The 72089-nt window shown below is 42.1% G+C and overlaps 1 protein-coding gene and 1 long non-coding RNA gene across 2 annotated transcripts; both read right to left on the reverse strand.

The window, feature by feature from the left end:
• Positions 1–12510: 12510 nt before the first annotated feature.
• LOC115055980 (uncharacterized) lies at positions 12511–14013 on the reverse strand. The gene is made up of 3 exons (XR_003841746.1): positions 13875–14013; positions 12987–13789; positions 12511–12752 (listed from the first exon to the last, which is right to left on the reverse strand). It is a non-coding gene; the product is annotated as an uncharacterized LOC115055980 (long non-coding RNA).
• Positions 14014–50534: 36521 nt separating this feature from the next.
• On the reverse strand, positions 50535–57944 carry ndfip2 (Nedd4 family interacting protein 2). Its single transcript, XM_029521021.1, has 8 exons — positions 57760–57944; positions 55034–55259; positions 54700–54830; positions 54256–54343; positions 53826–53950; positions 53664–53730; positions 53455–53560; positions 50535–53378 (listed from the first exon to the last, which is right to left on the reverse strand). The coding sequence occupies exons 1-7, from the start codon at positions 57784–57786 to the stop codon at positions 53457–53459; spliced, it is 768 nt and encodes a 255-aa protein (XP_029376881.1). The 5' UTR covers positions 57787–57944; the 3' UTR covers positions 50535–53378; positions 53455–53456.
• Between the last annotated feature and the right edge of the window lie 14145 nt (positions 57945–72089).

A 72089-nucleotide genomic window follows, 5' to 3' on the forward strand; every position in this document is an offset into this window, starting at 1 on the left:
TCTGAAGATTATAAAAGTCAGACTGAATGATTGCTAATGCTCTCTGAGGTTCAGGTTTGTTTTAGTTAATTTTAAAGGGTGTTGAAACAACAGGATCAATGAGGTAAAGTGACGTCCTTACACAATCTCTCCACAGGAGGGCTCTATTTCCCTCTGCTCAGTAAAACTGAGTCTCAAATGTCAGTCAGAGCTTCAGTCTCTCCAGTTTGGCTGCTGGACATCCAGCCAACTGAAGATTTCTGAGCCGCTGACACAGTAGAGCTTCGAGAGAAAATGTGGACGAGCCCAAAGTAGCAGCTTCTCCCAGAACCTGAGCCGGTCCTCTGGACCCTCTTTCTGAGAATCCTTCAGGGTGTCCTGAATCCAGCTCCTCACTTCCAGTCTTTAACAGCCGGAACTCTTTGCTGTCTTTGTCCATCTGTCTTCAAGCGGCCTCCCGCTCTCCTCCTCCTCTGCTGCTGTGTGTACTCCATGTTTAGTTCCTCTTCTTTTTCCTTTATTCAAAGTGCTCCTTCTGATAAATCCACTCTGTCTTCAGACAAATCGGACTGAATTCGGTTGAAATTTGAGACCAGGAGCCGCGCTGACTGCTGTCCGGTTCAAACTGTTGTTGTTTTCAGCCATCTTGAATCACGCAGGTACAGCGGTCTCGTGATACTTCACACTGACAGGACAATTTGCTATCTTAAAGTAATTTCAAGAATATCTGCAGAAACTCAAACTTGTCTCAGCTGTCTTGGTCAATAAATGGATGAAATTAAGGCTTCAGGCCTTTGACAGTGTTGCACAGTTACAGTTTTAATTGTACTTTACTGAGGTAGATCAGTATGCGTGTTTAGCATTTATTAGTGGACTTCTGACTCACAGGCAGACTCCAGGGTAACAGACACTGGAACGGATCAGACTCCGAGTTGGATATGTGACACAGTGAAGGATAGGGTGAAGAATAGTTTGGAAAAAACTGTCTATTCCCAGAGCATGACGTAGGACAAGAGGTGTGCTTATTCCAAAGGAGAAGGAGTGTTCAGACCTGAGTCAGTTCCATATGATCTCTCTCCTGAATGTAGAGGGGAAGATTTTCTTTAGTTGTACAGAGACTAGCTAGTTCTTTAGAAAGGAATAGCTTAAGAGATACTTCAGTACAGAAGGCAGGAATACCAGGTTTTGCAGGGTGTTTAGAGCACACTAGCATGATTTTGGTATCAGATTCAGGCAGCCAAGAGTGAGAAAAGAGACTTGCTTGTGATATTCCTGGACAATGCCACATAGCCTTATTTGGGAGGCATTTGACTATTTTAGAGTATCTGGAGTACTTGTCAATTTAGTAAGAACATATTCCCAGGATATCAGACTGTGTGTAAGTACAGCAGGCTTTACAACAGGTCAGCAGAGGCTAGAAATAGGCATTCTGGCAGGGTGTACGATTTCTCCATTAGCATTCGCAATGGCAATGGAAGTAATGATTAGAGCTTCTAGGTGGGTTGTAGGTGGAGAGAGGCGGCAGGATGGGATGCGCCTTACACCATTTAGGGCATACATGGATGATATGACAATAACTACAACGGTGCCACGAATGAAAACAGTACTTGAGAGACTTACTAGGCTTAATTTTCATACTGGCCCACTTGAAGTTTATTAAGTGTAGAGGTATCTCAATAAGTCCAGGAAGATTAAGTGATCAAAAGTTTGTCATGGATGAAGAGGAAATTCCAATAATTAGGGAAAAAGCAGTCAAGAGCCTAGGTAGGTGGTACAAGGCAGATTTGCATGATGGAGAACAGGTAGTGCAGTTTCGGAGGGATGTTGCTGAAGGACTGGCTCGAATAGATAAATCAGGACTTCCAGGAAAGTCGAAGCTGTGGTGTTTGCTGTTTGGATTATTTCCCAGGCTGATGTGGCCACTGTCGGTATATGAGATTCCGATATCTGCTGCAGAGAAAATGGAAAGACTAGTAAGCTCTTACATGAGGAAGTGGCTCGGTGTTCTGAGACGTTGACGCACTGTGGCACTGTATGGAAAAGGCATACTTCAGCTCCCAGTATCTAGTCTAGTGGAGGAGTTTAAATGTACTCAACTCAGGTGAGGACAGAGCTCCTGTTTTCTGGGAATAAAGATGTGGTAGTTAGTAAGGGGGTTCCAAACCCAACCAAGCGGAGAAAATGGAATCCAAGAATGGCAGCACAGGAGGCTACAGCAACTCTTAGGCATACAAAGATTGGAAAGAGGAAGCAAGTTGTGGAACAGGTTCATACACAGGAGGAAATATTAAGGAGTGCAAGGGCAGTGGCTCAGGCTAAGCAGGGACAATAGTTGAACTGGGAAGGTGTCGGGAAGAAAAAGCTTAGTTGGAAAGAGCTGTGGAGTATGGAGGAAAGTAGTATTCGATTTTTGATATGTGCACCATATGATGTATTGCCAACGCCCCAGAACCTCAAACTCTGGGTAAATGGAGACCCGTTATGTCTGTTGAGTTCACGTACTGCAACTCTAAAGCACATCTTGTCAGGTTGTAAGGTTAGTCTGTCACAAGGACGGTATACGTGGCGACATAGCCAGGTTTTACAAAGCTTAGCTGCAGGCATTGAAGATATACGGAGGCTGGCAAATTTAGGAGGGTCTAAAACAAAGAGAGTTGCAATTCAGTTTGTTCAAGAAGGAGGGAACGTTAATAAGATAAGGAGGCAAGATAGCTTCGAGCAGGGGTTCCCAAACATTTCCATACCATGACCCCCAAACATCAACTTTCAGAATGATTTCCTTAATTTTATTCAATATTCAATCGTTATTTCATTTGCTTCGCATAATAATATAACATATTTACAATACTGTATTACATTTCCACTGAATAATCAACTTTTCAACAAAATGCCGATAATCAAGAACCTCTAATTTCCTGAGGCCCCCCCCCCGAGCGCCGCGGCCCCCACTTTGAAAACCACTGGCTTAGAGGATGCTGGTGACTGGGAGATGCAGGTGGATTTAGGAGGAAAGCTTGTTGTTCCCCAGGAAATAGTCTGTACGAAGCTCAGGCCTGATATAATTTTGTAGTCTAGGAGTAGAATGAGAGTATATTTCATAGAGCCGACGTAGCCGTGGGAGGATTCAGTTGAAGAAGCGTATGAAAGGAAAAAGCTCAAGTATGCACAGCTAGGTCAGGATCCTGAGCAGCGAGGATGGAAGGTTAGGATTTGTCCAGTGGAAGTAGGATGTAGAGGGTTTGTGGCCAGATCTGTTGTTGCTTTGTTGAGGGAGTTGGGAGGAAGGGGACAGAGCGTGAGGAAAATAGTCAAGGAAATGTCGGACGAGGCAGTAAGATCCAATCAGTGGATTTGGATTAGAAGGACGAATCGTAGCTGGGGGCCCCAGCAGGGGGAGCTCTTAAGATAGACAGACTCAAGGGAGGAGCGGAGGAAGAAATCCAGGAAGAGGAAGTGTATTTAAGTGGAGTGGTGTGGCCTATTTCAGCCTCTTTCAGAGCATGCAGTTAGTCAAGGTGAGTTGGCCTGTGTTGGTTTGATTTGATTTGATGATAGGACTGTTCAGGTGAGTTTGGTTACTGAATCTACTAGTGTAGCTTGCCCAAAGACATGTTAGCTATCACTGTTCACTGGCCCAGTTACATATTAGCTGTAGGGCACATCGGGCAGGGCGAAAGTTTGTTGTTAGGGAGCAGTGATAGTTTGAAGTTTGTTGTTAGTTTTAGGGAGTTAATCACTGAGTTTGGTCCATTTTTTGTCGCACAAGTTTCTTGTGTTTACCTTAAAAAGTTGTTCTCACCAGCGTCACTGTGGCAGGAAGAGGCTGTTAGTATTCAGGCTGATCACTGTGATCACACAAAACACCATGAAGGGACTGGGGCTGGTTCATCAGTTATCAAATCATAGACCAACAGGGATTTGGATGAGTGTGATCATCTCATTGATCTGTTGTGTCACTGCTGTCGAAGGATGAGTATAATCTTATCAACGAATCCACGGCTCGTACTAATATTCATTTTCACATTCACAGGTCGAGAAGGAGGATTGCTGTGGCAATTCACTGCAGATTATCAACCGATTCTAGATCAAGTCTTTGGCGCTCAAAGACCGAAAACTGAGACTTTCAAACTGCTGGACAATTGAAATAGCTGTTGTGGTCGGACTCGCTCTTCCACTTGGTCCTTACTGAGAGTTTCTATCTGAATTCTCTGAGTTTTTTTCAGAGTTTGTCAACATCTTCATGAATACTCAAATCCCCCGCTATGATGATTGCATCTGTTCTGAGGACGGTCTCAGACTGGGAAAAGCCAATTGTGTCCAACTGTGAATTAACACACAGTTGTAATCACACCCTTGCTCTTGTTTATTTATATATATATATATATATATATATATATATATATATGTTTTGAATTTTTCTGGCCTTTAAATCTAGATGAGTTGGTTTCTAGAGGGTCATTATCTCAACCATCCACTGGTCTGCTCGACCTGATACCTTCTCTGCCTGGACCTGTTGAGGTCCGGGGTTTGATTCTTGACACTGCCAGTCAATTTGGAAGCTCTTGAACAAAATAATTATTGGAAGGCTTAAAATTCAGCAACCATCAGTCTGATCCAGTAGCTCACCCTGTCAGGACCTCAGATGAAGTCCTGGAGGTCCGGCGTTTGAGTCTGAACACCGTTGTTCCATTTTTACTTCCAAAACAAAAAGAAAAGTTGAATATACTCTGAGCTCCTTGGCTTGCCACAACCATTAGCTTGGTCGGTTAGTCGATAGAAGTTAGTCGTGAACGTCTGTGGGTTCTTGGTTAGAGTCTGACTCTGGTAACTGATGACGCTTATCCCTTGTTTTCATTCCCGTCCAACACAAAAAGAAAAGTTAAATACGCCCGGAGCTCCTAGGATTGTCACAACGATTAGCTCAGTCAGATGGCCAACCGTTTGGGCTTCTGTGGGTTGGTGGTTCGAGTCTGGCTCTGGTAACTAATGACACTAAGCCCTTGTTTTCTTTCACATGCAACACAAAAAGAAAAGTCAAATACGCCCGGAGCACCTTGCACTGTCATGACGATTAGCTCGGTCAGTTGGTTGGCAGTTTGGGCTTCTGTGGCTTGTTGGTTCGAGTCCTGTTCTGGGCATTGTCTTTACAAGCCCAGTACCAGAAATGCAACCTTAAAAGGACTCCGAAAACATTTCTTTGTGCAGAAGGAGCAAGTGGCGCACAGGGTTCCTTCGTGTCCTAAAGTGTGTGTGCGCAAGTTGGTAATGGTGTGACTCCTGGTTCGAATCCTGTCTGTTTCAAGTTCAAAACCACTGTTGGTTGATAGTGGAGTAGTTGCCATGTGTGCAAGTTGAATTGGGAGTCACACCATTAGCGACTTGGTTGGTTACAAACTGGGAGTCACACCATTAGCAACTTGGTTTGTTAACAGTCACACCATTACCAACTTGGTCCAGCCAAGTTGGGAATGGTGGTTGGACCAAGTTGGGAATGGTGTGACTCCTGGTTCAAATGGAGTCACGCCATTAGCAACTTGGTCCAACCACCATTCCCAACTTGGCTGGGAACCAACCAAGTTTACCAACCAAGTTGGTAATGGTGTGAATCCTGTCTGTTCAAAACCACTGTTGGGTGGATAGTGTAGTTGTCTCCGGTCCGTTCTCCAATACAGCTCAGGTATGCCTCCGGTACCTGAGTGGGCGGTCTCAGGTGTGAGGGCACCTGAGTGTGGCGAGGAGGTGGTAAGGGGGGGAGTCTGCCCCCCCGAGAGTGGGAGAAATGGAAGGAAGGGGTTATATTAAAATTTTGGTCCAGTCCTGAAACTAATAAATATTTCTGATTAGGTATCTATATTATAATGAAGAGAAATGGTAATGTCTAAAAATGCATTTAAGATTCTACTATAACCCCTTCCTTCCATTCCTCCCACTCTCGGGGGGGCAGACTCCCCCCCCTTACCACCTCCTCGCCACACTCAGGTGCCCTCACACCTGAGACCGCCCACTCAGGTACCAGAGGCATACCTGAGCTGTATTGGAGAACGGACCGGAGACAACTACACTATCCACCCAACAGTGGTTTTGAACAGACAGGATTCACACCATTACCAACTTGGTTGGACCAAGTTGCTAATGGCGTGACTCCATTTGAACCAGGAGTCACACCATTACCAACTTGGTCCAACCACCATTCCCAACTTGGCTGGACCAAGTTGGTAATGGTGTGACTGTTCACCAACCAAGTTGCTAATGGTGTGACTCCCAGTTTGTAACCAACCTAAGTTGCTAATGGTGTGATTCCCGGTTCGGCTTGCGCACATCGCAACTACTCCACTATCACCCAACAGTGGTTTTGAACTTGGAACAGAGAGGATTCGAACCAGGAGTCACACCATTACCAACTTGCGCACACACACTTAAGGACACGAAGGAACCCTGTGCGCCACTTGCTCCTTCTGCACTAACAAATGTTTTCGGAGTCCTTTTAAGGTTGCATTTCTGGTACTGGGCTTGTAAAGACAATGACTCCATTTGAACCAGGAGTCACACCATACCAACCACCATTCCCAACTTGGCTGGACCAAGTTGGTAATGGTGTGACTCCTGGTTGGCAACCAACCAAGTTGCTAATGGTGTGACTCCCAGTTTATAACCAACCTAAGTTGCTAATGGTGTGATTCCCAGTTCAGCTTGCGCACATGGCAAGTACTCCACTATCACCCAACAGTGGTTTTGAACTTGGAACAGACAGGATTCGAACCAGGAGTCACACCATTACCAACTTGCGCACACACACACTTAAGGACACGAAGGAACCCTGTGCGCCACTTGCTCCTTCTGCGCAAACAAATGTTTTCGGAGTCCTTTTAAGGTTGCATTTCTGGTACTGGGCTTGTAAAGACAATGCCCAGAACAGGAATTGAACCCACAAGCCACAGAAGCCCAAACTGCCAACCAACTGACCGAGCTAATCGTCGTGACAATCCAAGGAGCTCTGGGCGTATTTGACTTTTCTTTTTGTGTTGCATGTGAAAGAAAACAAGGGCTAAGTGTCATTAGTTACCAGAAGAAAGAAAGTGACGTCCTTACACAATCTCTCCACAGGAGGGCTCCATTTCCCTCTGCTCAGTAAAACTGAGTCTATGACACTCAAATGTCAGTCAGAGCTTCAGAGTCTCCAGTTTGGCTGCTGGACTTCAAAATCCATGGAGATCAAACTGAAGTCAACAGAAAGAAAAAACAGACATGAACACTCTGATAGGTTTTCATGTTACTTTTAATTCTCTTAACAGGAAGAGAATCACAGTAAAGAGAGAGGAAACATTAAAGCGACCTTCAGATGATGTTTGTTATTTTAAAGTTTACCTTCGCCGTTCTCCTGATTTATGAAAACTTAACTAACGTGAAATGTTCTTTTAATTTAGCTTGCTTCTCATGATGAATTTGAACCAGCTGTTTCCAGACTGGAGGACTCACATCTCACATACAGAGCCCCTTCACGCTGCCCTGTCTGTCTGAGTCTTCAGTTCAAGTGGACAGACAGAGGGACATGTGATGTTGCTCTTATGGAGAAACTTTGAGGAATCTCGTCATTTGTATGTTACATAAGGGTTCTTGTTAGCTGTCGTCAAGGTTTTGCAAATAAAACTTTAGCATAACACCGTGCTTTTATTTCTCCAAATCTCGGGGGGGCAGACGCCCCCCCTTACCACCTCCTCGCCACACCCGAGACCACCCACTCAGGTACCGGAGGCGTACCTGAGCTGTATCGGAGAACGGACCAGAGACGACTCCACTATCACCCAACAGTGGTTTCGAACCGGGAGGCACACCATTGCCAACTTGCGCGCACACACTTAAGGCCACGAAGGAACCCTGTGCGCCACTTGCTCCTTCTGCACTAACAAATGTTTTCGGAGTCCTTTTAAGGTTGCATTTCTGGTACTGGGCTTGTAAAGACAAAGCCCAGAACAGGAATCGAACCAACAAGCCACAGAAGCCCAAACTGCCAACCAACTGACCGAGCTAATCGTCATGACAGTGCAAGGCGCTCCGGGCGTATTTGACTTTTCCTTTTGTGTTGCATGTGAAAGAAAACAAGGGCTAAGTGTCATTAGTTACCAGAGCCAGACTCGAACCACCAACCCACAGAAGCCCAAGCGGTTGGCCATCTGACTGAGCTAATCATTGTGACCATCCAAGAAGCTCCGGGCGTATTTAGCTTTTCTTTTTGCGTTGGCCGTGAAAGAACACAAGTGATAAGCGTCATCAGTTGCAGGATTTGAATCTCTGTTTGCCAAACACTGGACGAGGACGCCAACTATCTGAGCCACCAGCCAGCAGGCAAAACAGGGCAAACATTCATGCCAAACCTCATAATTATATCAGAAGGAGGACTTCACCTGTCCACCTGTGATTTTCCACAATACACTTCAGTGATGAACTCAACGAAAGGACAGCTTCTGAAAGGTTTTGAGTTTCTTCTCTGAATTATCACAAATATCAGAAACTGTTTTTTTAATTGATTCCCCAAAGCAGCACATTAATGGGTCAAACAGTTGATACAAACATTTGGAGTTCCAAGAACATTAATGTTTTTTTCCTCTTTCTCGCTTCCTTAAAGAGGTAATGAGGATTGAAAGTCCAACCTTAAAATTGAATCTTAGTTCAATTGTTGGCCTTTAAAACTCTTTGATAGCAAACTGATTCTGACAAAAGGAAATTAATAGCCCAACCTTACCGTTACTCTCGTATGGACTCAAAAACTCAGTTTGACTGAGTAATAAACACTCCAATGTCAGTCACAGCTTCAGAGGACAATGAAATTATCTTGATGGACTGCATTAAATCTGAAAATTAAAAAGTCAGACTGAACGATCGTTCATGCTCTCTAAGGGCAAGTTTCGTTTTAGTTATTAGTGAATTTTAAAGTCCAACAACCAAAATAAAGATTATGAATACAACTGACATTAAACTGCCATCACGAGACAATACAGAAAAAGACATTGAAGAGAATTTCATCCCAATATAATATCACAGTCTGCTACTCTTATAGTTACTCCCTGGACTCTGTATGTTGGACCCTGGATGTTGAAACAACAGGATCAGTGAGGTAAAGTGACGTCCTTACACAATCTCTCCACAGGAGGGCTCCATTTCCCTCTGCTCAGTAAAACTGAGTCTATGACACTCAAATGTCAGTCAGAGCTTCAGAGTCTCCAGTTTGGCTGCTGGACTTCAAAATCCATGGAGATCAAACTGAAGTCAACAGAAAGAAAAAACAGACATGAACACTCTGACAGGTTTTCATGTGACTTTTAATTCCCTTAACAGGAAGAGAATCACAGTAAAGAGGGAGGAAACATTAAATCGACCTTCAGATGATGTTTGTTATTTTAAAGTTTACCTTCGCCGTTCTCCTGATTTATGAAAACTTAACTAACGTGAAATGTTCTTTTAATTTAGCTTGCTTCTCATGATGAATTTGAACCAGCTGTTTCCAGACTGGAGGACTCACATCTCACATACAGAGCCCCTTCACGCTGCCCTGTCTGTCTGAGTCTTCAGTTAAAGTGGACAGACAGTGTCTGTCTGATGTGGATTTCAAATGTCCCTCTGTCTGTCTGTCTGTCTTTCCTGTAGTGTGTCCCTCTGTCTGACGTGTGACAGTTTGCAGGTTAGTGAGAGGTGACTTCCTCCTGTATGTGAAGGTGAGTTTGTTTCCTCTCTGTCTAGTCATGCTTTGCTGTAGTAATTGGATGCTGTTGGCCGACTTTGGTCAGCTGTAGTTAGTTTGGTTAAGGTGGTTTTTCAGTTTTCCCCTTTTGGTGCACTTGTTGGTTGCACCCCTCTAACTGTGGCAGTCACTGTCCAAAGTGTAGGTGTGTCAGGTAAGTGTGTGTTTGTTTGTTGAAGCTGTGCTCTGGTGTTAGTGTGTTGCTCAGGCTGTGTTTGTGTTGCAGGCAGGCAGCTGAGTGAGGCCCCCTGTCCTGGCTGATGGTCAGTCCCTCACACTCACTGTTTGGTTGTAATTGGTGTTTGTGTTTTGTTGTTGCAGGCTGTGGTGTTGTTCCTGGCCCAAGTATGGATTGTGGAGTGTTGTTTTACAAAAAAAACAAAACCTTCAAGAAAGTCAATTCTAATCTGGATATGGTGTATTTATTTCTTCTGTGGACTTTCTAAATGAGCTTTTCTTTCTTCTCTGGTATGTCAGAGTAGGGACATGTAGGACTGTAGTGTGCTGAAGTGAGTTTAATGTCACCAAGTCAGGAAGAACTGTTGTGATGGTGCTTGAGACATGAGATGTCATGTAAATATGCTGGATGTAGCTCAGAGCTTTAAAAAAAAAAAAAAAAAAAAAAAAAAAAAAACCAACATGTTTTCTATGGTGGGGTTGTCACTGACTTTATTAGGTCAGCATCAAAGAACGTAAAGAGAAAAGACTTATATAATAATACATGGGTGAGGGTAGGAGGGAGGGCGTGAATGAAAGAATAAAAGGGAACAGAGAAACCAAGTGCACAAGAGGAAAGAGTTTAAAAAGCAAAAAGGCAAGAGAAAGTGGGGAGAAAAAAAAATAAAGACCGTGAAGAACAGGTAAAGTTTTATATGTAGAGAAAACATTACATAATAAAAGCAAAGAGAAACAGTTGACGTATTAAGAAAAATAATTAGTGGTAAAGTCGCACAAAAGGAAACGTTAAAGCGCCAAGAAGAGGAAAGAAACAAATTGCCAAAGTAGGGAGTGAAGATGACAGTATTGAGTTACCTTTCGAATAAAGGAAAAGACTAAATGTGAAAATGCTAAAAAGGAGCTTAAAAAAAAAAAACGACATGGCAAAACTGCTTTGCATTACTTTTCTTTAATGTTTTCAAAAATTCAGTTGACGTTCAACTTGTCTGACAGTAACATCCATCAAAACACCACTTTTTTGATTTTACATTTCAACGTTACATTTTCCTTTACAAAGAACATATTCAAACATTTTCAATTCAAAAATAAATTCCACAGTAGCATCAAGTCCTCGCAGACTTTTACATCCACCAAGTGAACAATCAATACACTTTACATTTCATTTACACAACAGCACATGTAAATAGGCAAACAAAACAAACCCCCCAAAAAAATAATGCAAATGACCTAAATGCTGCACACAAGCTGTAGCAAGTTACTGCCCAACAACCACCACAACCTCACTTCAAACTACTCAGACCATTAACCAGGCCAACACCAACCAAACAGGGCTACCGGAGCAGACAATCATTTCATTAAAAAAAAAAAAAAAAAAAAAAAAGTAGAAGCAACACCAACATTTTGCTGCCATCACACAAAAAAAAAAAAAAATAAAATCAATGCTTACATTTCTGCCTTGTACATACTCTGCATTATCAGGATCATCATCCAGGGGAGGAGGAGCTGCTGCAGCCTCACAGTGGTTGGGAGAGAGTTTTCCATCTACAGGCCACTGAAAGGACAAACAGGCAGCCAAGGAGACAAACAACTGCTGCTAATTGAATCCAACTTACCTTCAACTGATCAGCACTGCTCCTACACCAGGACAAAAAGGCATGGCAACATACAAGCACACATTTACTGCACCACGTGACACCACCAGCTATGTGGCTAAAGAGGACCATGCAGAGAGACGTGTGCAAACCTTCCAGCTCCAACTGCAGTCAGGGAGAGATGATGATGCTTCAACGGGTCAAGAACAGCTCCAAAAACATGGAAATGAGACCAGAAAGAAGAGTAGTTAATGAACAGAACAAATATTCTCTGCAATACAACTCCTGTCCAAACCAAAAGAAGCACCTACAAGCAACTAAACCAAAGCTAACAACCACAACAGCCCCAAAGCTGACAACCACAACAGCCCCAAAGCTGACAACCACAACAGCCCCAAAGCTGACAACCACAACAGCCCCAAAGCTGACAACCACAACAGCCCCAAAGCTGACAACCACAACAGCCCCAAAGCTGACAACCACAACAGCCCCAAAGCTGACAACCACAACAGCCCCAAAGCTGACAACCACAACAGCCCCAAAGCTGACAACCACAACAGCCCCAAAGCTGACAACCACAACAGCCCCAAAGCTGACAACCACAACAGCCCCAAAGCTGACAACCACAACAGCCCCAAAGCTAACAACCACAACAGCCCCAAAGCTAACAACCACTGCATTGGACCACACGCTCCTAACCGTTAAACAACTCAGTGCCAACAAAGCACACCTGACAGACCACACTAACAACCAACCACAACCACTTGCTACACATGTACCAAAGAAGAAAAAAAAAGAACATTAAAATTATTTGCCTATTTACAACATACAAAGAACAAACAATGTCAACAGTAATCAGTCCAACGACGCTGCTGATCGGCCCCTTCCATCACACTGGTACTCTGAAAGGAGGAAAGACATTCATTACCGATCCAGTCACTGTTACTACTTCACTGTAAAGAGATCCTCTCTCATTCATCTATCAGCTACAGCAGAGTTGCTGCTTGTACAGACCCTCACCTGACCCTCGCTGCAGTCCCATCTGATGTGGAGTCCCTGGTGAGGTTGAACCTGAAAGCAGAAAGCGGCAGTAAACGGAGAATCGTGGCAAGGCCTTATCTGGAAATTTACATCATGGCACCGACTCACCAAATGGCCTCCAGCAAAACAATCCATCCATCCTGGACCGGGAAGGTGGACGAGCTGCACGCAGACAGGTCACTGATTACTGGGACCGGACATCATGCACTGCTTCCATGGAGGGACACCTTCACACACAACCAACAAGCAGTTACTGTCCAGAAGAGGAACAACCTAATAATAATAATAATAATAATAATAATAATAAAATAATGATAATAATAATAATAAAATAATAATAATAAACCCCCCTGCCCCCAACACACACAAAACAGAAGCCACGTGACTACCCAACACCAAAGAAGAGTGACGACCCACTGATACAATATTACAGCAACAGTCATCAACAAGTTCAAGCTCACCTGCTGGCACCACTGACCACGACGACTGCAGCGGCACAGATTCCACTTCAGGGTACAGCAAGTCAGGATGGACATTTACTGCACTGCTATTTCTGAGAATAAATGAGACTCTTATCTGAGTGGGAGGGAGGAGAGTCCTGACCCAGCTTTGCCCCTTCAGAGAGTCTGCCCAACGTCTACGTCACCTCCAACATGAAACTGGAACACAAAAGCAGTCTGACAGCACACAGTGTGAATATGAACACCAACATTGTATGAAATGTACGTTTCACCTGAAATGACGCCTTCAAACAAACCCATCTTCAAACCGCTGATTGGTGCCCCCTCCTGCTTCTTCTCCAGCACCAACAGACCTGCTTCCAGATGGAAACAAGACAGTCCAACAGCACAAGGTGAGAATATGAACACCTCAACGTTGTATTAAATGTTTCCACATAAAGTTACACCTTCAAACAAACCCATCTTCAACGCGTTGATTGGCGCCCCCTCCTGCTTCTTCTCCAGCACTAACAGAGGGAAACAAGACTATTAAATAAAGCTCATGGGCACCATTTAAATTAAGATGTATACTGTACCGTCACACACACTCGCAAAGCATCAAACTGGTAAAGTCCACGCAATCGTCTGCATGTGACTGACAGCATTTGTTCACCGAAAACAAACGTGTGAAGTGAGACAGGTGCCCGGTGAACCCCTCCGTGGTGCAGACAGCGTGCAAAACACACAAACACGAAAACAACATGAACGAGTGCGTTTTACCGGGAAAGGCGGCTCTTTGGGGAGCTTGCGGAGCCGGAAAGAGCCTGAAACAAACACACACACAGAGAATTGATTAGCCTACCACACAACACGGCTGAAACTACCTGAAACAACACAAAGCCGACCTACCTGTCGTCCAAAAGCAGAGAACCGAGCGGATCGCTGGCTTGTTCTGACTGAAGCTCGGCCTGTTCAACAGGCCGCGACATCAGTCCTGATTAAATCCAGGTGAGCCTAATTGGTCCTCCACCTGGACACGACGGGACGTAACACAGCACGCACAGCACACGACAACAACCACGTTCAATCACGTCATCCCCAAATTCCTCCGGCTGCGGCTCCGCTGCGTCACGACTCCAGAACAGCTCCGGAACAGATACGCAGAGTTGTAGTTGTGCCGGAGCACGGCGCATAAATTACTCACAGAGCAGGTCGTGTGGGACGGAAAATCCTGCACAGACACAAAATAAAACATCCGTTGTATTTTCAAAATAAAATACCCCGTGTACACGGCGGAGCGTGTTTCACACCTTGATGACGTCATAATGGGCGGGGACAGACCTGAAGTCACCTGGACAGGTCACCACACAGGGAGGGCTGGGAGTCAAACATCATCTGGAGATTGGTTCAGTCCGCGATGATCATCTTCCTGTAAAGTCCTTTCTTTGTGTTGACAACATCTTTGGCCTGAGCCGGACACTGCCGTGTAAAAATGACGACACTCACCCGGATTAATTACTCTGACATACATGGAGACTGGATTCTTTGAAAGTGTCCAGCAGAGGGCACAAAACACAAGCTTATACTTCGGAGTGTCTCACTTTCCTCCGAAGGCACATTGTCTGCCATGTTTCCTTTCAAATAATGATTAAAACAATGAATGTCATTTACATTTCGGAAATTCTAATATGATATTTGACTACAGTTTAAAAATGTGCATGAAAAAAAAAACCTTTCTCAAAAGGTATAATTTTTCATGGAGCTCCGGGCATATTTAACTTTTCTTTGTTGTTGGACGTGAAAGAAAACAAGTGATAAGTGTCATCAGTTACCAGAGCCGGACTCGAACCGACAACCCACAGAAGTCCAAACGGTCGACCACTAACTAGTCCACAACACCAGTTCGTTTCCTGTGTCCATGTTGGTCACGTGTTGTAAACACCGTAAACTCACTTCCTCCAATGACACAAAGCACCAACCACAGCACCTGAAACACAACACAGGTTAAGAAACACACAGCAGACGACAGACAGCGACAACAACAAAAGAAGGAAGGAAGTCAAGAGAGACTTACCTTGAACACACACAAGGCAGCACTCCACCAACCTGCAGACAGACAACACAACATGTCACACAATCACATTTGTAAATACTCAAAATTCACCCTCTCTCTCTCTCTCACACACACTTAGCTGAAACAGGGGGGGCAAGTCCAGTTTCACCAGCCTGCAAACAAACAAACACACTGTAGTGGCTAGTTTCCTAAACTTTCCATTCATTTCATTCAGTTCCAAAAGCCACTGTGGAGGCTGCCTGGGGGAATAAGTCCTGGCACACATTGCTGTAAAAAAAAATCCAATGTCCAGAGGTAGAAAATGATGAACTGGAGATTTATTATACCAGAATCCAGGGTTATGCAAAAAATGCACGCCAGCTGGCTCCACGCTTGGCTTTAACCTGTTCATGCAGAGGCAGTTTTTGGCAATTTCTGCCTGTTTTTGCATCACTGCAGTTAAAGCATTATAACTACAGAAGTGCTAATGGCACAACTATGATTGGTGGCGTAAATGAAAGAACTGATTGATTAAAATATTAAATTGAGTCATTCCAAAAAAAAAAAAAAATGGCTTGTGAAAACACAGGTACATCTCAAAAAATTATATCATGAAAAAGTAAAATATTTTTGTCAGTAATTTCAAAAGTGAAACTAGAATTTTATGTAGATTACATTACACACAAAGAGTGAAATATTTCAAGCCTTTGTTTCTTGTAACTTTGATAATGGAAATGGAAAATGGAAAATGGAAAATTTACAGATAATGGAAACCTTAAAGTCAGTGTCTCAGAAAATTGGAATATCACATAAGACCAGTCCAAAAAATATCTTTTAAGCACAAATGTCAGACTTCTGAAAATTCTGTTCATGTTTAGGCACTCAATACTTGGATGGGACTGCTTTTGCATGAATGACTTCATCAATGCACCGTGGCATGGAGGCGATCAGCCTGTGGCACTGCGTATGTGTCATGGAAGCTCAGGTTGCTTTGAGAGCTGCCTTCAGGTCATCTGCTCTGTTGGGTCTGGTGTCTCATCTTCCTCTTGACAACAGCCCATAGATTTTCTACGGGGTTCAGGTCAGGGGAGTTTGCTGGCCAATCAAGCACAGTGACTTGTGGACTTCAGAAAACACAGTGGACCAACACCAGCCACATCATCACTGACTGTGGAAACTTCACCCTGGAGTTCAAGCAATGTGGATTCTCTGCATCTCCACTCTTCCTCCAGTCGATTTCCAAATGAAATGCAAAATTTACTTTCATCTGAAAAGAGGACTTTGGACCATTGAGCAAGACGCTTCTGACGTTGTCTCTGGTTCAGGAGTGGCTTGACACAAGGAATGCAACATTTGTCGCCCACGTCTGGTATTCGTCCGTGTGTGTGTGGTGACTCTTGATGCGCCGGCTCCAGCCTCGGTCCACTCCCTGTGAAGCTCCCCCAAATTCTTCAATGGATTTCACTTGACAATCCTCTCGAGGATGCAGTCATCTCTGTTGCTGCTGCACCTTTTCCTTCCACTCACTTTTCTGTTAATATGCTTGGATACAGCACTCTGTGAACAACCAGCTTCTTCAGCAATGACCTTTTGTGTCTTACCCTCCTTGTGAAGCCTTCCCCATGATTGTGTAGCCTGCTGACTCAGACTGAGAGACTGTTTAAAGGGTCAGGAAACCTTTGCCGATGTTTTGACTTAATTAGCTGATCAGGGTGACACCAAGTTTCCAATACTGAACTTTTTCACAATATTCAAATTGTTGAGCTGTACCTGCACAATATGTTTGGGAAAAATAAACTAGTTTGAAGTTTTGTGTGAAAACTGATATTTTATAATCTTAGTGATGAAACAGGTTGATTTTTACATATATGGTTCATACACTCACTGTTCGGGTTAAACCCATCCAGGCCGACAGCATTGACTGTGTGCGTGTGTCTCATGCGCCTCAACTCCGCTTGACACTGATTAAACTAGGTTACGCAGGGCTTATTTGTTGAGAAAATTTTGCCCAATCAGAGATTGTTCTACATCAGAGCCTACATCACCCTAACCGCAAACAAAAAACTTGTCTTCCACGTGACTTTGATTGACAGGAGACCCTACCTGCACGTAAAAGATGTGCAGTCTGACGAAGTCTGAAAGAAGACAAAACGTCCCATTAGCTTGACACGATGGACAAAATTGACCCCAGATTATTGTTGGGCACATCTTCAGCTTTAAAACGAGTGCAGGCTTGTGAGCAGGCTTGTTACTTTATTGGGATATGAACTCCATTTTTGTTTCTGTAACAGTATACGATTTTTTGGTGGTGAAAGAAACGCTGTAAAGATAAGATATGTTTGCACTCCCTTTGTTGTTGACAAGACGTCGCTTGTGGGCTTGAGAAATTTTCAGCAAGTATAAAACCGTAGCACCTAGAAATACATGCAAGAACACATACAAGACAGTAAACAATCAATAATCAAATCATATTTCTGGCTCCTACACACACACACACTATTAGACAACAACAGAAGCACCATTCAAACAAGCTGAACATTCACTCTGGGACTAAAGGGACGTACTTACCCCAGGCGACCTGCTGCACCACCACGTCCTCCAGGACACACTAAATGCATCAATGCTCTCACCTCTCACTCACCTGCAAACAATCACAAATATGTCAGACACAGGGACACACCAAATACAGTTTGAAATAAACACACTATACAGGAAAGATAGACCGTGAGCAACGCACACCGTGACAACTCCAAAAGACAGACAGACAGCACAACCTTCACCAAGTGGGAGAGCCACACTACAACAACACTACTGAACTCAGCTCGGAACACAGACATTGACAGAAAACATGGGACTCACCTTCATCAACTACTGGAAGCCACACCAACATCCTGGAAGATGCAGTCACGCTACTGCTGCATGTAGACACACAGTCAGAATGGAGCTGGAGAAGGCGACCTGCGTGTGTGTTTCGGTTTAGCACCAACCTATGACCCAAAGAGCATTTAAACCATAACCATAGGAGGCCAGACCGAAGAAGCCAGCTACCTGTTAAAGTGTCAAATATGGCAATGTCTGCAGCAAAAGTTCTTTTTTGGACAGATACCAATCCACTCACTTGCTTGCTCACCATCCTTCCTTCCTTCCTTTCTTTCCACCTGTGCTGTGGTCTGTGATGTCATAGGCCCATTTCCCACAAGCCAAAAGAGCAGAGGCAACATGATTTCAACAAATGTATGAATTTCACTCCCGTGCATGTATACGGGGACAAGGGAGAGGAAGTCTGATTAGATGGTTTCATCAAGCTACAACCAACAACTCTATTTAACTGTGCATGTAAGCATACCTGATTGGTAGAAAACACGGGACTCGGCCCCACCAACAAGAACCATAAGCATGCTTGTGATTATACTTCCCTATTCCGTACTCAAGTCTGAAAAATATCCAAAAACTCTGAAGCTGCAAACTTGGTGAAAAGCCATACTTGGGCCGCTCTCCAAACCTTTGGCCCCATTTAGATTGCTGCAGGGACCTGCTAACCTCCCGTGGCCAAACTCGAGTTTCTATTAGGTCAGCAAAGACGTGGAAAAGCTGCCAACTGAGCTCAACAAAGCTCAACACAAGTATTTAATTAATTTAAGATTAAACTGAAGACATCATACAGTTTGGTCGACACCTGCCCTCTCCGTAAAGTGGCCTGATCTAACTCTTATGATTTTGTGCTATATAACCACATATGCTTAGTTTCTGTATTGTCTTCAAAGCCTTTCTAGTGATGTGCATTGGAAATTAGCAATGGCTACCAATTCCTGGACAAGCATGTGAAAACTGCTTGTGGAACCCATCCATATTAATGAGCATTGAATGAAAAACATGTCCAAAATGACACGTGCAGGCAAAAGAAAGCCAAATAAGAAACTGATGCAAATGACAAGATACGCAAAACGACCACACAAGCATGCAAAAGGACAATCAAGTGATGCTGAGCCACCACAACCAGATTCAAAGAGACTCCTGAGCTACTAAATCACAACACAGTAACAAACATGACCAAAAAAAAAAAAAAAGACAAACTACATTTCCAACAGCTACGGAGCAACAACTTCAACTTTATATGGCCCTTCTCTTACATGAGAGCATCACAGGGTGGCTTTTATATTTGGAAAATCCTACACTGATGCTTGATACAAAAATGCAGCCTCATATGAACTAACTTCAGAGTGGACCTTTCATTTTCTCTGCTTCTACCCAGAGACAGCAGCAGTCACTGAATTTGCTGAGGCCCAAAACTTTCATTTTATTATACTTCCTTTTTTCAGCTCTTGGCCACCTTCTTATCAATTCATATCAAACTAGGGACCCCCCCCCAAAAAAAAAAAAAAAAAAAAAAGAAACTTCCCCCCATGAATGTAAGCAGTTTGTATAACAATTTATTTTGCTAGTCAGTAAGGTGGTTTATTCTACCACCACAAAAAAAAAAAAAAAAAAAAAAAACCGAACCCTTTGTGTGGACAATGCTGTTTTTTGAGTTTTGATATTTATCAAAATCTCTATATAAACTGATCAGCAACTTGTATCAAGCATCGGATCTATTCAAAGTTTGAAGAGCAGTCTCATCACTGGCAGCTTTCCTGGCACCATCTTGGTATTCTTCCATTCATCCATCCTGAAACATCTTAAAACCAAAAATCAAGCAATCACCAACAGCTGAGAGACAAATGGCTGAGGACGCTGGTCAGCTGGGGGGACCAAGATGCTGCCATGCCAGCTGGGGAGGGACGAAGCTCAGACAGCAGCTCTGACACCTGCTGAAAACAGTTCATTGTATTTCTATTTTTTTATAAACAGACTTTGCCCCTTAATGAAGTCAGCTCCAACATGGCGCTGCTGCAGGAAAACAGAGCACAGTCAGGTCAACAAACTGCACTTCTGAATAGTTCAAATCAGGTTGTCCTAGACTTTTTCATTGTCTGTCATAATCCATGTCTTTATTACAATCAAACAAAAATTAATGACAAGTAGTCAACGCATTTAATTTTCATGCATTTGTTAATTGCAAATTCAATTAGAACTAGCAGAATGATGCACTTGTGAAGGCATGAGACAAAACATTCATCATGTTAACAGCAGTGACATCAGTGGCCACGAAAAACACCAACTGTGCCCATATGAGTAAATAACCCAGTTTTACAAAATTAAATACTTGCAATTAAAACATAAACAAACTTTGCAAAAAAAAAAGGCTAAATATAACTCAGTCTCATTCTCACCTTCCTGTTGTGCATGGAGTGAAACAGGGCGCCTGCTTGTGTGTAATCAAAAGCGTCAAGTGAAGTTGCTGGAGAGGCGATTCTTGTTAAAATTTTGTACCTTTGCTTCGGACAGACGGCTTCATGTCTGTTTTAATATTGTTCTGAAGTAATTGCAACCCGTCAAAATGACAAACGGCCTTCAGATTTGCCCATCAAATCTGGGAAATAAAAAAGGAAACTTCTCAGTTAATGCAGCTCCTGGTTCAAATATATCTGCATGACCGAAACTTGCCTGTGACTTCTTCCTCACTCCCGTTTTCCTCCATCTTCCATTTCCCAGCACCGACCGACCTGCTTAAAACAGAGAAAGTTAACATTTTTACTCAAATGTGACACAAACCTGGCTCAAAAACTCAAACCAAATCTGACTACTTCTGCAGCTCAGTGACACTCAGAATTTGAATTTTCCACACAAACGTCTCTCCAGTTCCTACTTTGTTTTCAGGAGACACGTGGTGGACTTCTGGCGTCTGCAGCTGAAGTCTGACACTGAGAGCCTGTCGCACCGGCTGGACAGCGTTTAAGAAGACGAGCCAGCAATCAGCACACCTGACCTAATTTACCATCCACTCCAATGAATCCGGAGTCGTGACGCAGCGGAGCCGCAGCCGGTAGAATTTGGGAATGACGTGATTGGACGTGGTTGTTGTCGTGTGCTGTGCGTGCTGTGTTACGTCCCGTCGTGTCCAGGTGGAGGACCAATTAGGCTCACCTGGATTTAATCAGGACTGATGTCGCGTCAGAACAAGCCAGCGATCCGCTCGGTTCTCTGCTTTTGGACGACATGTAGGTCGGCTTTGTGCTGTTTCAGGTAGTTTCAGCCGTGTTGTGTGGTAGGCTAATCAATTCTCTGTGTGTGTGTTTGTTTCAGGCTCTTTCCGGCTCCACAAGCTCCCCAAAGAGCCGCCTTTCCCGGTAAAACGCACTCGTTCATGTTGTTTTCGTGTTTGTGTGTTTTGCACGCTGTCTGCACCACGGAGGGGTTCACCGGGCACCTGTCTCACTTCACACGTTTGTTTTCGGTGAACAAATGCTGTCAGTCACATGCAGATGATTGCGTGGACTTTACCAGTTTGATGCTTTGCGAGTGTGTGTGTGTGACGGTACAGTATACATCTTAATTTAAATGGTGCCCATGAGCTTTATTTAATAGTCTTGTTTCCCTCTGTTAGTGCTGGAGAAGAAGCAGGAGGGGGCGCCAATCAACGCGTTGAAGATGGGTTTGTTTGAAGGTGTAACTTTATGTGGAAACATTTAATACAACGTTGAGGTGTTCATATTCTCACCTTGTGCTGTTGGACTGTCTTGTTTCCATCTGGAAGCAGGTCTGTTGGTGCTGGAGAAGAAGCAGGAGGGGGCACCAATCAGCGGTTTGAAGATGGGTTTGTTTGAAGGCGTCATTTCAGGTGACACGTACATTTCATACAATGTTGGTGTTCATATCCACACTGTGTGCTGTCAGACTGCTTTTGTGTTCCAGTTTCATGTTGGAGGCGACGTAGACGTTGGGCAGACTCTCTGAAGGGGCAAAGCTGGGTCAGGACTCTCCTCCCTCCCACTCAGATAAGAGTCTCATTTATTCTCAGAAATAGCAGTGCAGTAAATGTCCATCCTGACTTGCTGTACCCTGAAGTGGAATCTGTGCCGCTGCAGTCGTCGTGGTCAGTGGTGCCAGCAGGTGAGCTTGAACTTGTTTGCAAGATGACTGTTGCTGTAATATTATTGCATCAGTGGGTTGTCACTCTTCTTTGGTGTTGGGTAGTCACGTGGTGTCTGTTTTGTGTTGGGGGTAGGTTTTTTTTATTATTGTTATTGTTATTATTATTATTGTTCTTGTTGTTGTTCCTATCTTTTTTCTTTTTTTTTTTCAAATTTGATGGGCAAAGCTGAAGGCCGTTTGTCATTTTGATGGGTTGCAATTACTTCAGAACAATATCAAAACAGACATGAGAAGCCGTCTGTCTGAAGCAAAGGTACAAAATTTTAACGAATCACCTCTCCAGCAACTTCACTTGACGCTTTTGATTACACACAAGCAGGCGCCCTGTTTCACTCCATGCACAACAGGAGGAAGGTGAGAATGAGACGGAGTTATATTTAGCTTTATTTTTTTTTTTTGCAAAGTTTGTTCATATTTTAATTGCAAGTATTTAATTTTATAAAACTGGGTTATTTACTCATAGGGGTGCAGTCGGTGTTTTTCGTGGCCACTGATGTCACTGCTGTTAACATGATGAATGTTTTGTCTCATGCCTTCACAAGTGCATCATTTTGCTTGTTCTAATTGAATTTGCAATTAACAAATGCATGAAAATTAAATGCATTGACTACTTGTCATATTAATTTTTGTTTGATTGTAATAAAGACATGGATTATGACAGACAATGAAAAAGTCTAGGACAACCTGATTTGAACTTTTCAGAAGTGCAGTTTGTTGACCTGACTGTGCTCTGTTTTCCTGCAGCAGCGCCATGTTGGAGCTGACTTCATTAAGGGGCAAAGTCTGTTTATAAAAAAAATAGAAATACAATGAACTGTTTTCAGCAGGTGTCAGAGCTGCTGTCTGAGCTTCATCCCTCCCCAGCTGGCATGGCAGCATCTTGGTCCCCCCAGCTGACCAGCGTCCTCAGCCATTTGTCTCTCAGCTGTTGGTGATTGCTTGATTTTTGGTTTTTAGACGACATGTTTAAGGATGGGTGAAGGAAAGAATACCAAGATGGTGCCAGGAAAGCTGCCAGTGATGAGACTGCTCTTCAAACTTTGAATCGATCCGATGCTTGATACAAGTTGCTGATCATATTATATAGAGATTTTAATAAATATCAAAAGACAAAAAAAACAGCATTGTCCACACTTTTTTTTTTTTTTTTTTTTTTTTTTTTTTTTGTGGTTGTAGAATAAACCACCTTACTGACTAGAAAAATAAATTGTTATACAAACTGCTTACATTGATGGGGGGAAGTTTCTTTGCTTTTTTTTTTTTATTTTTTATTTTGGGGTCCCTAGTTTGACATGAATTGATAAGAAAGTGGCCAAGAGCTGAAAAAAGGAAGTATAATAAAAATCAAAGTTTTGGGCCTTAGCAATTTCAGTGACTGCTGCTGTCTCCGGGTAGCAGCAGAGAAAATGAAAGGTCCAGTCTGAAGTCAGTTCATATGAGGCTGCATTTTTGTATCAAGCATCAGTGTAGGACTTTCCAAATGTAAAAGCCACCCTGTGATGCTCTCATGTAAGAGAAGGGCCATATGAAGTTGTTACGTAGCTGTTGGAAATGTAGTTTTTCTTTTTTCTTTTTTTTTTTGGTCATGTTTGTTACTGTGTTGTGATTTAGTAGCTCAGGAGTCTCTTTGAATCTGGTTGTGGTGGCTCAGCATCACTTGATTGTCCTTTTGCATGCTTGTGTGGTCGTTTTGCGTGTCTTGTCAGTTGCATCAGTTTCTTATTTGGCTTTCTTTTGCCTGCACGTGTCATTTTGGACATGTTTTTCATTCAATGCTCATGAATATGGATGGGTTCCACAAGCAGTTTTCACATGCTTGTCCAGGAATTGGTAGCCATTGCTAATTTCCAATGCACATCACTAGAAAGGCTTTGAAGACAATACAGAAACTAAGCATATGTGGTTATATAGCACAAAATCATAAGAGTTAGATCAGGCCACTTTACGGAGAGGTCAGGTGTCGACCAAACTGTATGATGTCTTCAGTTTAATCTTAAATTGCTAATAATTGTGTTGAGCTTTGTTGAGCTCAGTTGGCAGCTTTTCCACGTCTTTGCTGACCTAATAGAAACTCGAGTTTGGCCACGGGAGGTTAGCAGGTCCCTGCAGCAATCTAAATGGGGCCAAAGGTTTGGAGAGCGGCCCAAGTATGGCTTTTCACCAAGTTTGCAGCTTCAGGGTTTTTGGATATTTTTCAGACTTGAGTACGGAATAGGGAAGTATAATCACAAGCATGCTTATGGTTCTTGGTGGTGGGGCCGAGTCCCGTGTTTTCTATCAATCAGGTATGTTTACCTGAACCACCACAGTTAAATAGAGTTGTTGGTTGTAGCTTGATGAGACCATCTAATCAGACTTCCTCTCCCTTGTCCCCGTATACATGTACAGGAGTGAAATTCATACATTTGTTGAAATCATGTTGCCTCTGCTCTTTTGGCTTGTGGGAAATGGGCCTATGACATCACAGACCACAGCACAGGTGGAAAGAAAGAAAGGAAGGATGGTGAGCGAGCAAGTGAGTGGATTTGTATCTGTCCAAAAAAGAACTTTTGCTGCAGACATTGCCATATTTGACACTTTAACAGGTAGCTGGCTTCTTCGGTCTGGCCTCCTATGGTTATGGTTTAAATGCTCTTTGACTTGTGGGTCGTAGGTTGGTGCTAAACCGAAACACACACGCAGGTCGCCTTCTCCAGCTCCATTCTGACTGTGTGTCTACATGCAGCAGTAGCGTGACTGCATCTTCCAGGATGTTGGTGTGGCTTCCAGTAGTTGATGAAGGTGAGTCCCATGTTTTCTGTCAATGTCTGTGTTCCGAGCTGAGTTCAGTAGTGTTGTTGTAGTGTGGCTCTCCCACTTGGTGAAGGTTGTGCTGTCTGTCTGTCTTTTGGAGTTGTCACGGTGTGCGTTGCTCACGGTCTATCTTTCCTGTATAGTGTGTTTATTTCAAACTGTATTTGGTGTGTCCCTGTGTCTGACATATTTGTGATTGTTTGCAGGTTAGTGAGAGGTGAGAGCATTGATGCATTTAGTGTGTCCTGTAGGACGTGGTGGTGCAGCAGGTGGCCTGGGGTAAGTAAGTCCCTTTAGTCCCAGAGTGAATGTTCAGCTTGTTTGAATGGTGCTTCTGTTGTTGTCTAATAGTGTGTGTGTGTGTAGGAGCCAGAAATATGATTTGATTATTGATTGTTTACTGTCTTGTATTTGTTCTTGCATGTATTTCTAGGTGCTACGGTTTTATACTTGCTGAAAATTTCTCAAGCCCACAAGCGACGTCTTGTCAACAACAAAGGGAGTGCAAACATATCTTATCTTTACAGCGTTTCTTTCACCACCAAAAAATCGTATACTGTTACAGAAACAAAAATGGAGTTCATATCCCAATAAAGTAACAAGCCTGCTCACAAGCCTGCACTCGTTTTAAAGCTGAAGATGTGCCCAACAATAATCTGGGGTCAATTTTGTCCATCGTGTCAAGCTAATGGGACGTTTTGTCGTCTTTCAGACTTCGTCAGACTGCACATCTTTTACGTGCAGGTAGGATCTCCTGTCAATCAAAGTCACGTGGAAGACGAGTTTTTTGTTTGCGGTTAGGGAGATGTAGGCTCTGATGTAGAACAATCTCTCATTGGGCAAAATTTTCTCAACAAATAAGCCCTGCGTAACCTAGTTTATTCAGTGTCAAGCAGAGTTGAGGCACATGAGACACACGCACACAGTCAATGCTGTCGGCCTGGATGGGTTTAACCCGAACAGTGAGTGTATGAACCATATATGTAAAAATCAACCTGTTTCATCACTAAGATTATAAAATATCAGTTTTCACACAAAACTTCAAACTAGTTTATCTTTCCCAAACATATTGTACAGGTACAGCTCAAAAATTTGAATATTGTGAAAAAGTTAAATATTTTTTTCAGTCATACCAGAAAGTGAAACTGTAATTTTGTATCGTGTCAACGCCCAAAGAGTGAAATATTTCAAGCCTTTGTTTCTTGTACGTTTGATGATTATGGCTTACAGATAATGAAAACCCAAAAAATCAGTGTCTCAGAAAATTTGAATATTGTGAAAAAGTTCAGTATTGGAAACTGTTGGTGTCACCCTGATCAGCTAATTCAGTCAAAACATTGGCAAAGGTTTCCTGACCCTTTCAACAGTCTCTCAGTCTGAGTCGTCAGGCTACACAATCATGGGGAAGGCTTCACAAGGAGGGTAAGACACAAAAGGTCATTGCTGAAGAAGCTGGTTGTTCACAGAGTGCTGTATCCAAGCATATTAACAGAAAAGTGAGTGGAAGGAAAAGGTGCAGCAGCAACAGAGATAACTGCATCCTCGAGAGGATTGTCAAGTGAAATCCATTGAAGAATTTGGGGGAGCTTCACAGGGAGTGGACCGAGGCTGGAGCCGGCGCATCAAGAGTCACCACACACACACGGACGAATACCAGACGTGGGCAACAAATGTTGCATTCCTTGTGTCAAGCCACTCCTGAACCAGAGACAACGTCAGAAGCGTCTTATCTTGCTCGATGTCCCAGAGACTGGAGGAAGAGTGGAGATGCAGAACATCCACATTGCTTGAACTCCAGTGTGACGTTTCCACAGTCAGTGATGATTTGGCTGGTGTTGGTCCACTGTGTTTTCTGAAGTCCACAATCAATGCGGCCACCTACCGGGAAATTCTAGAGCACTTCATGCTTCCCTCTGCTGACAAGCTGCATGGAGATGCCGATTTTATTTTCCAGCAGGACTTGGCACCTGCCCACACTGCCGAAGGTACCCAAAGCTGGTTCAATGACCGTGGTGTTACTGTGCTTGATTGGCCAGCAAACTCCCCTGACCTGAACCCCGTAGAAAATCTATGGGCTGTTGTCAAGAGGAAGATGAGACACCAGACCCAACAGAGCAGATGACCTGAAGGCAGCTCTCAAAGCAACCTGAGCTTCCATGACACATACGCAGTGCCACAGGCTGATCGCCTCCATGCCACGGTGCATTGATGAAGTCATTCATGCAAAAGCAGTCCCATCCAAGTATTGAGTGCCTAAACATGAACAGAATTTTCAGAAGTCTGACATTTGTGCTTAAAAGATATTTTTTGGACTGGTCTTATGTGATATTCTAATTTTCTGAGACACTGACTTTTAGGTTTCCATTATCTGTAAGCCATAATCATCAAAGTTACAAGAAACAAAGGCTTGAAATATTTCACTCTTTGTGTGTAATGTAATCTACATAAAATTCCAGTTTCACTTTTGAAATTACTGACAAAAATATTTCACTTTTTCATGATATAATTTTTTGAGATGTACCTGTGTTTTCACAAGCCATTTTTTTTTTTTTTTGGAATGACTCCATTTAATATTTTAATCAATCAGTTCTTTCATTTACGCCACCAATCATAGTTGTGCCATTAGCACTTCTGTAGTTATAATGCTTTAACTGCAGTGATGCAAAAACAGGCAGAAATTGCCAAAAACTGCCTCTGCATGAACAGGTTAAAGCCAAGCGTTGAGCCAGCTGGCGTGCATTTTTGCATAACCCTGGATTCTGGTATAATAAATCTCCAGTTCATCATTTTCTACCTCTGGACATTGGATTTTTTTTACAGCAATGTGTGCCAGGACTTATTCCCCCAGGCAGCCTCCACAGTGGCTTTTGGAACTGAATGAAATGAATGGAAAGTTTAGGAAACTAGCCACTACAGTGTGTTTGTTTGTTTGCAGGCTGGTGAAACTGGACTTGCCCCCCCTGTTTCAGCTAAGTGTGTGTGAGAGAGAGAGAGAGAGGGTGAATTTTGAGTATTTACAAATGTGGTTGTGTGACATGTTGTGTTGTCTGTCTGCAGGTTGGTGGAGTGCTGCCTTGTGTGTGTTCAAGGTAAGTCTCTCTTGCCTTCCTTCCTTCTTTTGTTGTTGTCGCTGTCTGTAGTCTGCTGTGTGTTTCTTAACCTGTGTTGTGTTTCAGGTGCTGTGGTTGGTGCTTTGTGTCATTGGAGGAAGTGAGTTTATGGTGTTTACAACACGTGACCAACATGGACACAGGAAACGAACTGGTGTTGTGGACTAGTTCGTGGTCGACCGTTTGGACTTCTGTGGGTTGTCGGTTTGAGTCCGGCTCTGGTAACTGATGACACTTATCACTTGTTTTCTTTCACGTCCAACAACAAAGAAAAGTTAAATATGCCCGGAGCTCCATGAAAAATTATACCTTTTGAGAAAGGTTTTTTTTTTCATGCACATTTTTAAACTGTAGTCAAATATCATATTAGAATTTCCGAAATGTAAATGACATTCATTGTTTTAATCATTATTTGAAAGGAAACATGGCAGACAATGTGCCTTCGGAGGAAAGTGAGACACTCCGAAATATAAGGTTGTGTTTTGTGCCCTCTGCTGGACACTTTCAAAGAATCCAGTCTCCATGTATGTCAGAGTAATTAATCCGGGTGAGTGTCGTCATTTTTACACGGCAGTGTTCGGCTCAGGCCAAAGATGTTGTCAACACAAAGAAAGGACTTTACAGGAAGATGATCATCGCGGACTGAACCAATCTCCAGATGATGTTTGATTCCCAGCCCTCCCTGTGTGGTGACCTGTCCAGGTGACTTCAGGTCTGTCCCCGCCCATTATGACGTCATCAAGGTGTGAAATACGCTCCGCCGTGTACACGGGGTATTTTATTTTGAAAATACAACGGATGTTTTATTTTGTGTCTGTGCAGGATTTTCCGTCCCACACGACCTGCTCTGAGTAATTTATGCAACTACAACTCTGCGTATCTGTTCCGGAGCTGTTCCGGAGTCGTGACGCAGCGGAGCCGCAGCCGGAGGAATTTTGGGATGACGTGATTGAACGTGGGTGTTGTCGTGTGTTGTGCGTGCTGTGCGTGCTGTGCGTGCTGTGTTACGTCCCGTCGTGTCCAGGTGGAGGACCAATTAGGCTCACCTGGATTTAATCAGGACTGGTGTCAGGCCGAGCTTCAGTCAGAACAAGCCAGCGATCCGCTCGGTTCTCTGCTTTTGGACGACAGGTAGGTCGGCTTTGTGTTGTTTCAGGTAGTTTCAGCCGTGTTGTGTGGTAGGCTAATCAATTCTCTGTGTGTGTGTTTGTTTCAGGCTCTTTCCGGCTCCACAAGCTCCCAAAGAGCCGCCTTTCCCGGTAAAACGCACTCGTTCATGTTGTTTTCGTGTTTGTGTGTTTTGCACGCTGTCTGCACCACGGAGGGGTTCACCGGGCACCTGTCTCACTTCACACGTTTGTTTTCGGTGAACAAATGCTGTCAGTCACATGCAGATGATTGCGTGGACTTTATCAGTTTGATGCTTTGCGTGTGTGTGTGTGTGTGTGACGGTACAGTATACATCTTAATTTAAATGGTGCCCATGAGCTTTATTTAATAGTCTTGTTTCCCTCTGTTAGTGCTGGAGAAGAAGCAGGAGGGGGCGCCAATCAACGCGTTGAAGATGGGTTTGTTTGAAGGTGTAACTTTATGTGGAAACATTTAATACAACGTTGAGGTGTTCATATTCTCACCTTGTGCTGTTGGACTGTCTTGTTTCCATCTGGAAGCAGGTCTGTTGGTGCTGGAGAAGAAGCAGGAGGGGGCACCAATCAGCGGTTTGAAGATGGGTTTGTTTGAAGGCGTCATTTCAGGTGAAACGTACATTTCATACAATGTTGGTGTTCATATTCACACTGTGTGCTGTCAGACTGCTTTTGTGTTCCAGTTTCATGTTGGAGGCGACGTAGACGTTGGGCAGACTCTCTGAGGGGGCAAAGCTGGGTCAGGACTCTCCTCCCTCCCACTCAGATAAGAGTCTCATTTATTCTCAGAAATAGCAGTGCAGTAAATGTCCATCCTGACTTGCTGTACCCTGAAGTGGAATCTGTGCCGCTGCAGTCGTCGTGGTCAGTGGTGCCAGCAGGTGAGCTTGAACTTGTTTGCAAGATGACTGTTGCTGTAATATTATTGCATCAGTGGGTTGTCACTCTTCTTTGGTGTTGGGTAGTCACGTGGCTTCTGTTGGGGCAGGAATTATTATTATTATTATTATTATTATTATTAGATTGTTCCTCTTCTGGACAGTAACTGCTTGTTGGTTGTGTGTGAAGGTGTCCCTCCATGGAAGCAGTGCATGATGTCCAGTCCCAGTAATCAGTGACCTGTCTGCGTGCAGCTCGTCCACCTTCCCGGTCCAGGATGGATGGATTGTTTTGCTGGAGGCCATTTGGTGAGTTGGTGCCATTATGTAAATTTCCAGGTAAGGCCTTGCCACGATTCTCCGTTTACTGCCGCTTTCTGCTTTCAGGTTCAACCTCACCAGGGACTCCACATCAGATGGGACTGCAGCGAGGGTCGGCTGAGGGTCTGTACAAGCAGCAACTCTGCTGTAGCTGATAGATGAATGAGAGAGGATCTCTTTACAGTGAAGTAGTAACAGTGACTGGATCGGTAATGAATGTCTTTCCTCCTTTCAGAGTACCAGTGTGATGGAAGGGGCCGATCAGCAGCGTCGTTGGACTGATTTCTGTTGACATTGTTTGTTCTTTGTATGTTGTAAATAGGCAAATAATTTTAATGTTTTTTTTTTTTTTTTTCCTTTCTTCTTTGGTACATGTGTAGCAAGCGGTTGTGGTTGGATGTTAGTGTGGTCTGTCAGGTGTGCTTTGTTGGCACTGAGTTGTTTAACGGTTAGGAGTGTGTGGTCCAATGCAGTGGTTGTTAGCTTTGGGGCTGTTGTGGTTGTTTGCTTTGGGGCTGTTGTGGTTGTTAGCTTTGGGGCTGTTTGTGGTTGTTTGCTTTGGGGCTGTTTGTGGTTGTCTGCTTTGGGGCTGTTTGTGGTTGTTTGCTTTGGGGCTGTTTGTGGTTGTTTGCTTTGGGGCTGTTTGTGGTTGTAGGTGCTTCTTTTGGTTTGGACAGGAGTTGTATTGCAGAGAATATTTGTTCTGTTTATTAACTACTCTTCTTTCTGGTCTCATTTCCATGTTTTTGGAGCTGTTCTTGACCCATTGAAGCATCATCATCTCTCCCTGACTGCAGTTGGAGCTGGAAGGTTTGCACACGTCTCTCTGCATGGTCCTCTTTAGCCACATAGCTGGTGGTGTCACGTGGTGCAGTAAATGTGTGCTTGTATGTTGCCATGCCTTTTTGTCCTGGTGTAGGAGCAGTGCTGATGAGTTGAAGGTAAGTTGGATTCAATTAGCAGCAGTTGTTTGTCTCCTTGGCTGCCTGTTTGTCCTTTCAGTGGCCTGTAGATGGAAAACTCTCTCCCAACCACTGTGAGGCTGCAGCAGCTCCTCCTCCCCTGGATGATGATCCTGATAATGCAGAGTATGTACAAGGCAGAAATGTAAGCATTTATTTTATTTATTTTTTTTTTGTGTGATGGCAGCAAAATGTTGGTGTTGCTCCTACTTTTTTTTTTTTTTTTTTTTTTTTTTTTAATGAAATGATTGTCTGCTCTGGTAGCCCTGTTTGGTTGGTGTTGGCCTGGTTAATGGTCTGAGTAGTTTGAAGTGAGGTTGTGGTGGTTGTTGGGCTGTAACTTGCTACAGCTTGTGTGCAGCATTTAGGTCATTTGCATTATTTTTTAGGGGGGTTTGTTTTGTTTGCCTATTTACATGTGCTGTTGTGTAAATGAAATGTAAAGTGTATTGATTGTTCACTTGGTGGATGTAAAAGTCTGCGAGGACTTCATGCTACTGTGGAATTTATTTTTGAATTGAAAATGTTTGAATATGTTCTTTGTAAAGGAAAATGTAACGTTGAAATGTAAAATCAAAAAAGTGGTGTTTTGATGGATGTTACTGTCAGACAAGTTGAACGTCAACTGAATTTTTGAAAACATTAAAGAAAAGTAATGCAAAGCAGTTTTGCCATGTCGTTTTTTTTTTTTTAAGCTTCTTTTTAGCATTTTCACATTTAGTCTTTTCCTTTATTCTAAAGGTAATTCAACACTGTCATCTTCACTCCCAACTTTGGCAATTTGTTTCTTTCATCTTCTTGGCGCTATAACGTTTCCTTTTGTGCGACTTTACCACTAATTATTTTTCTTAATACGTCAACTGTTTCTCTTTGCTTTTATAATGTAATGTTTTCTCTACATATAAAACTTTACCTGTTCTTCACGGTCTTTATTTATTTATTTATTTTTTTTTTCTCCCCACTTTCTCTTGCCTTTTTGCTTTTTAAACTCTTTCCTCTTGTGCACTTGGTTTCTCTGTTCCCTTTTATTCTTTCACTCACGCAATTCATCCTTGTCATCTTTCACACAGCCCTCTTCCTCTTTCTCTTGTACATTGTCTTTGTATGTACAGCTCTTGTCTTTTCTGTTATCCAATTTTGACACTGTCTTTTCCTTTGCCCCACCTTGACACATTAATCCTGTCATGTTAGCCTTTCTGTCAATTGTCACACCTAGTCTTTTCCTGTTTTTATACTTGATCCTATTCTTCCCATATTGTCAATTTCCTTTCCCCCAGTCCAACACTTTAACAGTCGTCTTAGTACTTTATCTATCTTGACCTTGACATGTGGACTTGACCTCCTGGTCTTGTCTCTTACATGTTGGGTGAGGAGGAAAGACTACTCCCTCCTACTCTCACCCATGTATTATATAAGTCTTTTCTCTTTACGTTCTTTGATGCTGACCTAATAAAGTCAGTGACAACCCCACCAGAGAAAACATGTTTTTTTGGGGTTTTTGTTTTTTTTTTTTAAAAGCTCTGAGCTACATCCAGCATATTTACATGACATCTCACGTGACTAATAGTTTATTATGCCCTGTCTTCAAAGAGAAATAAATACCTGGCCCCTGGTGCTTCACTCTTATGAGCAGACTCTGCCTGACACCATGAATCCACTCCCTCAGTGAGTGGGGCAGCTCAAGCACCATCACAACAGTTCTTCCTGACTTGGTGACATTAAACTCACTTCAGCACACTACAGTCCTACATGTCCCTACTCCGACATACCAGAGAAGAAAGAAAAGCTCATTTAGAATGTCCACAGAAGAAATAAATACACCATATCCAGATTAGAATTGACTTTCTTGAAGGTTTTGGTTTTTTTTGTAAACACAACCCTCCACAATCCATACTTGGGCCAGGAACAACACCACAGCCTGCAACAACAAAACACAAACACCAATTACAACCAAACAGTGAGTGTGAGGGACTGACCATCAGCCAGGACAGGGGGCCTCACTCAGCTGCCTGCAACACAAACACAGCCTGAGCAACATACTAACACCAGAGCACAGCTTCAACAAACAAACACACACTTACCTGATACACCTATACTTTGGACAGTGACTGCCACAGTTAGAGGGGTGCAACCAACAAGTTCACCAAAAGGGGAAAACTGAAAAACCACCTTAACCAAACTAACTACAGCTGACCAAAGTCGGCAAACAGCATCCAATTACTACAGCAAAGCATGACTAGACAGAGAGGTAACAAACTCACCTTCACATACAGGAGGAAGTCACCTCTCACTGACCTGCAAACTGTCAGACAGAGGGACACACTACAGGAAAGACAGACAGACAGAGGGACATTTGAAATCCACATCAGACAGAGACACTGTCTGTCCACTTTAACTGAAGACTCAGACAGACAGGGCAGTGTGAAGGGGCTCTGTATGTGAGATCTGAGTCCTCCAGTCTGGAAACAGCTGGTTCAAATTCATCATGAGAAGCAAGCTAAATTAAAAGAACATTTCACGTTAGTTAAGTTTTCATAAATCAGGAGAACGGCGAAGGTAAACTTTAAAATAACAAACATCATCTGAAGGTCGATTTAATGTTTCCTCCCTCTTTACTGTGATTCTCTTCCTGTTAAGGGAATTAAAAGTCACATGAAAACCTGTCAGAGTGTTCATGTCTGTTTTTTCTTTCTGTTGACTTCAGTTTGATCTCCATGGATTTTGAAGTCCAGCAGCCAAACTGGAGACTCTGAAGCTCTGACTGACATTTGAGTGTCATAGACTCAGTTTTACTGAGCAGAGGGAAATGGAGCCCTCCTGTGGAGAGATTGTGTAAGGACGTCACTTTACCTCACTGATCCTGTTGTTTCAACATCCAGGGTCCAACATACAGAGTCCAGGGAGTAACTATAAGAGTAGCAGACTGTGATACAATTATATTGGGATGAAATTCTCTTCAATGTCTTTTTCTGTATTGTCTCGTGATGACAGTTTAATGTCAGTTGTATTCAGAATCTTTATTCTGGGTGTTGGACTTTAAAAGTCACTAATAACTAAAACGAAACTTGCCCTCAGAGAGCATGAACGATCGTTCAGTCTGACTTTTTAATTTTCAGATTTAATGCAGTCCATCAAGATAATTTCATTGTCCTCTGAAGCTGTGACTGACATTGGAGTGTTTATTACTCAGTCAAACTGAGTTTTTGAGTCCATACGAGAGTAACGGTAAGGTTGGGCTATTAATTTCCTTTTGTCAGAATCGGTTTGCTATCAAAGAGTTTTAAAGGCCAACAATTGAACTGAGATTCAATTTTAAGGTTGGACTTTGAATCCTCATTACCTCTTTAAGGAAGCAAGAAAGAGGAAAAAAACAATAAAGTTCTTGGAACTCCAAATGTTTGTATCAACTGTTTGACCCATTAATGTGCTGCTTTGGGGAATCAAAAAAAAAAACACAGTTTCTGATATTTGTGATGATTCAGAGAAGAAACTCAAAACCTTTCAGAAGCTGTCCTTTCATTGAGTTCATCACTGAAGTGTATTGTGGACAATCACAGGTGGACAGGCGAAGTCCTCCTTCTGATATAATTATGAGGTTTGGCATGAATGTTTGCCCTGTTTTGCCTGCTGGCTGGTGGCTCAGATAGTTGGGGTCCTCGTCCAGTGTTTGGCAAACAGAGATTCAAATCCTGCAACTGATGACGCTGATCACTTGTGTTCTTTCCTGTCCAACACAAAAAGAAAAGTTAAATACGCCCGGAGCTCCTTGGCTTGTTGCAATGATTAGCTCAGTCAGATGGCCAACCGTTTGGGCTTCTGTGGGTTGGTGGTTCAAGTCTGGCTCTGGTAACTAATGACACTTGTTTTCTTTCACATGCAACACAAAAAGAAAAGTCAAATACGCCCGGAGCTCCTTCCACTGTCACGACGATTAGCTCGGTCAGTTGGTTGGCACTTTGGGCTTCTGTGGCTTGTTGGTTCGATTCCTGTTCTGGGCATTGTCTTTACAAGCCCAGTACCAGAAATGCAACCTTAAAAGGACTCCGAAAACATTTGTTAGCGCAGAAGGAGTAAGTGGCGCACAGGGTTCCTTCGTGTCCTTAAGTGTGTGTGCGCAAGTTGGCAATGGTGTGACTCCCGGTTCGAAACCACTGTTGGGTGATAGTGGAGTCGTCTCTGGTCCGTTCTCCGATACAGCTCAGGTACGCCTCCGGTACCTGAGTGGGTGGTCTCGGGTGTGGCGAGGAGGTGGTAAGGGGGGGCGTCTGCCCCCCCCGAGATTTGGAGAAATAAAAGCACGGTGTTATGCTAAAGTTTTATTTGCAAAACCTTGACGACAGCTACTAAGAACCCTTATGTAACATACAAATGACAAGTTTCCTCACAGTTTCTCCATAAGATCAATATCAAACGTCCCTCTGTCTGTCCACTTGAACTGAAGACTCAGACAGACAGGGCTTACATAAGGGTTCTTATTAGCTGTCGTCAAGGTTTTGCAAATAAAACTTTAGCATAACACCGTGCTTTTATTTCTCCAAATCTCGGGGGGGCAGACGCCCCCCCTTACCACCTCCTCGCCACACCCGAGACCACCCACTCAGGTACCGGAGGCGTACCTGAGCTGTATCGGAGAACGGACCAGAGACGACTCCACTATCACCCAACAGTGGTTTCGAACCAGGAGTCACACCAATGCCAACTTGCGCGCACACACTTAAGGCCACGAAGGAACCCTGTGCGCCACTTGCTCCTTCTGCACTAACAAATGTTTTCGGAGTCCTTTTAAGGTTGCATTTCTGGTACTGGGCTTGTAAAGACAATGCCCAGAACAGGAATCGAACCAACAAGCCACAGAAGCCCAAACTGCCAACCAACTGACCGAGCTAATCGTCATGACAGTGCAAGGAGCTCCGGGCGTATTTGACTTTTCCTTTTGTGTTGCATGTGAAAGAAAACAAGGGCTAAGTGTCATTAGTTACCAGAGCCAGACTCGAACCACCAACCCACAGAAGCCCAAGCGGTTGGCCATCTGACTGAGCTAATCATTGTGACCATCCAAGAAGCTCCGGGCGTATTTAGCTTTTCTTTTTGCGTTGGCCGTGAAAGAACACAAGTGATCAGCGTCATCAGTTGCAGGATTTGAATCTCTGTTTGCCAAACACTGGACGAGGACGCCAACTATCTGAGCCACCAGCCAGCAGGCAAAACAGGGCAAACATTCATGCCAAACCTCATAATTATATCAGAAGAAGGACTTCACCTGTCCACCTGTGATTGTCCACAATACACTTCAGTGATGAACTCAATGAAAGGACAGCTTCTGAAAGGTTTTGAGTTTCTTCTCTGAATCATCACAAATATCAGAAACTGTTTTTTTAATTGATTCCCCAAAGCAGCACATTAATGGGTCAAACAGTTGATACAAACATTTGGAGTTCCAAGAACATTGTTTTTTTCCTCTTTCTCGCTTCCTTAAAGAGGTAATGAGGATTGAAAGTCCAACCTTAAAATTGAATCTTAGTTCAATTGTTGGCCTTTAAAACTCTTTGATAGCAAACTGATTCTGACAAAAGGAAATTAATAGCCCAACCTTACCGTTACTCTCGTATGGACTCAAAAACTCAGTTTGACTGAGTAATAAACACTCCAATGTCAGTCACAGCTTCAGAGGACAATGAAATTATCTTGATGGACTGCATTAAATCTGAAAATTAAAAAGTCAGACTGAACGATGGTTCATGCTCTCTGAGGGCAAGTTTCGTTTTAGTTATTAGTGAATTTTAAAGTCCAACAACCAAAATAAAGATTATGAATACAACTGACATTAAACTGCCATCACGAGACAATACAGAAAAAGACATTGAAGAGAATTTCATCCCAATATAATATCACAGTCTGCTACTCTTATAGTTACTCCCTGGACTCTGTGTTGGACCCTGGATGTTGAAACAACAGGATCAGTGAGGTAAAGTGACGTCCTCACACAATCTCTCCACAGGAGGGCTCCATTTCCCTCTGCTCAGTAAAACTGAGTCTATGACACTCAAATGTCAGTCAGAGCTTCAGAGTCTCCAGTTTGGCTGCTGGACTTCAAAATCCATGGAGATCAAACTGAAGTCAACAGAAAGAAAAAACAGACATGAACACTGACAGGTTTTCATGTGACTTTTAATTCCCTTAACAGGAAGAGAATCACAGTAAAGAGGGAGGAAACATTAAATCGACCTTCAGATGATGTTTGTTATTTTAAAGTTTACCTTCGCCGTTCTCCTGATTTATGGACAGGTAACCTCTTTCTGACTCTCAATTCGGTAAGAAGTCATCTTTCTCTGTTTCCTAATTGATTCCGACGATTCTTCACTTCCGCTAACTAGCTTAGCTTATTTTAGCTTAGCTGTTAGCTGGGCCTCCCGCTCTCCTCCTCCTCTGCTGCTCTGTGTGCTCCATGTTTAGTTCCTCCTCTGCCTCCTTCATTCAAAGTGCTCCTTCTGGTAAATCCACTCTGTCTTCGGACAAATCGGACTGAATTCGGTAGAAAGTTGAGACCAGGAGCCGCGCTGTCTGCTGTCCGGTTCAAACTGCTGTTGTGTTCAGCCATCTTGAATCACGCAGTTACGTCAGTCTCGCGATACTTCACACTGACAGGACACTTCGGTATCTCAGAGTAATGAAAATCATATCTAAAGAAACTGTCCGTCCACCGACCATCTACACTTCGTCAGGAAATTAAAGTCAGACATGAAAACTTAACTAACGTGAAATGTTCTTTTAATTTAGCTTGCTTCTCATGATGAATTTGAACCAGCTGTTTCCAGACTGGAGGACTCACATCTCACATACAGAGCCCCTTCACGCTGCTCTGTCTGTCTGAGTCTTCAGTTAAAGTGGACAGACAGACAGAGGGACATTTGAAATCCACATCAGACAGAGACACTGTCTGTCTTTCCTGTAGTGTGTCCCTCTGTCTGACATGTGTGACAGTTTGCAGGTCAGTGAGAGGTGACTTCCTCCTGTATGTGAAGGTGAGTTTGTTTCCTCTCTGTCTAGTCATGCTTTGCTGTAGTAATTGGATGCTGTTGGCCGACTTTGGTCAGTTGTAGTTTGGTTAAGGTGGTTTTTCAGTGTTCTTCTTGTAAGTGTTCCCCTTTTGGTGCACTTGTTGGTTGCACCCCTCTAACTGTGGCAGTCACTGTCCAAAGTGTAGGTGTGTCAGGTAAGTGTGTGTGTGTTTGTTGAAGCTGTACTCTGGTGTTAGTGTGTTGCTCAGGCTGTGTTTGTGTTGCAGGCAGGCAGCTGAGTGAGGCCCCCTGTCCTGGCTGATGGTCAGTCCCTCACACTCACTGTTTGGTTGTAATTGGTGTTTGTGTTTTGTTGTTGCAGGCTGTGGTGTTGTTCCTGGCCCAAGTTGTGTGTTTACAAAAAAAACAAACCTTCAAGAAAGTCAATTCTAATTTTGATATGGTGTATTTATTTCTTCTGTGGACTTTCTAAATGAGCTTTTCTTTCTTCTCTGGTATGTCAGAGTAGGGACATGTAGGACTGTAGTGTGCTGAAGTGAGTTTAATGTCACCAAGTCAGGAAGAACTGTTGTGATGGTGCTTGAGCTGCCCCACTCACTGAGGGAGTGGCTTCATGGTGTCAGGCAGAGTCTGCTCATCAGAGTGAAGCACCAGGGGCCAGGTATTTATTTCTCTTTGAAGACAGGGCATAATAAACCATTAGTCACATGAGATGTCATGTAAATATGCTGGATGTAGCTCAAAGCTTTATTTAAAAAAAAAAAAAAAAAAAAAAAAAACACCCCCAAAAAACATGTTTTCTATGGTGGGATTGTCACTGACTTCATTAGGTCAGCATCAAAGAACATAAAGGGAAAAGACTTATATAATAATACATGGGTGAGGGTAGGAGGGAGTAGTCTTTCCTCCTCACCCAACGTGTAAGAGACAAGACCAGGAGGTCAAGTCCACATGTCAAGGTCAAGATAGATAAAGTACTAAGACGACTGTTAAAGTGTTGGACTGGGGGAAAGGAAATTGACAATATGGGAAGAATAGGATCAAGTATAAAAACAGGAAAAGACTAGGTGTGACAATTGACAGAAAGGCTAACATGACAGGATTAATGTGTCAAGGTGTGGCAAAGGAAAAGACAGTGTCAAAGAGGATAACAGAAAAGACAAGAGCTGTACATACAAAGACAATGTACAAGAGAAAGAGGGCTGTGTGAAAGATGACAAGGATGAAGGGCGTGAGTGAAAGAATAAAAGGGAACAGAGAAACCAAGTGCACGAGAGGAAAATTTAAAAAGCAAAAAGGCAAGAGAAAGTGGAAAAAAAAAAAAAAAAAAAAAAAAACAAAAACAGAAAAAGACCATGAAGAAAAGGTAAAGTTTTGTATGTAGAGAAAACATTACATAATAAAAGCAAAGAGAAACAGTTAACGTATTAAGAAAAATAATTAGTGGTAAAGTCGCACAAAAGGAAATGTTAACTCAACATTGTCATCTTCACTCCCTACTTTGGCAATTTGTTTCTTTCATCTTCTTGGTGCTTTACCTTAAGAATAAAAGAAAAGACTAAATGTGAAAACGCTAAAAAGGAGCTAAAAAAACAAAAAAACACGACATGGCAAAAATGCTTTGCATTACTTTTCTTTAATGTTTTCAAAAATGCAGTTGACATTCAACTTGTCTGACAGTAACATCCATCAAAACACTTTTTTTAATTTACATTTCAACATTACATTTTCCTTTAACATATTCTAACTTTTTCAATTCAGTTAAGTTCCACAGTAGCATGAAGTCCTCACAGACTTTTACATCCACCAAGTTAACAGTCAATACACTTTACATTTCATTTACACAACAGCACATGTAAATAGGCAAAAAAAAAAAATAAAAAAAAAAATTAATAAATAAAAAATAACCCCCAATGCAGATGACCTAAATGCTGTACACAAGCAGTAGCAACCCAAACCACAACCTCACTTAAAATGAAAACCATTAACCAGGCCAACACCAACTACACGCCAACCAAACAGGACTACAGGAGCAGACAATCATTTTATTTTATATAAAAAAATAAAATAAAGTAGGAGCAACACCAACATTTCGCTGCCATCACATCAAAATCAATGCTTACATTTCTGCCTTGTACATACTCTGCATTATCAGGATCATCATCCAGGGGAGGAGGAGCTGCTGCAGCCTCACAGTGGTTGGGAGAGAGTTTTCCATCTACAGGCCACTGAAAGGACAAACAGGCAGCCAAGGAGAAAAACAACTGCTGCTAATTGAATCCAACTTACCTTCAACTCATCAGCACTGCTCCTACACCAGGACAAAAAGGCATGGCAACATACAAGCACACATTTACTGCACCACGTGACACCACCAGCTATGTGGCTAAAGAGGACCATGCAGAGAGACGTGTGCAAACCTTCCAGCTCCAACTGCAGTCAGGGAGAGATGATGATGCTTCAATGGGTCAAGAACAGCTCCAAAAACATGGAAATGAGACCAGAAAGAAGAGTAGTTAATAAACAGAACAAATATTCTCTGCAATACAACTCCTGTCCAAACCAAAAGAAGCACCTACAAGCAACTAAACCAAAGCAGACAACCACAACAGCCCCAAAGCAGACAACCACAACAGCCCCAAAGCAGACAACCACAACAGCCCCAAAGCAGACAACCACAACAGCCCCAAAGCTGACAGCCACAACAGCCCCAAAGCAAACAACCACTGCATTGGACCACATACTGCTAACCTTAAGCCACAACCATTAAACAACTCAGTGCCAACAAAGCACACCTGACAGACCACACTAACATCCAACCACAACCGCTTGCTACACATGTACCAAAGAAGAAAGAAAAAAAAAAGAAAAAACATTAAAATTATTTGCCTATTTACAACATACAAAGAACAAACAATGTCAACAGAAATCAGTCCAACGACGCTGCTGATCGGCCCCTTCCATCACACTGGTACTCTGAAAGGAGGAAAGACATTCATTACCGATCCAGTCACTGTTACTACTTCACTGTAAAGAGATCCTCTCTCATTCATCTATCAGCTACAGCAGAGTTGCTGCTTGTACAGACCCTCAGCCGACCCTCGCTGCAGTCCCATCTGATGTGGAGTCCCTGGTGAGGTTGAACCTGAAAGCAGAAAGCGGCAGTAAACGGAGAATCGTGGCAAGACCTTACCTGGAAATTTACACAATGGCACCGACTCACCAAATGGCCTCCAGCAAAACAATCCATCCATCCTGGACCAGGAAGGTGGACCAGCTGCACGCAGACAGGTCACTGATTACTGGGACCGGACATCATGCACTGCTTCCATGGAGGGACACCTTCACACACAACCAACAAGCAGTTACTGTCCAGAAGAGGAACAATCTAATAATAATAAAATAATAATAATAAAATAATGATAATAATAATAAAATAATAATAATAAACCCCTGCCCCCAACACACACAAAACAGAAGCCACGTGACTACCCAACACCAAAGAAGAGTGACAACCCACTGATGCAATAATATTACAGCAACAGTCATCTTGCAAACAAGTTCAAGCTCACCTGCTGGCACCACTGACCACGACGACTGCAGCGGCACAGATTCCACTTCAGGGTACAGCAAGTCAGAATGGACATTTACTGCACTGCTATTTCTGAGAATAAATGAGACTCTTATCTGAGTGGGAGGGAGGAGAGTCCTGACCCAGCTTTGCCCCTTCAGAGAGTCTGCCCAACGTCTACGTCGCCTCCAACATGAAACTGGAACACAAAAGCAGTCTGACAGCACACAGTGTGAATATGAACACCAACATTGTATGAAATGTACATTTCACCTGAAATGACGCCTTCAAACAAACCCATCTTCAAACCGCTGATTGGTGCCCCCTCCTGCTTCTTCTCCAGCACCAACAGACCTGCTTCCAGATGGAAACAAGACAGTCCAACAGCACAAGGTGAGAATATGAACACCTCAACGTTGTATTAAATGTTTCCACATAAAGTTACACTTTCAAACAAACCCATCTTCAACGCGTTGATTGGCGCCCCCTCCTGCTTCTTCTCCAGCACTAACAGAGGGAAACAAGACTATTAAATAAAGCTCATGGGCACCATTTAAATTAAGATGTATACTGTACCGTCACACACACTCACAAAGCATCAAACTGGTAAAGTTCACGCAATCATCTGCATGTGACTGACAGCATTTGTTCACCGAAAACAAACGTGTGAAGTGAGACAGGTGCCCGGTGAACCCCTCCGTGGTGCAGACAGCGTGCAAAACACACAAACACGAAAACAACATGAACGAGTGCGTTTTACCGGGAAAGGCGGCTCTTTGGGGAGCTTGTGGAGCCGGAAAGAGCCTGAAACAAACACACACACAGAGAATTGATTAGCCTACCACACAACACGGCTGAAACTACCTGAAACAACACAAAGCCGACCTACCTGTCGTCCAAAAGCAGAGAACCGAGCGGATCGCTGGCTTGTTCTGACTGAAGCTCGGCCTGTTCAACAGGCCGCGACATCAGTCCTGATTAAATCCAGGTGAGCCTAATTGGTCCTCCACCTGGACACGACGGGACGTAACACAGCACGCACAGCACACGACAACAACCACGTTCAATCACGTCATCCCCAAATTCCTCCGGCTGCGGCTCCGCTGCGTCACGACTCCGGAACAGCTCCGGAACAGATACGCATACGATAGTTGTGCCGGAGCACGGCGCATAAATTACTCACAGAGCAGGTCGTGTGGGACGGAAAATCCTGCACAGACACAAAATAAAACATCCGTTGTATTTTCAAAATAAAATACGCTCCCCCGAGTACACGGCGGAGCGTTTTTCACACCTTGAAGACGTCATAATGGGCGGGGACAGACCTGAAGTCAACAGGTCAGAGGTATTCAGGCGGCATTTCACCCCGTTGGTACCATGGACGGGGAGATTCTTGATTCTGGAGGTTTAATTTTATGTGGCATGGAATACCTTTGCAGGATTAATTGGAGTGGATGGTAAATTACTAATTTGGTCCAATAAGTGTCCTCGCCACTCCCGCTGTTTGGATGTACTCTTCCCTTGATATTATATTTAACCGTAAGAGATCGCAGCTTACAGTTTTCGATATAAATTCAATATATTTCAATATAAATTGCAATAAAAACAGATTTTCATTTAGCTGCAATCTATCTATAGGAGAAGCGTAATTGGAGGTAGCTAAAAACGATTTCCTGCAATCCTGTTGATTCCTCTTTGATGCTTCTTACAGGATGGTGTGACTCTTCCTCTTGGTGAAGGTTGTGCTGTCTGTCTTACTTTTGGGGTTGTCACGGTTTGTGTTGCTCATGGTCCTGAGTGACAGACAGGCTTTCAGTGTCAGACTTCAGCTGCAGACGCCAGAAGTCCACCACGTGTCTCCTGAAAACAAAGTAGGAACTGGAGAGATGTTTGTGTGGAAACCAGTCTGTTTTATTTCATGACAGACAGGAATTAGCGTTTCAAATTCTGAGTGTCACTGAGCTGCAGAAGTAGTCAGATTTGGTTTGAGTTTTTGAGCCAGGTTTGTGTCACATTTGAGAAAAAATGTTAACTTTATCTGTTTTAAGCAGGTCGGTTGGTGCTGGGAAATGGAAGATGGAGGGAAATGGGAGTGAGGAAGAGGTGCAGAAGTCACAGGCAAGTTTCGGTCATGCAGATATATTTGAACCAGGGGCTGCATTAACTGAGAAATCTCACATGCAACACTGAGTTTAAGACTAAACTGTGCGTTGGAAGAGGGGAAAGCATGTGTTCATTTGGGGGGAAAAAAAGTTTCTTTATTGCTTTTTTTTTTCCCTTCCCCTAGTTTGACAGGAATTGATAAGAAATTGGGCAAGGAGTTACCTTCTCCTTCTGTGGGTTGTTGGGTCGAGTCTGACTGTGGTAACTCGTCAGATAGTTGACTGTTTGGGCTTCTGGAGCTTGTTGGTTCGATTCCTGTTCTAGACATTGTCTTTAGAGGCCCAGTACCTTAAGTGTGATCATGGCCTACTTCTCTCAAAACTTTTAGATACCTGTTAAATTATTTCCTATAATGATTGAGTACAGCTGCAGCCCATGTCCTTAGTAAGCTGGATAGATAGATTATTAGATAAATCAATAGGTGGCTCATGTTAGTTATCAGTTGCACTCTGAGACTTTGAATCTTTATTTTGGTTGTTGGACATCAAACTGCCAGCACGAGACAATACAGAAAGACATCGACCAGAAATTAATCCCAACATAATATTGCTAATATCACATTCTGCTACTCTTTTACTCTGTCACTCCGTGGACCCTGGATTCAAGATTCTGGACGTTGGACTTTGGACTCTGCATGTTGGATCCTGGACATTGAAACAACAGGATCAATGAGGTCATTCCACAATCTCTCCACAGGAGGGTTCCATTTCCATCCTGAGTGTACCCACCGTAAAGCTACATGACACAATCATTCAGAAATACCAAACTATAACAGGCAGCTTGGAAACTACTTGGGGAAAAGCATGCGCCCACACCAAGTGGAGACAACATGTTCAGAGTGACAGTGAACCCCAACACTAAACAAGCAGCACTGAAGGGAAGAACTCACCTAAGCTGGACAACAACACTCCAAAATCCTCAAAGAAAAAGCTACAACTGAGCACACAAAGATGTCAAAAACAAATAACTCACCTTTACAAACAGCAAAAGAAGACACTTCACAACTCTGAAAGACACAAACACCAATACAGCATGGAACTCAGACAGATTTATGAAACCGTTCGTTACACTCCACCCAGAGAAGGAACCAACAAAAGCTAACGAACTCAAGAGAAACACCAAAGAAACACCCTTGGTGGCACAAAGTCAAACACCAACACAGTCCCAGTGACCAGGACAGGTCAAAGGGACTCACCTTCACCAAAAAGAGGAAGCCACTTCTGGAAAAACTGGACCAAATATCCAAACATAGCAGCCAGGAACTCACCTTCATCAAGGGGACACTTTGCAAGCCTACAACAAAAACACTACATGTCAGACACACAGTGACAGAGCCAATGCACAAAAGTGACCCACAGGCACCAAGTGCACTTCACTTCACACTTCAACGACATCAAAGAGAAGACCACATATCACAAAGAGGAAGCAAGAAAAAGGCTCACCTCCACAAAAGACAGGAAAGTACACTCGGAGAACCTCAAACACAAGACAAACGCACAGAGAATCATGTGCTATACAGAGAAGGGACACACACCAAAAAAGGGGTAACAAGATGTAGAACACTCTGAAAAAGTTATACAAAAAAAGAGCAGGGGGTGAGGGGGTTAGATTTCACAAACCCAGAGGAGAATAAAATAAACATTGCACTCAAGATTTGGATCCAGACCGAACATGGAACATTTCTTGTGGGCATTGCAATTTCTTTTTTTTTTTTTTTTGATTAGGCTGTTCACAGTGCACTGAGCTTTCTCAGACACAGTGGGATTAAACACTAGGCTGCAGCCAATAAAAATTTTAACTGTTTTTGTTATTTTACTAACTGACTTTGCATCTTCTTGACTTCATCTGTGTAAAACTTGACAACATCATTTGACCATTAAATAGCCCTTTCAATTATTCTCTGTTCTCATGTATTTATTAAATTTATGTTTCTTGAGTAGCGAAGTTTAATAGGAAGTAAAACAAGTGCTTAACTGATAATGACTGAGCTACAATAAAATGAATGTGAGGTTTGATCTAAATAACCTAATTTTGTTGAGTCCCCGCTTCTCAGTCAGCCAAACCTGCTTCCTTGTTTTGGGCAGCTTGGGGACATCATCCACCCTCATGGTGCACTTCTGCTGTGACCCTACATTTGGAACAACAAATACAATCCCATGAGACCACATCCGAGAGTTCAGACATAATATGACAACTAAAAAGTGACACACCAAAGGATGTAATCACTTAGTAGTTTGCAACCATAGAATGGTCTAGTTTTTGAGTGGTGACTGCAGAGTAGCCTTACTTGATGCTGCTGACATTGACTTTGTCACATAATCAAACATCCAATCGCACACTTCTAAATCTACAATATATCTTAACTTGTGTCCGTAGCCTATGTCAAATCCAGGGTCTTGAAGCTCTGTCATGAACTGAGATAACTGAGTTAAATGAACTTGGACTGGGGAACAGCTTATGTTCACATTCACTGCACATTGAACTACGCCATCTAAATAAACTTTACCATGGATGATCAATTCAGTTTAGCCTGGATATTACTTAGATGTTCTGCAGTCCTGTGGGCAAATTGTGTAAAGACATTATTGTACCTGCTCCTGTTGATCCACAATCCAGGTCCCAGTGTTCAGAGGTCGCCCTTGTGCTGTCTTCGTGGCCAAAAATGACCCAGGACTATGTTTGACAGCTGTACACAATTGTCCTCGGGGTTATTTTTGACCTGGAAGTGACAATCATTTACACACGACAAAAAAAACAAACAAAAAAAAACTAACTTCTTAGTTCTATATAAGTGCCATCTCTTGCTGCAAAATGAATGTTTCCACCTATGCAGCACGTTTAACAACAAGAATAACATTTAACCTGTACTTGTTATGGCAGGTGTGTCGGAACAAAGACTAATGGTGTGCACTGATTAAATGCAGCCTTTCTGCAGTGTGAAGAGGCAAAACACAGATACTCACACAGCTTGTGGTGAATGACAGGTCATCATGCAAAACAGATGTGAGGCTTCCCATTCAGTTAAGCTGCCGTATTGTCGGGGTTCAGTGAAGGCAGTGAGTCTGCTCACCTCTTGAAACATGGCGGTGTTGTTGTCAGCTGTTCGCTGCCGGCAGACTTTAGCTCCAGTGAATTTACCGTGTTCAGACGGGTGTTTGGCTCCGTGCTGCTGCTGGACAAGCTCCTCCGTCCTGCTCTTTCCGTGTAAAAATGACTAAAAGCGCGTTTCACCGGAAGCAGCCATTTTTGTCCTCCAACTACACGTGATCTTGAGCACCTGTGCCGTTAGCGCATGCGCAATTGTCCGCCAAGGCCAATTACGTTGGATACAATTTCTGAATCCAAAACAGCATAAAATAATACAATAGGCATGACAACATAACTTACAAACAGATAGATAAAGTACAATTAATTATATATTTTTTATATATAAACTAAAAATAGTTTGAAAATCTAAATTGAACATCAAAATGCACAAGAAGAATTCTTCCACATTACTCGTTATTGAGGATTAGATATCAACAGGGAAAGAAATTATAACACATTTTTAATAAGATTTTCATAATATGGAAAGAGTCTTGTTGTTGTTGACAACATCGATAGTGCCGAGTAGACAGATTGAGATGTATTCTCAACCCCTAACTGCTGACCCAAATAACCTCCTCTGGGTCCCTCAAAAACAATCTGGGAGAGATTCGGTTTCTTCTTGAGAAAACTCACAGAATGAATTCTTTCTGATGTGTTCGTTCTCTTTTTTCCCTCATCCCTCTGCCTGCCAACTGACATACTTTCTTTTAATTCAGCAGCACAGCGAGCAATGGAGTGAGCGTGGGAGAGAGCAGGAGGGAGAAGGGATGGATAGAGGCAGAGAAAAAGAAAGTCAGCATCAAAAGGCAGTCTTGGAAACTAAAGGGAATACACTGACTCTTCAATTTGCTTTTTGATGATGCCTTTAAGTATCATGAACTCAATGGTTTATACAAAAGCAACAGCTCACTTCTCTCTTTTCTGTTCTTCCCCTCTGTCTATCTTACATGCTTTTAAAACTATGTTGTTCATTATTCTGTCTCTTGCATGGTTCTCTTCTCTCTTGTCTCGTTACAATCTGTCTTCTGGAATAAACATTATCAGACAGTACTCTGATTAGCATTTTGGCTTTCTGCATCTGTTGCTGCCGCTCCAGAGAATACAACAACATCCCACTACTTGATTTCCTAAACATCATTACCTGATGAAAATTACACATCTCATAAATTTCTCTTTATTTGAGGTTTTCACATTTATATGCGCCTCTAAAAATTATTTTTGATCAGTTACAAATCAGCTACTCACTTTTAAGACCAGTTCACACATCATTCTTTGTTGACTCTTACATTAAACAAGAAAAACTATTATACTTTTGAGAAAGGTTTTTTTCCCTGACAAACGTCATGCTCCTTTTTAAGCTATCATCAAATATCATATTAGAGTTTCCGAAATGTAAATGCAATTGATTGTTTTAATTATTGTTATTTTAAAGGAAACAGCATGCAGTGCCCCTTTGGAGGAAAGTGAGACACCTCAAAGTATAATCTTGTGTTTTGTGCCCTCTGCTGGACACTTTCAAAGAATCCAGTCTCCATGTGTGCAATCGATGCACCACCCAACACATATTTGCACAGTTATCTGCAGACACACAGGGGCGTGTTCATGTGATTAAAGCTCTGTCTTCCTAATTATCACCTTCTTCTAGTTCATTAGTGGCCATTTTAGTTCACCTATGTTGATAGAATCATAGACACCATAATTACATCTTTAAATATTGTATGTTTGAACGGCAAATTGTGCAAGGACGAATTTAATAGAGTTTCTTTTCTAATGCTGGTCAACAGTGTGAAGTGATGGCTTAGGTGGAAACTGAATTCAAATCTTTACACTTCAAAAATGTTATGATTTGCAACATTTTTCTTCTCACATTATCCTTACTGTATCTAGCTGTGACGCAATAGTTGTTCTGTTTTAGGATTTTAGATTATTTAGGTACTTTGACAGTTCAAATTCTTAATTTGGTTTTGTAAAACACTTTGAATAACTTAACTTTCCAGAAATATATTCATGTCACACCTCCCAACTCGAATAAATTCCATAAAGTGCCTTCCAGAAAATATTTCCATATTTATTTCTTCACAAGATGAATTATGACCTTTGTTGTTGGGATGCATATATAACATGGAAATGTATTGAACTATCCCTCCTCCATATGCATATAACTTATAACCTGTCAAAACTAACAAATGCAACAAACTGTGATACACTGATTCCATCATGCTTGAACATAACACTCCCCTTGATGAAATAATGAAAGCTCTTATGGCATAAGAATGAGTATACCACGCTGAAAAGCGGCAACTTGTTCGAGACACCCACTGTTTCTTTATATAACACCTTTTTATTTGACCTATTTAGCTTCACATTATGCTGCCAAGTAACGACATCCTGGCCGTGTGGTGTGTTGTGTGTTGGTGTGCTGGTGTGCAGGTGCGTTTGTGTCATTGATAGATGTCCTAAAGAACTAATAAATGCTCTAAAAGTGTGGTTGCTGCAGAAGCTGTGCTGTGCTGTGCTGTGCTGTACTTGAGGTCCTTTTAAGTCACCTGCAGGGCTGCTGCTGTTGAAAGCTGCAAACAGCAACTCTTCGGCCACTTCTACACATTAATCCTCAACGCTATTCATGCAGGCTACTTTCCAAAATGTCAAAACACTTTACTAAAGAGCGATGCAGGATATTTTTTTTTACGATACCTTAAGTCTTTCCTACATTTTCAAGCCCCTCCTTCCTTCTCCTCCTCAGTATTAGCTGCTTAACTGATGCATGTACTACAATAATCCCCACTTTAGCCAATGGGATTAATATTTAATTCAAGAAGAGCCTTTTTTCAATGCCCCACTGTGCGTTCTTTGTTCACTCTGGAGTGGCTTTCGTCAGCCTTTGCCAAATTGAAGGAATGCTAAGTGCATTACAGTAAGCGACTCGGTAGATAGGAGTCAAAGAATGTCAATGGAGTTCTGTGCAAAAGTATCTGCACTAGGATCGTTCTGTAAAATGAGTTAGTTTGCCTTCAAATTGACATACGTCGTGGCTTCTTAACTGGGTTGCGTAGTGCACCACACATTCTTGGAAGCTTTTGTGCCGGGGGGGGGGGGCAAAGCTGAAAAGGAGAACAAATGTAATACATTTACTGCAGGGCTTTTTCTTTGACAGTTAGTGTTTACCAGCAAAACCCAGAATTGGTGACTTTATAGGTGGTCATTACATTTTCCTATTAATTTTCTCTTCACTGACGTCTGAGATGAAAGCCAGGGGAGATAACACAACAGGACTACATCTAAGTATGTTGTATAGACACCTTTTCTCACCTGCAATAACATTATCTGAACATGACATTATCAATAATCCTAATTTTAGTGTTTGACCGGTGAGATCATATGATCCCTGAATTCATTCCAGATTAGGGAAAAAAAATATATGAGCTGACATAAAACTTAACTGGCAGGCTTTTGAACTTTATTGGCATTTCAGCAAGACATTGTTTGTCAATTAAATTCCAGTTACAATTAACAATAAATGTATAACAATTGTCTCAGAAGATGTCACATGGATCTTTCTGGACCAAGAGTGAATTCTCCTGATGGCCATCAAATTTGTTTATTCTTTTATCTATTTACAAAGGAAATACTTTTGTATTTATAGATTAATCCTAATATTAACCCACTCATCCAAGTGGATAAATCATGCAGCAGAGCTTAAAATCATTGAAAGATCTTGATATTGCTGAAAGAGATGTTAGTGGGATATGAGTCCAAAGAGAAAAAACTAAAACAAAACAAAAAACAAAAGCCCTTGGCAACACTCAAGCTGTCACAGTTTAGGCTAAAAGCGATTAAAGTTGACACACAATTACAATAGTGCCATTTAAAAAAAATAACTGAGAAAAATAAAAATAAAATAAAAAGTGCAAAAGGCAAATAATCCATTTGGGATGATTTAAGAACTCCAGTTGTAAAATCTAAAGATAACTTTTTTTCCTATTTATATCCCCACATCAAGTTAAGCAGATTTTTTTAATCATACTGTACATAAGTTCCTCAAAGTGCAAATATTATGAATTGGCATTAGCTGGTATATACATTTCATTTTCTGGATGGCAAAAATAATTGATGAGCAAGGTTCTTTTTCATTGTCCAGTCAGGCTTCGTTTTCATGACGCACTCTATTCTGCAGATATTGTTATTGAGTTTGTCCACACAAGAACCACCGTCCCCATTGGAGCTAAGTTACATCACCGAAAGCTTGTCACTCCAAGGAAAGAAAAGGGAAGAGAATTCAAATCAAATCTTATCTTAAAAGCCAAAATCCCAGAGACCCATGTTCTGATTTTCTCTCGATTATGCAACACATACAGTACCAGTCACGTTTTATCAGTTTTATTGCATTGCATTTTCCCCGGATTTGTTGTCACTTGGAGTAATTTCATTGGCGAGTGTGTGCAATGCACACAAAAACACACACGTTTCACTTCAGTCAGCACCTTGGCTTCACCTAAACATGAACAACCAGTTCATTCCCAAACAAACCTGATGTCATATCTGATAAGTAAACTACTCGACTACATTTATTCCATTATCACAGGATGAATTTGCATAAGACTCTTTCACTCCATGGAGTTTTTACTCAAGCCAAGCACAATAATAGTTATTGCACTGTGCTCTATGTAAAATGCTTATTCTGCTTCTGCAGCAGAGAGATAGGAGGTACATACAGGGCAGTCCTCCTATCTCAGGGCCACTTTCCACAGATCTCCCTGGAGCAGGCTGTGTGGCCTAAAAACACCGACTTATCCAAGGAGCATTCACTGATTAGCTGTGGCCCCCTCGGGAGCTTAGAGACTTGGTTTTGCTAGATGTTTCTGGAGACCAGCGTGGAGAAGAAAAAGCAAGGTGCATATGACCCTTGACAAACGAATAAGGAGGTTAGAGTGAAAAAATTAGGTAAAAAACATGATTAAAATTTGGTTTGGGTCAAGTGGACTTATCAGGAGCCTCCCGTTCATTTTTCTTTGATTCAAAGAGGGAGATTGTTAACCAGTACAGGAGGGAGCCTCCATCTCCAGAAATGTTGTGAAGGAAAAAACAACTTGGTACGCACAGGTCAGGTCAGCATGACACTCATCATTAGAAGGCCCAGAGATCTATTTTTGTTTGTGCACATTCCGAATTAAGTTTACAATGCTCTATTATGATTTTTTTTAAATTTAACTACTTTGACTGACAAACAGGCTTCTGGTTCTTCTACTGATTTCTGTTTCACTTTAACTAAAGTCCAAAGGTCAGGGATTCTATTTAACTTTATCTGAACAATAAAAAAAAAAAGAACAATATGGAAGCATTTGACAAATTATGATCTGTTTCTGCCCTCTCATATATTTTATAGCCACTGAATGACAAATATCAACAGAAATAAGTGTGAAATTTCTGCACCTCGGATCGAAACATTAAATACAGCCAGGTGTGTTGGATGTAAATGGCATCTCCCAGATTTTTAGTGCCCCTCAAGATGAAACTCTCCCATTTTGCTTTGCGGCTTGTACTTATTTATTTGATTTAAATGCACCATGCAGGTTACTGGGCACATGAAAATGCTACATCACAGTTAAATTAAGACTTCTTCAAAACACCCTGAAACCAAATAAATGTGGAATGGTAAATACAAATACTTCAAGCGTCCAGAGATGAATTGTAATGTGGGTTAGGGTTGGAAAAATTCACAAAAAAGTTGGAGGGAAAATCAGTAACTTTCCACCTCCCACATTCTTTTGATTTTGAAATTACAAATGTCATGTTCAAGAGGGTGAGGCTTTCTCCTTCAGTTATAAACTGATAACACTGCTGTCACTGCATTTACACGACCAAATGAGCTGACTTACAAAACTATGTATGCCATTTCCAACATCTAAGGCATTGTTTCATTGTGCTTTCACTTAGTGTCAAGTCTAAAATTGGATTTTGGAACATCTGTCTTGGCCAAAGTCATGTTTGTCAAAAGCACTCATGCTCTGAAGAAACATGACAGACGTGTTGGTTCGGCAATGCCGAGCTTTGAATCAAAGGAAAATGAAACAAAATCTTTTTTTTTTTTTGGCTTTTGTTCACATGTAGCGTCTCCAGACCGAGTGTTTTGTTTTTTAAAGACTGGTAACACTTTCTCCCTCTTATCTTTCCTTCATTCCTTCCCCACCTCCTCTCTCCACTGCCAGGCTCCTCAGTCAGGTCATTCCAGGGAACGGGAGGGAACTTCACATTGAAGAGGAATGGCGATGGTGTGGACACCTGTGAAAAGTACAATCAGTCACAGGAGCCTCAATGTCGTGTTCCTGACAGACCTTCTTAGTTAAATGTATTCTACCTTTAGTACAAGAAGAAGAGGCGTGTTCTATGAGAGGTGGCCATGTTCTCTGACATGTTACGCACTTTTAGGTAGTTAACAAAACCTCTGAAGAACAGCAGGAGACCTGTGGATAGAGGGAAATTCATTAGTCTGTAACAGAACCTTCGACTTCCTTGATTTCGCTCTTAAAGAAACATTATATAGAAGCATTATAATAATAAACTCACCGAGCAACAGGAAAATCCACCAGAGCCAGTACTGACCATTGAAGTAGCCGGTGAAGTAGTCGGAGAACTGCAACCGAGAGAGAAAATAAATAAATAAATAAATACATTTTCACTTCAAGTAAAATCTTAACGCTTAACGTTTAACAATGTTAAAATACATACCCTGACAATGAGAATCCACTTGATGAGGGACAGGCCAAAGCCGCAGATGGCTCCATATCGTCCTGCAATGGTGTTGGTCAAACAGAAAGACAAGCAGAATCCGATCCAGTTGAACAGGAAAGCCACTAGAGGGAAAAGCATTTTGGAAAATAATGACACAACATAAAAAAACAAAAAAACAAAAGGACAAGGACAAGACAAGACATTTTTGGAACACCTTTTTTTTTTAATGGATATGAAATTTTCTAAATTAAAGCCCTTGGACATATCGAACAAAAGGCAACAATGATAAGAGATTTGAACGGTCTGTGGTCGCTGACTTCACATCAGTTATTAACGTCAGACATAAAAGGAGCTCAAGAGTGAGTTGTAAGCTTGTTCAAACAATTTTGACATACACTTCAAAAATGTTAACATGAGACAGACTCACTGAAAAAGGCTAGCATGAAGATGCCATCGTTTCCAACTCGCAACTGATCAGCATCGCTGAAATCATCTCTGGGGGGGAATTCATCATCCTACCACACACACACACACAAAGCCCAGATAAACCACAAGGCTGTTCAGAAACACTCAGACATGTTATGTAGTTACAAGTCAACAGATTAGCTGCAATATCAAAGGTCTTGTCTGTTGGCATTTTGATAAATGGTTGCTGCTGATGATATGTGCCACTTGTTTGTAGCTTGAAACATCTAAGATGTTTGGTAGAAAAGAACAAAATACAGACTGTAAAATTTAAAAAGTTATAATTTGTCATGTGTTATGGTGGGACAGCTTCAGTGGCATTCATTGAGGTAAACTCCACCTAACATACATCAAGTAAGAGATCTACAGATCATCACATGTGGAAGGAAGAGTGTTTTTTACTCACCCGTGGCATCACCTCCACAGCTGAGGCAGCCATGGCAGCCGCTTTGGCCTTCTCCGCTTCATCATATGTGGGCAGTGATGTGGCGATGCTGTAGGGTGGAGGCACTGGGAAGTCACCTTGGAAACTACTCTCTGTTTAAGGGAAGAAAAGAAACCACAGTCCATACTTAGCAAAGTAGATGTCTGTAATGTGGTAATGGAAATCAACAGTGACTCATGAGTGAATTCCCTCCAATAATTGCCACAATGTTGCACGCTTCCTGTTACTGCAACAAAAGGTTTGCAACAGCAATTTGGACACACAAAGTTGCAGAAAAGATGGCTCTCAAACACACCGGGTGTAGCAGCAGTTGCTCCAAGGTCAATGGATGCGTAAGGAGGGGGAGGTGCCTCTGATTCTCCCTGAGACCTTGACGTTCCTGACGCCTCTCCTGCTAATGAGGAAGTGGAAGCCTCAGCCTGACTGTGGTCCTGCCTGGAGGTGCTGGCCTGGACCGTGGCAGAGGTGCATGGCTGCTGCTCGCTGGTGGAGGCCTCCGAAGAGTCTTCCTCATTGTGCAACTATTAGGGTTTGGGGGTGGGAGTCAGAACAAGTGGGTCAGTTGATTACCCAGCCCGAAAGTGTGGCTGCCCGAAGGGGGGCACTCACACTGTTCCAAATTTCTCAATTTCTAAACCTGGCATCAATCATGTACTTTCTCCTATTCAGAGACTTTGTAAATCTGAGAGAAGAGTGGCTCCCTGCATCAGTGAGATCTTAAGGGCTACAGGATATACATACAATAAAATAAAAATATGCCCCCCCCCCCACAATTATTTTACACATTTTGCAATGTATTTCAGACAGTTGGTGTCTCGTTGCTGTTTGTTGAATGGTTTCCCAGAATCAAGTTATATTCAAGATATCTGGATTCGTCTCACAACTTTGACTGATGTTATAAAGCATGACCACAAATGAAATAACTGGTGGTGTGTGTGCAGGGTAGGAGCAATTGCCCTCAGCAGAATGTTTTGAGACACGATGAGCAGAGAACTACACTGGTATACCACCACAGGAAAGTGATACATGTGTAATCGGCTCGAGTCCCAGCAGCTCAGAAAGTTCTTTGCACACTAAGTCACATTCATTTCCGTAAGACCAAAGAGTCAAACGTTGACTGAAATTACAGAGGGTGGAGGGGGAACATGATGGTGTCAGAATATGCGTGGGCAGTTTAGGGAGACTATTGCACCTCCTCTGTGGTGTGTATCAAGGTCCTACAGCCCCACAAAAACAATCTGTGGTCCAATCGTGTGTGAGAATGATAAAGTTGATAACTGACCTGGATAACATTTGACTTTTACTCAGATATCAGGCCATTAAGTAACACATCACAGTGTATGTATGTTAGTTATTCACAAACAAACAATCCAGCATTAATCGACAACAAACAGCCTAACTGATCATGTGTTATGCCTGACTGACTGTGGAATCAATTTTTTTTACATACAAAGCGAAAAAATAAGCTTGCGTTGTTTTGACGCATTTCATAACCCCTCTGCTTTTAACTTTTCAGTCTATTAACTTCAGGAAATCTGAAAAAGTACCTGCGATTGTGCCTAAATGCTAAGAGCAATCTTAGTAGCAGTTTTTATCTAAGTATCTATGTTCCTCTTATTAGAACCATAGTCAAAACTTTTTCCATGAAGTTCTCACAGTTAGATGTGGTGATGTGGTATAGCAGATGATATGGTATGAAACCACTTCAAATAAGGAAAATACCCTGACTAATTTCATTCGACTAAGTTCTCGAGAAATCTTTGGAATTTGAGCCATCCCTCCACCAGCGCAGGGGTCAATGTGCCAGGCAGAGTGAATGAGTGCCTGACAATTGGCTCTGAATCAAGGACAAAGCATAACGCAGTCCCACGCACAGAGGATTACATAAGACCTTAAAAACACAGCCTGAAGCCTCCTCGTGTGTCCAAATATACCCAGAACTCGAACAGGCCAGCTCAGAGCAGCAATGCCCCATTCTTTTAGAAATCTGAGAATCATTAAGAAAGAAACCAAGAGGCAGCATGCACAATGTGTGGGTGTAAGGAGAAGAGGATGGAGCCGTCTGCACGTCACAACACTGATAACCATTATCAGCTCGGCCTGAAAGCCTGTACATCTATTTTTTTTTTTTTTTGACAAGACTTTTGCTATTGTTGAAAATTACAGTTTGTTCAAGGTTGGGCAGTTTGAACAATACTCTCATTTACTTTGGTTATTGTTAAACCTTGGGGGATTAACACCTAACCCTCTCAACACAAGGCTTTATCCCAGCAATCATGACTACCCCCAGTGTTTTTCAGCTGCTGCTGTTACCTGTTCGGGCCAGTTTGCACAAATATTTATCCAATATTAACCACTTTTTAATCATCAGTGTGTAACAAAGGGGTGGGACTAGCAAGTCTGATTCACAAAACGTTAGTAATTAAGATATTGCTCATCTAGTTCTTAGAACTAGTCCCTTCACCCATGACATGAGCACTGAAACACGGAATAAACTCATCCTGTAACTTATAATCCTTAAAAAAACATAATACTGATAAATGTGACTCGTTAGGATAGCAGTGCTAACACTTTCTTGGAGCTTGGCTCGAGTTACAAATGTGTCAGCAGCAGTGTCATTTATCACGAATTCTGTCTTTAGCACCTAAATATACCAAAGAAAGGGCTCAATGTAGTGTGAAATTTCGTTTATGCAGCTGCTAATTTTCAAGGCCTATAGGACTGATCTTAGCTCCTGTTAGCTTAGCCAATGCGGAAGTGCCTGACGAGAGGCTCGCTATGAAAACAAAAACAATTCGTGGAGAAATAAAAAGTCACAATACAGCAACTGTTCAGTACTCAGCTAGCGCAGACAAAATGTAGATTTCTAATCAGGGTGACACAGCTGTTTTGATCACACACATATATATACATATATATATATATATATATATATATTTTTTTTTTTTTTATCTAGGCCTTGCCTCCTGAGTCGGTTAGGCCGAGCCGAGAAACGGTGTTTCGATCTCGGATCTCACTCACCACTTGGTATCGGCTCGCTGGGTCCATCCCGATTCAGATTCAGCTGGCAGGGGAGCCAGCCGAGAAAACCAGACGAAAATCTGACCTTTGTTTTTACTCCGAAGTTGGTGACACGGACGGCAGACAGTTTTTCTCAAACAAAGCTAGAAGACAGGGGAGGGAGGGGGGGGGGAACGGCTGCTATCTTCCGAGCAACTGCTGAGAAAACACCGCTGACGGCGAAACCAACGGAGCCAAGCTCAACCGAAAAATAAAACATCCGGTGAAACATTTCAACGTAAGATTTATATATTTATATTGCGTCTAAATCTATATTGCTTTAGGTGTATTACATATTAAAATTAGCACCGGTCCCTGTGAAAATCATTCATGTATCAAAATTGGATGATTATTTTTGGATCATGCGTGCTAAGAAAGAATGCGTGCTGAGGTTAGGGTTTACTTTGAAGGCGGAATCATGATATTTCCGCTTACATATTTCCTCTGGGTAACTTGAAGGGGGGCGGTTGAACCAAGAGTCAACCCACCATGACGTCACCCATTGTTTGGTGAGCTGAGGCTTGAAAGCCTCTGGAGGTCCGCCGCCATCTTTTTTTTTTTTTTTTTTTTTTTAAAGCAAAGAAAACCATTCTTGGAGGTGAAGGTGGAGCTGAGGAGGAGCCCTGTGCTCCGTCCTGATTGGGTGGCACAGTCTGTCAATCACACAGCCAATCTGAAACCATACCACACTGAATTATTTGCAGGTTTGTCTGACAAACGTTGTGAATTGACACGCTGCAGATGTAAATGTAACGCATCTGTAACGTCTGCAGAAAGAGCAGGTCCTGAACCTGCCTGGCTGTCTCCCACAGAGGATCGGCTCAGATGGATTTCATGGTCTTTGCTCTCAGCTGTGAGCCAACTGGGGGATTGTACTTTACACAATCTGGCCAACATTAACTGCTCACTCTCAAGAAGAAATGTGTGTGTGTTAAATTATCCCAAACAGACACTGACCTTAAATATATTGTGCTCATGGGTTGATGTCTGGATCGCGCTTTTATGATTCTACATTATCTGGACACAATGATACACCACAAGGACATTTTGTTTTTCCTTTTTTTCATCCGCTAAATCAACTATGTTGTGCGTCACGAAAGTATCCAGCAACCTCCAAGAGGTGTCCATTTCCAGTTAAATCCTCTGGTTCAAAAAGGAACTTCCACTTCTTGGTTTGTGTGAATCATCTGTAAATTTGTGCTTTTCCAAAAACTCTTCATGCCTCAATGACATTGAAATTTTTGAAGATACAAACATTATAAAAACTTTAAAGTTTGGCCTGTACAAACAAAGAAACCAAATTTCTTCACATCTGCTGAGTTGGATATTCATTTTCTTGAAGAAATTACTTCTTTTAAAATGTTTTCATTGGAGCCTACTTCTTAATTTTAACCAAATTTTCAATACATTACAAGCTTATGTTTGTTTCTACTGTTGTATTTTTCAGTTTCCAGACATTTTATTTTTAAAATTTTGTATATTAAGCATTTGAGCATGTCATGCCTGAGCAAAACAGTTGACGTTGCTGTGGCATGCACAGCACTATTAATTAATTACACTAGGTGGAGCCAAATACCTGCTTAAGTTTTATTTGCAGTCCAATGCACTTTTCTTTCATTGATTTCATTTACAAATCCTAATCTAAATCGAGTGTCCGATTAACTTTAGTGCTTATCTTTTGCGTCTTCTTCTCTTTTTGCAATCAATGGCAACAATCCAAGACACTCATGTCCCTTTTATCAAGATTAAGCTATTTTTTTCGATTGTCTTCATCTGAGGTCTGAACTGTAAGATCTTAACTCTACTTAATTTAAGTTTCATGAGATTCAAGTGGAAGGGACTTACCTATTCTATGCACGCTGGAGACAGCACTATAATATTATTTAAGCATGACCAGCGTGGGACTGTAAAATTTGAATGGCTCTTTTGGCTTACATCAGGAGACATCCATACTATCTATAAATGCAAAAGTCGATTCTGAAATATTGATTTAATGCCTGTTTTTCTGTTTTATTAAACGGCTCGTGTTTCACTGATGATATGATATGATTATGGCCTAGCTTCTCCATGCTACAGCGGTGATTTGTGATCCATTTTACTCCTTTAGTTTTATAGAAGTTTAAATGGCACCATGACCCAACCACTGATCTGAGTTCAGCCGTCCCACTCTGAGAGGTTTGATAAATATAAGCTAGAGGCTCTTTAGCATTGCATTGGGAGTGCTTTTTGCTCTCTGCTAGATCAATGTGCCCTCACACCCCAGTGCCTCAGGCTATTAACTAGCCCTTCTCTCATTGCACTGCTGTTCATGTTAACATCTAAGAGCTTGGCTTTCTGTGAAAGACACCACTGGTCAGGATGGAAAAATCAGTCGGTCATTAAGTGGTTTGTTGTAAGATCAGTCCATCAGTCAACACAAACTGTGTTTCAAACAACATTTTGATTTTAGATCGAAACAAACTGATGATGTGATATTAGCGCCAAAGTGAAAACAACAGGTTTACACTTAAGTCTCTTCTGTCCAATTTGTCGATCATTAGTAAACACTCACTATACATATACATATATAAAAAGGAGCGAATTCAATCAAGTAAACTTCCAAAGAATAGCATGAAAACATATGGTCAAGTCACAGAAAGTACCATGAACTTGTAATTGGATTAATCAAGTCGATGTTAAACTGGCCTGGACCCAGATCTCTGCAGGGATTTAAAGACCAATATAATTTCACTTGGCTTCCTGGCACATAGAGTGAATTTAATCTTCAATCATTAAATAATATAAATAGATGTAATGCATGCGTGTGCCAACCTGTGAAAGTCCACTCATAAAAATTCTCCTTCTACAATGCTAATCGATCAGCCCATCTAATTTCCTACCATTAACATTTCTTCTACAATTGAAATATAAAAAGTGAGTTCAAAATAAATAATTTTGAAAACCATGACTAAACTGTATCAGATTTTTCTCCTAAACACTTCTAACCTGTATGTGTAATGTATCCATGAATTTCTCCCAAGCAGTATTGAATGTTGGTGTCTTTGCGTCTTTCCCCACAGGATGGCACTGTCTACCCACGGCGCTCACACCTACATGTGAGCGACAGGGTCACACCACAGCTTTGAGGCAGGCTTTGGCACTGCAGTCTGAGCAGGAATACAGACTTCACGTTACTGCAGCTTCCAGTCTTTCTGGAAAACAAGAAAAAACTTCGGATCAAATTCAGCCCACTGCCATCTAAACCTCGGAGCACTTTATGACAATGACATTCTCCGGCATCCATCCTATTGGGTGCCGTTTAATCAATTTTACATCAGTAATCAATACTTTTCTGTAGTGTCTCCAGCCCAGTGGTCTGCTTTCTCAATGCCAAGACTCAACCTGAGTGCTGCCCACACCTAGAGAAGAGTCTTGGCGTGCCAGGTTACCTTTGCCTGTTTGCTGTGAAATCCTTGAAGCTACAAGCTGTCTCCTGCCTCCTGACAGACAGGGCTCAGGTGTTGCTCTTCCCTTCCTGTGTAAATTATACACCAGGTTTTGATAGATGTCACATGAGACACAGGATGTTGTTCTCCTTGTCTCTTACTTCCTCTTTTCTTTTTTAGGTTGCTGACAACAAATGTGTGAAGTACAGCTGCCAGAACCTGCTGTACACCACCGTCAGGCCTCCTCTGTTTTCTTCTTTGTGCTCATTAAATGTTCTTTTCAATCTCTTAACTGATTCTAATGGCCTCGATCAGTCACAGGGAATAGCTGGTTACCTCTATTTGTATTCGTGCTAACACATTTTCTATCTTCTCTTTATTTTCACTTTGGATATTGGCAATCTGATTTGTAAATCTTGTATACCGCTGTGACATAACTTTGATTTGATTGGTAAGAGTCAGCTTGGTCAATTTTAGCGAAATGTATTGGTACCAGTGGTGTCAGAAATGTGAGTCCCCTAAGAATAGCTCCGAATGGTCATTTTAAAAAATCCCTTCTGAGCAGCTTTTTAAAATATATCTCTGCAGTCTCTGCGGCGTTGATAAAGTAACACACTGTGAATACCAAACAGTTTCCACTGGGTGGAAGTCTTTCAATAAAGACTGTATACAGAAAACAAAATCTGAACCTTAAAAGAGGAAAAAAAAAGAAGCTTCCAATCAATAGAGAAGGCTATTCATATAATGGGTTAATGTTCTCTACTTGCCTAACCGCCTGCCCCTGGCCCCAATCTGGCCTCCGCTCTTTCAGACGGCCTTAATGACTAACCCATTTACATAACTCCCTTCCGGTTTGCAAATGTTTCCCTTTATGAGGCCCTCTCCTCCCTCTGAACTCATTCTTTTCATCTTTTTTTTTTTTTTGCTCCTCATTTCTGTATCTGAGAGTCTCTCGCCCTCATCCTGACCAGGTGGAGCCTTGTCAGGGCCCAAAGTAAACTCCGTCACACGCAGGGAGAGAAAGGCAGCCGGAGAAGTGTGCTGACAATCTCTGTCAACAGCATATCTCAGGGCCTTGGCTGCCTGGCTACTGCTCAGGACATGTGTGTGTGTGTATGTGTTAGTGTGTGTCTGCTTCACCAGGCCTTTTCAGTTGTTTGAAGGTGTGTGGACACCTCTGAGATAATCAACAACTTGCCTACGGTCACGTGCATACTGATTAATCACATGAAACAGCTTAAAACATGAATTTACATACCCATCAAAACTTATTTCTGTGGGTCAAGACCTCAAATCTTTACAAAAGTTCTGTTAACGTGTATAACATTAAAAAATGTGGTTGTATGGGGTAACATGTCGGTACTACAGCTTGAAAATAGACATAAATGCTAATAAGTATTAATATTCTTTCTGGAGGTTTCGATTTGCTGTCTAGCGTTTTCATTTGCAGCAAATGGAATTTGCATTTGAATTAGACTTTAACTTGACTGACTGCGTTGAAAGAAAAGGCAGTGAATTTATTTTACTTTTCGCATTTCGACAGATTCTTAGGTAAGTGCATATATGTCTGATGGATAGATAGTATAATGAGATTTGATTTTTCTATTCACAAGAAGTCTGTTGACAGCATTTAATTCAACATCATTTAGGAGCTGAGGTGGATTGCCACACAAAAACAGGTAAAATTTGACAACTGTCAGAATAAAGCAAAGCCAGAAAATCTTCAGTGCAGCTGAAGTTGGTATACTTACTAAGCTTTTAATGCATGTTGCTGAAGATTATTTAGGCTTTTTATAATGAGTTTTGGGGAAATGTGTAACTGTTACAGAACCCACCAGTGAGTTACAACTGCAAAGCTTCTCAACCCCGTGGCACTATGTGAGGAAATATGTAATCTCTTGGCACAAGCCAGGGTGGCTTTCAAGTGGGCATGAAACACAGTGTTGGGGAATAACAGAACATCTGGGTGTTCCGCTTTTGGCATTTACATGTACACACACGCCTCTTTCATTCAGGAGACACTACAAACAGCAGAGCCTTGGGGTGTCTTTCATGCACACAGGAAGAACGGGTTTGGAGTGGCTTCCAGGCCACATACCTGTCTGTTGCTGAATGTAAAGCGTGGAGATGTGACAATTTGCAGGACTGCATGTACACACAATGCCATCGCAAACACGAAATATGACTAAACAAGTCTTAAAAGACGCAATAAATGTAAAAAAATAAACAAAACAACAGCAACAAAAAAATCTGTGCCTGTAAAATAAATTGATAGACATAGATACATGTTTAGCCTATCACGTAATACCACTAGCTTGTGGCTTAGAGCAATAAAATTAAACCAATTCAAACTATTTTAGATGGAAACAACATTTCACAGATGGTTGAGGTTCGTTGACCTTATGAATTATGAAATCTGTCTAAAAATAATTTTAGCAGCTAATAGAGCTAATGAAAGACCAACAGAGGGGAAACATCCAATCAGTCGCACTAAAATCCAACACCCAGCCAGTTTTCATCAGCCATAGACACATCTTATTCCTCACAGACAGCTGTTAGACCACATAAAACCTTTGTTTGACTTCTGCACCATTTATCCCTTGTTCCCGTGCAGCACTGTTTTTCTGGAACAGCACTTCTACATGAGCGTTCACAGGTACAAGCTCAATGTCAGCAAATATTGACAGTTGAGTCTGGATGTCACCTGTTCTGCCTGTTAAGGAATAATATATCAATGACAGCCACTCATTACCTAGCAGGAAGTGACAGGACATAGAATTCAGGAGGATGTAGATGTTTTTACAGATGGATGTTTGGAGGGAGTCGATGTGGGTCGATTTAAAAAAAAGAAAACTGCACAGTATCAATCTGAAACATCCATCAAAATTAATGTATTTTCTGAGTTTGGTATTCACGGAGCTTCCTCTTTGTACTCAAGTTTCATGCCTGAAGAATTGACTATTGATCATGACCTTGGCATAGCTGGGTATTTAATCTTATTTCCTATTTTCAGCACACGCTAAGTCTCTGAGTCTTTGAATGTTCTGCCTCCAGTTTGTTTCTTTCTGACAACAGAAGTAGTCATCTGTGTTCAAGCAAGTAATTATATTCACCCAGCAACAATGGATTAATATGAAATGAGCTACACACTCACACTCCTCCTATCTCCAGCAGTAATGTGAGTTATTGAGTAACATAACCAGTTCTACCTCTATAAAGATGACTGGATGGAGTTTCTCCCATTGTTTTTGTGTTAAAAATATTCAAAAAATGTCACTGTGAACTCAAAAACACACAAAGGCTTCAAGCTGTAATGACAGGAATCAAAGGTTTTCAAGTTAAAGAGGGAGGAACCGCCGTTTGTCAGATTGTAATTAATAAAATCTAAAGTCTGTTCTGAGGTATGTAGTCATGAACCATCCGGCCACATTTACTGGACTGACAGTTTGTGGTCATAAGCACCTCATGTGAACATCCAAAACTAACATTTCAGTAGCACTCACTAACGTTTCTGTAGGTTTAAATCAAGTTAGCAGGACTACAGCCACAGAGGTTTTTAAAGATGCAAATGTGTAATTGGGATGGCGTGAGGTGGCCTGTTGGCGAACACAATGGTTGTTGTGTTCACCAGCAGGAGGGGGCGGGGGGAGAGGCAGTGAGGGTAAAGATTGTACCCTGTGTGCTGAAAAACAGAGATTTTAGAATGTCAGTGTATTTCTGCACATGAATATTATCTGTCTGAAAATCATCAGGCAGATGCTTGATGCATCAACAAAAACCAATTTCTTGTCCACAGAGTCGCTGGCTTTACGTCTGATGGCATTTCAAATTTCGAGTGCAATCTCTCTGGTTTCCAGAGAGACCTAAATTCCCTTTAACTCCTTCATGTGTGGAGAGCCCTGACACGTGGAGTTGTGGAACTCCTGGAGAGCGACCTCTTCATATTTTCACAGTAAACAGTAACCCTCCAAAAACTCTTGCTCCCTCGCCTTCATCTCTGAACAGTGGCCTCCTTTCAGGGCCATTACTTAAGGGCCCTATTAATAATTTGACAAGTTTTCTCAAAGATTAATTACGGCCAGCTTCGAGGCTGCAATTATACAGGGTGGAGAGACTCCGTAAACCTTCTCCAGCTCCATTTCCAGGCCCAATTTTCCACTTATCAAGATGTCAAAGGGCAGGAGAGGGTGTCAAACATTCCTGCTGATGCATTGGTCTCCAATAGTTAAAAGGAATAAACAGCACTTGCTGGCTAATGCTCTTAGTTTTTCTAACTGAGACTGATGCAGGACTGGAGTTACGACCAATTTTTTTTCAGATAATACAAAATAAAGCTGGACCTCGGCCTACCAGAGTATTTGGAGAGTGGTAGCTTTTCAAATTTGTCAGGATGATAAGACCAAGGGGACTTTTTTCCTCCTCTCCTTCCTCCAGAATACTATGCTGCTCCACAAAACACTATTTTCTAGCATAATGTGAAAGCTGTACTTTTTCTCTACCACCTGATGAGCATTTAAAGGAATTAATGACTTCATTTTATATTCTCTTGTATAAACTGTCACTGTGGACCAAAGTGGCGGACTGATTCAAAGCGATTAGTGCTGGAGTTTGACCCACTTCTCGCTCTATATGATGAAGTGTTGAACTTGCGACTACAGGGTGAGGTGAAGTATCAACCAGACACCATATATCACAACTGAAGAGTGGAAGGCTCCCGTCCCCCACAGCAGATGGCTGATACTGAGCCAGCTAGCGAGCGTGGAAGAGTGTTTGGGAGAGTAGAAAATACAATGCGGCGAGTGTCCCCATGCTTTGGTCTGCCAGAGATAAGAGCCACCTGCCTGTCCCATTCCCCCTCTGCTCAGTTCAAATAGAGCCTTCAGAGTCCCTACAACTCAGACACACTACTGCAGAAATTCATCATATCATAGAAAATCATGGATTATGGGATGCAATCATAAATTGTTGGAATAAAAACCGTTTAGTGCAAGTATTCTTGTAATTTTTGATAACACAAATTGTGCTGACCTTAAAATGCTCAAGCAAATGTTTCTCATGCTGCACTGAAATAACAATCCTCTGCCTTCGTCATGTACATACTGTCCTCTTTATGTTGAATGCTGAAATGTTATAGTGGATGAATGCACTGAGTGAGAAAAAGAGAGAAAGAGGGGGATGAAGAGTACAAAGGCCAGATTGTTCTTCCTTGCTGTCTTGCCCATGATAACAATGAACCATTCATTTGCCCTGCGATGAGCCCTAATTAATTCCAATTTTACATTCTGACCTCCAATCTCCCCCCGCTCATCCCACTTTTCCGCCCAGATCCATCAATTAATCCATCGAGCCAGATGACGAGACCCTCTGTCTTCATCTTCTGCACTTCCCTCCTTTTTTTGTTGAGAAGTGCTTGTTTACTGCACTCACCAAGCATATGTAAGAAGACAAGCTTACAAGCAAGGGTCTCTCTCAGATGCTTAGACACATCAAAATCTCAACCTGTCATATTTAATACAACCCTTAAAGCTGCATTGTTTTTCAATGTGAACTGCTCGTGGGCAGGAGAACAAGACACTGACATATTATTACCGTTAACAGTTGATGTGGTAAATTTCTGAACAAAAAACTGTCAGGCATCCAGCATATAAGTCTATAATTGCATGATTATGAGCAGCAACTGCTTCACTTTCAATTATATTAGCCTTCCTTCTTCTCCATTAAAAGTACATTCAGACATTCAGCTTTTCTTGAATTGATTGCAGTATTTTTCATCCTACTCTTTCGGGAATTATACGTCTGCCTCTTTCTTCTACAATGGATTTCTCTTTTATATAATTTTTGAGCATTGATGTAAAGGGAGGAGAGAAAAAGCAAGTTTCTAAAAAAGTCTTTTCGCTTTGGTTCTGTGAGACTGACTTCAAAAGATGAAATTTACCATTCTTGCTGGAGATAACAAAAAAGAAAATCTGCTGAAAACTCCAGTCCTGCTGACAGACTGTGACAATGGGCTGCCCCATTATGTTGGGACATTATGGGCAGAAATAACAAGTGAAAAGATCCAGCAGATCTTCACAGTGTGAATTTCACACTGTCAGCAACAGACCAACATTAAAATATACACAACTTAGCTCAAAACACAAACAGTGTGTTTTTTTTTAATTGCTTGAGCTTTTGTTTGATAGGGTGCAAAATTACAATTCAATTCAACTGAAACGGACACCATTGTTATGATTAAATTGATGTTATAGTGCCAATACTCACAACTATAGCCACTGTGAGATATATCAGACATTTAGCTGATGATATGAATTGATTTCAACAAAAAAATTTTATTTCTTAAGTTGTTTTACACACATTCTCATTTTACGCCAACTGCAACAATTTTCCAGTGGATAGGGTTTGCTGTAAGCTGTAGGGTAAGCTGTGTTATATTTATCACAACGTGCACACGTTGCATCCCACAGGTATCTAGAGAGCCCACAGTAATGTACAGCAGGGCTTCCTTTTTCCTGTCTCTGTGGGTAGAGGTCCCATCCCTCCTCCCCCCTCCACACCTCACTCACTGTTCACTACGCAGCAACACGCACTTCAAAATGGTCCCTTTGCCGCAGTGTCAGCCCTGCTCTCCCCCTGTCAGACAGAGCTTGGCGCTGTTTCCTTTTTTCTTGCCCTACATCCGAAATGTGAGGAGAGAAGTGAGCTGAACTGAGAGGACGAGAGCAAAAGAGAGAAAGGTGGGAGGAGAAGAAGAGAGAGAGAGAGAGAGAGAGAGAGAGAGGATGGAGGGGGCTGACATTGAGGCAGAAAAGAAAGAGGCAGGGGGAGCACAGGGAGGCGAGGGGGGGGGATATATAGCATGAAATGTGTGGGAGGAGAATGGGGGAGGGCAGGGAGGAGGCGTGTCTGTGGTGGGGGCAGAGGGGGCACAAAATGAAGAACAGAGACTGCTTTGTTGATAGCAACAGCAAACTTTACGGCGATCATTTGCTGTGCTCACTCCACAGCCTCAAAGAGCAGCAGTCTGTGCTGTGTGTGTGTGTGTGTCTGCAGCATGTGTGTCTGTTTTAGTCTAAACATGAAGGAGCTGTAGTCCACCTCCTTCCAAGGAACACATGGAAAACACACTCGTGCACACACTGGCAGGATATTGGGTTGGTTTAGGAGGCTGCAACATGAAGCTTAACTTGGCACAGGTAGACCAGATCCTTGATAAGTAACTTCCTCTTTTCCATAGAAGGGATTATGGGGAAGCCAACAAAAATAAGATTATACACAGTATTTCTCAGGCTATAAAGTATATGGCATAAAATAACTCTTGGCTACAGGCCATTATACACATATAATATACTGAGGGCTGTTTTATATGGACTGAGATGCCACTGTCATTGCTTTATTACACATCTAGACAAGTCAGCAAGTCACTCAAATATTCCACTCGAGGCATATTGCTAAATACTTTCTTAAATCTGCTCTGTGTGTTTTCCTTATAAATATTTATACTGTGTTCTTCACCAAACCAAATTAAAGTTTCTGACAAATATATTGACTGAATTTCTTCCACAGGAATTCAGAGTTTTTTTGTTATTTTTTCTTTTTCAAATGACCAAAAACTTCCATCCATTTTTTTTTTGCACTTTGCATTGCTGCTATTTGCTGAAGCGTGGAAATCAACGGACGCATGACAGGAACATGTACAGCATCAAGCGTGTGTGCCACATGTGAGACACACTTTCTACACAGCACTTGTCAAAACACACACACAGAACCTTTAATCAAAGATTACGATCACAAGGACGAGGGCGTGATACACCAGGTACAGGACCCCAAACAGGTCACCAGGCCAACACACAGAGACAAACAACAAGTTACAGTCAGACTGCGGACAATTTCGAGTCACCAATTAACCCAAACATGCAGGTCTTTGGACGGTGGGAGGAAACCCACAGAGAAAATGCAACCACTCCACTGCCGCGCTGCACCACAAGTTGTAATTCAAGAAAATTGCATAGCTCTCTCTGAAAAAAGTGGTACATCTCCTTCAAAATCAACTCAACTAATTTGGTACTAAAATAATTGTTGTCCAGTAGAGAAAATTTTATTCATTCTGCTCGGACTCCTGCTCCTATAAACTGAAATATTCATCACACCACCTCCACCCTGAATGCAGCCACTGAACCTGCCACAGGCGTGGATACCTTATAGTCCACCCTACAGCGTTAAATAAGCAAAACTCAAGTAGGCATGATGATTTCATTGGCTGTCCCCCGCACCCAAATAGGAAACTTATGTAATTTGACTCAGCAAATGACTTTGTGTAGTCATTTCATGCACAGTTAAAAGCTACGGACTGCGGTTACTATTTTGTGAATTACTTCCATTGTACGGGGAGTTAAACTATCTTATCTCTTTTTGTTATTTTATCATTTCAAGAAGTGGAAAATAAGTGCCTGTTTGACAACGTCAGGGAGATTTAAAGGACTGCCGGGTTGAAATGTTTTGGGGTTTTTTTGTTTTTGGTTTTTTGCAGTGTTCCCTCCCTCTCTTCCCAGTCGCACTGGAAGTTTCTCTGAGGGCTCCATTCATCCCTCTCTGCCTGTGTGCCACAGCCAAGGCCTGGCTACAAGCATGTCGACAGCCTGGCTAGTATAGTGTGTGTGTGTGTGTGTGTGTGTGTGTGTGTGTGTGTGTGTGTGAGTGAGAAACAGTGAGTTTTGGTTTGTAAGAGTCTCTTTCTTCAGGGTCATTGAGCGCAGGTGACCACAGGAAGTTGTTTTCCAGAGCTTTTCCAGTGGTGTGTGTGTGTGTTCAGCTTAGGACTGTCTCACCACAGGAACTTCCTCTTTGGGCAAACACATACACAAACACATGCATGCACACACACTCACCTGAATCTGCAGAAGATTCTTGAAGGACAAGAACTCCCATGTGTCTTGTTGGTCCGGCGTTGGTGTCTACGAGTGGAGGAAAATCAATGTTAATGGTGCCTTCATGAGACCTCTGAGAGCTTAGCATTGATTTTGACTTTTGCTTTACCTATTATATGACACAAAGTCGATTTAGTGTGAACAGCTGAGACATCACAAGAGTTCTGTGGAAAAATAATAATAGTAATAATAATAATAAAAACTTCATTTGCATTTTTTGACTTTTGGATTTAGAAAAACCTAGAAGTTGTTGTGTTCCCAACCTTAAATGGTCAGTCCTTTCCACATCATTGCTCACATGCCTCGTTATTTTGATGGGCAACTTAACTTGCAGGAAAGTGCCACACTTCGACACCGAATGAGCTCAAACGAGACTCTGTTTTCTATATTAATCAAGCAAGCATTCCAGGCTGAAGGAATTCTGTTGTCCTTGGCTTTGGTCCAGCTGCACTGCTGCTTCTTAAGACGCCTCGCAGTGAAATGACATGTTAAGTGTGCGGCTTGTTTTCTCGAACTTTGGGGTCCCAGCAGTGAGGCAATCTCTATCTAGTGGCCTCAAGCTAATCAGAGATGAAAGATACTATGAACACATTTTGCAACTGGTACATAACTTTAGACTTCAATGGTCCTTATGAATGTTAATTAACTTCTCAGTGAAACATTACAAGAGTGCTGTGCTAAATTTCTATTGGTATTTGTTTCTTGTGGCCTCTACACACAAAAAAAAAAAAAAAAAATCACTCAGATCTTTTTTAAGGAAATAACTGGACATTTTAGTGTTAGGATTTGAGATAGGTTGCTGGGTAGACATTTCCCTGGCACTGCCTTCTTCTTGCTCAATTAACGTCCACTTCTGTGGTTCAGATTTGGTCCTGGATTCTCAGATGGTACTTTTACATCTGGACCAGGTCCAATGAACATACAGAAAGTCAGTCAAAAGCAGAGAATGACAGCATGTAGGATAGTTTGTTAAAAGGAAGCTCGCAGGCTAGGCTCACTTCCTACTCTGGCATTGGGATCATATGATGGGTTTGGAGCTCAACAGCTGTCCGTCATTAACCGAAGAGGCAGTGTCAAGCTTATGTTCTTCTGGTCTGGTGTTGATGGAAAATCTGAAATTCAAAACTCACTGGCCACACTGTAACCTGAGAACTCACCCCATTCTGTCGCTCCAGGAAACCTCCCTCTTGTGATCTTGATCATGAAACAGGCAGTGGGTCATCAGTACAAGAATTAAGGCATTACCGCCACCAGTTGGTCTGGAGTGTTACAAACTCTATAATACTCAAATTATAATATAATCAGAGAACACAATAAAATAGTCTCTATGCTTTATTTCTTGTTTGTCTTTCTGACAGTCTAAAGGAAGCTGATCTGTTGCTCTGCCTTGTCTACAGTGTTCACATTTATAAATCAAATATCAAGTCTGCTAAAAATAATAGCTCAGAAAAAGCCAAAGTGAACAAAACTGACCCGCCATGCTGGACAACCCAGTTCCCAGGTCACTTCCCCAGTTCCCCACCCTCAGAGATAGCACGACTGAATATTGATGTCATTACAGCCTTACAATTACACTGGAATTGTCAAAAATATACTCAATTAATCACTTTCCATCATACCTTCTGAAGAAACCACAATATTTACTGTATGACAAGCATTTGTGATACATTAAGGCAATGCAACCACTTTTGATCACATATTAATGGTTCCATTACTTCTGTGTCCAGTGATAACCATGACAGTTTGGCCTTTTTGCACACTGACATCCCAGAGCCACAGATCCCTGCTGCCTCTTAATATCTGTATATCATGGCTGTAAAGCTTGTTTCTCTGAACAGAGGCGCCTTTATCTTGTGAAATATTGCACCTGTGCTCGTTGCAGAGTGGACACATTTGGCAGTGTGCCTCTCTCTCTCTCTCAGTCTCATATGCCTCTTTCTCT

Source organism: Echeneis naucrates, chromosome 2 (genome assembly GCF_900963305.1).
Source record: "Echeneis naucrates chromosome 2, fEcheNa1.1, whole genome shotgun sequence".
Classification (NCBI taxonomy): domain Eukaryota; kingdom Metazoa; phylum Chordata; class Actinopteri; order Carangiformes; family Echeneidae; genus Echeneis; species Echeneis naucrates.

Coding starts and splice junctions, on each gene's coding strand:
- ndfip2 (XM_029521021.1), bottom strand. CDS start 57,786: ATGGACCCAGCGAGCCGATACCAAGTG. Junction 54,344..54,699: donor CTGTGGAGGTGATGCCACGG/GTGAGTAAAAAA, acceptor TGTGTGTGGTAG/GATGATGAATTCCCCCCCAG. Junction 53,951..54,255: donor CTTCATGCTAGCCTTTTTCA/GTGAGTCTGTCT, acceptor TTTTCCCTCTAG/TGGCTTTCCTGTTCAACTGG.